At 33.1% G+C, this 68,333-nt stretch overlaps 9 protein-coding genes, 2 long non-coding RNA genes and 3 other non-coding genes across 22 annotated transcripts; 7 read left to right on the forward strand and 7 right to left on the reverse strand.

Annotated features, from left to right (window-relative positions):
- Positions 1 to 1,583: 1,583 nt before the first annotated feature.
- LOC7459127 (persulfide dioxygenase ETHE1 homolog, mitochondrial) lies at positions 1,584 to 5,629 on the forward strand. The gene is made up of 9 exons (XM_002298886.4): positions 1,584 to 1,971; positions 2,426 to 2,554; positions 2,654 to 2,761; positions 3,768 to 3,902; positions 4,240 to 4,281; positions 4,356 to 4,415; positions 4,511 to 4,564; positions 5,300 to 5,324; positions 5,408 to 5,629. The coding sequence occupies exons 1-9, from the start codon at positions 1,756 to 1,758 to the stop codon at positions 5,488 to 5,490; spliced, it is 852 nt and encodes a 283-aa protein (XP_002298922.2). The 5' UTR covers positions 1,584 to 1,755; the 3' UTR covers positions 5,491 to 5,629.
- Positions 5,630 to 7,437: 1,808 nt separating this feature from the next.
- On the forward strand, positions 7,438 to 10,471 carry LOC7491359 (60S ribosomal protein L18a-like protein). Its single transcript, XM_002298887.4, has 4 exons — positions 7,438 to 7,888; positions 8,257 to 8,332; positions 9,145 to 9,259; positions 10,209 to 10,471. Exons 1-4 carry the CDS (start codon positions 7,669 to 7,671, stop codon positions 10,266 to 10,268), a joined length of 471 nt encoding a protein of 156 aa, XP_002298923.1. The 5' UTR covers positions 7,438 to 7,668; the 3' UTR covers positions 10,269 to 10,471.
- A 7,150-nt stretch (positions 10,472 to 17,621) lies between these two features.
- Positions 17,622 to 18,242, reverse strand: LOC112326599 (uncharacterized). Its single transcript, XR_002980346.2, has 2 exons — positions 17,987 to 18,242; positions 17,622 to 17,889 (listed from the first exon to the last, which is right to left on the reverse strand). It is a non-coding gene; the product is annotated as an uncharacterized LOC112326599 (long non-coding RNA).
- A 739-nt stretch (positions 18,243 to 18,981) lies between these two features.
- LOC7459129 (uncharacterized) lies at positions 18,982 to 22,942 on the reverse strand. Of its 7 annotated transcripts, none has more exons than XM_024603465.2 (5): positions 22,563 to 22,942; positions 21,573 to 21,656; positions 21,201 to 21,311; positions 20,188 to 20,251; positions 18,982 to 19,302 (listed from the first exon to the last, which is right to left on the reverse strand). In XM_024603465.2, the coding sequence occupies exons 1-4, from the start codon at positions 22,626 to 22,628 to the stop codon at positions 20,213 to 20,215; spliced, it is 300 nt and encodes a 99-aa protein (XP_024459233.1). In that variant the 5' UTR covers positions 22,629 to 22,942; the 3' UTR covers positions 18,982 to 19,302; positions 20,188 to 20,212. The 7 variants fall into 7 exon arrangements, with proteins under 7 accessions (XP_024459233.1, XP_024459219.2, XP_024459216.2 ...); XM_024603451.2 differs by having other exon boundaries at positions 21,432 to 21,656; positions 22,563 to 22,928; XM_024603448.2 differs by lacking the exon at positions 22,563 to 22,942 and adding an exon at positions 21,999 to 22,046 and having other exon boundaries at positions 21,432 to 21,656.
- A 398-nt stretch (positions 22,943 to 23,340) lies between these two features.
- Positions 23,341 to 28,048, reverse strand: LOC7459128 (solanesyl diphosphate synthase 1, chloroplastic). The gene is made up of 6 exons (XM_002300406.4): positions 27,411 to 28,048; positions 26,782 to 26,906; positions 25,912 to 26,039; positions 25,728 to 25,831; positions 24,378 to 24,505; positions 23,341 to 24,184 (listed from the first exon to the last, which is right to left on the reverse strand). The coding sequence occupies exons 1-6, from the start codon at positions 27,640 to 27,642 to the stop codon at positions 23,636 to 23,638; spliced, it is 1,266 nt and encodes a 421-aa protein (XP_002300442.2). The 5' UTR covers positions 27,643 to 28,048; the 3' UTR covers positions 23,341 to 23,635.
- A 9,533-nt stretch (positions 28,049 to 37,581) lies between these two features.
- Positions 37,582 to 40,025, forward strand: LOC112328952 (uncharacterized). Its single transcript, XR_008059233.1, has 2 exons — positions 37,582 to 37,717; positions 38,445 to 40,025. It is a non-coding gene; the product is annotated as an uncharacterized LOC112328952 (long non-coding RNA).
- LOC112326348 (small nucleolar RNA R21) lies at positions 37,723 to 37,807 on the forward strand. The gene has a single exon (XR_002979984.1). It is a non-coding gene; the product is annotated as a small nucleolar RNA R21 (small nucleolar RNA).
- LOC112326351 (small nucleolar RNA R21) lies at positions 38,183 to 38,258 on the forward strand. Its single transcript, XR_002979987.1, has one exon. It is a non-coding gene; the product is annotated as a small nucleolar RNA R21 (small nucleolar RNA).
- Positions 39,315 to 39,412, forward strand: LOC112326345 (small nucleolar RNA Z161/Z228). Its single transcript, XR_002979981.1, has one exon. It is a non-coding gene; the product is annotated as a small nucleolar RNA Z161/Z228 (small nucleolar RNA).
- A 1,843-nt stretch (positions 40,026 to 41,868) lies between the features above and the next one.
- LOC7459130 (glucan endo-1,3-beta-glucosidase) lies at positions 41,869 to 43,021 on the reverse strand. Its single transcript, XM_002300408.4, has 4 exons — positions 42,735 to 43,021; positions 42,483 to 42,511; positions 42,140 to 42,374; positions 41,869 to 42,053 (listed from the first exon to the last, which is right to left on the reverse strand). Exons 1-4 carry the CDS (start codon positions 42,790 to 42,792, stop codon positions 42,028 to 42,030), a joined length of 348 nt encoding a protein of 115 aa, XP_002300444.1. The 5' UTR covers positions 42,793 to 43,021; the 3' UTR covers positions 41,869 to 42,027.
- A 1,574-nt stretch (positions 43,022 to 44,595) lies between these two features.
- Positions 44,596 to 46,847, forward strand: LOC18095403 (fatty-acid-binding protein 3, chloroplastic). Its single transcript, XM_024589292.2, has 4 exons — positions 44,596 to 44,608; positions 44,723 to 44,836; positions 45,792 to 45,947; positions 46,036 to 46,847. The coding sequence occupies exons 1-4, from the start codon at positions 44,596 to 44,598 to the stop codon at positions 46,263 to 46,265; spliced, it is 513 nt and encodes a 170-aa protein (XP_024445060.2). The 3' UTR covers positions 46,266 to 46,847.
- Positions 46,848 to 46,977: 130 nt separating this feature from the next.
- Positions 46,978 to 49,549, reverse strand: LOC7491362 (receptor-like serine/threonine-protein kinase At1g78530). Of its 3 annotated transcripts, none has more exons than XM_002300409.4 (6): positions 49,347 to 49,549; positions 48,777 to 48,921; positions 48,355 to 48,693; positions 47,898 to 48,152; positions 47,676 to 47,809; positions 46,978 to 47,260 (listed from the first exon to the last, which is right to left on the reverse strand). In XM_002300409.4, the coding sequence occupies exons 1-6, from the start codon at positions 49,374 to 49,376 to the stop codon at positions 47,060 to 47,062; spliced, it is 1,104 nt and encodes a 367-aa protein (XP_002300445.3). In that variant the 5' UTR covers positions 49,377 to 49,549; the 3' UTR covers positions 46,978 to 47,059. The 3 variants fall into 3 exon arrangements, with proteins under 3 accessions (XP_002300445.3, XP_024464788.2, XP_024464796.2); XM_024609020.2 differs by having other exon boundaries at positions 48,777 to 48,969; XM_024609028.2 differs by having other exon boundaries at positions 48,777 to 49,019.
- A 1,419-nt stretch (positions 49,550 to 50,968) lies between these two features.
- LOC7459132 (SH2 domain-containing protein A) lies at positions 50,969 to 60,117 on the reverse strand. The gene is made up of 12 exons (XM_024599563.2): positions 59,728 to 60,117; positions 58,642 to 58,809; positions 58,225 to 58,431; positions 58,040 to 58,129; positions 56,260 to 56,337; positions 55,994 to 56,158; positions 54,660 to 55,004; positions 53,590 to 53,873; positions 52,564 to 52,726; positions 51,737 to 52,086; positions 51,415 to 51,492; positions 50,969 to 51,283 (listed from the first exon to the last, which is right to left on the reverse strand). The coding sequence occupies exons 1-12, from the start codon at positions 59,890 to 59,892 to the stop codon at positions 51,256 to 51,258; spliced, it is 2,121 nt and encodes a 706-aa protein (XP_024455331.1). The 5' UTR covers positions 59,893 to 60,117; the 3' UTR covers positions 50,969 to 51,255.
- A 1,828-nt stretch (positions 60,118 to 61,945) lies between these two features.
- LOC7459133 (probable protein phosphatase 2C 80) lies at positions 61,946 to 62,821 on the reverse strand. Its single transcript, XM_024589350.1, has one exon. The coding sequence runs from the start codon at positions 62,819 to 62,821 to the stop codon at positions 61,946 to 61,948; it is 876 nt and encodes a 291-aa protein (XP_024445118.1).
- Positions 62,822 to 68,333: the final 5,512 nt, after the last annotated feature.

Consider the following 68,333-nt stretch of genomic DNA (forward strand, 5'->3'; position numbering starts at 1 on the left):
TTGATGGTGGATATAAGATAATAAAATACAAAAAAAAAATTATTATTCTACTTTTGATTTGCATTACCATAAAACTTGACATGTTTGAAACAATAATTAAAAACTATTTTTTTAACTGTAGTTTACATTTGAACATTGAAATTTTGTTTTAACTAATTTAAAATATTAACTTTTCAACCTATAAAAAGAAATTAAAAAATAATTTATCAACAAATAACTCACTACCTTTGAGTTAGGATTGATGAAAATAAACTCAAATACGAGCTTGTCATCAACGAAATCTATTTATTTTTAATTTTCAAAGATTCTAAAATATAGAAATTTCTTCTAACCATGTGATTGAAGTTACAAGTAATGTTATGCTCTCAATACGTAATTGCATCCATACTATTTAACATGGAAATTTAGATTTTAAAAGATAATGTAATGTTAGGATACCATGGGGAAATGCACATTTTAAGAATAATTGTATTTGAGATTTGTACCTCAAGCCCATTCCAACCACGACTTCTTGGGTGGGGGTGTCGGCACAATTTTTATTTTTGTTTTTAGATGATTTTTAAAAGTATTTTTAATTTTAAATAATATTAAATTAATATTTTTTTAGTAGTTTTTAATAGTTTTGATGTGCTGATATCAAAAATTAAAAAAAAAATTATTTTAATGTATTTTCAAACGAAAAATTATTTTAAAAGGCATCCTCCATTATAATTCCAAAAACCTCCGAGTAGCTGAATGAAGGTCATGATGGTTTAAGACGCGTTTGGAAACGTGGTTGAAATTGTGTTTTTTTTAAATTCAATTTTTTATTATTTTGTTTTGTTAAAAATTATTTTTTTAATGTTTTCATATCGTTTTAATGTGCTAATATCAAAAATAATTTTTAAAAAATAAAAAAATATTATTTTTTAACAAAAAAATATTTTTAATCGTAACCACTACCACAATTTCAAAGAATAGCCAGTAATAGGCTCGACCATACAGAAGATGTGCAAGAGCTAAGCAATTCCTACAAGTTGAGTCCTTTTTATCACAAAAGGGAGTTATTCTTTTGAAAAGCAGGTTATTACCACGCAAAAGTCTGGTATCATTCTTGCTTATTATGCTTTCCATTAGACCTCCCATAATAAATAAATAAATATGTCAATAATTTTTTTTTAAAAAAATACTAAATTAATGTATGTTTTTATGGTGTAAAAGTGTTTTTTTTTTAATAAATTATTTTTATTTCAAATTAATTTTTTTAATTGTTGTGATTTACTTATATAAAAAATAAATTTAAAAAATTAATAAAGTTATTTTAATATATTTTCAAACAAAAAATACTTTAAAATATAATAAATTTTATAATGATATATGTCATTTGAAATTACATTTCAAATAACATTTAAAATTTAAAATTATTTTTGCTTAAAAATAATTTTAAAAAAATAAAAAAATATATTATTTTAATATATTTATAAAATAAAAACTTAAAAAAAACAAAAAAGCTAGAATCAACGAACCAATCCATTAGAATAATAAATAAATATTCGTTGCAAACAGACTTGAAAGGTGATCCTCACTTTCAAATCATATTTCTTGCGTCACAAAAAAACAAGAACAATGTACAGGAAACCATAATCACCCGCCAATGACGTTATCTTCAACCCTTATATTTAAGGAAGAAAAAACCAAATGACAACTAACTATGAAACCACTCATCTTTTCTTATTGCTTGTTGGATAGTAATCTATAAAACAATAAAAAACTGTAATGCCAATTCAATTCATAAGATCCTCTTTGTTTGCATCACCAAAAAATCTTCTACGAACTCTTTTTCGGGTTACGAAGCTCAGATCGCTAGCAATGGGGTCTTACACGGCTTCTTCTCAGTCATCGAAGCTTTTTTTTCGCCAGCTCTTTGAAAAGGAATCTTCCACCTACACTTACCTTCTGGCTGATGTTTCTCATCCTGACAAACCCGCTCTTGTGAGTTCTCTAACTTTGGCTGCCTTTCTTTTTGTTTTGTAGTGTGTGAATAACTCTTATGGTCATGATTTCTTGAATGGAATTGATTCGTTTTTGTTAGAAGCTTCAAACGTTAATGGGGTTTTAAAGAAAGTCAGTTTATTTTTTTTTGAATTGGTAGATCCGTTTCCTTGACTGCTTCAATTAGCGGAACTCATGTCAGGCCTATGTAGGTTTCGTGTTTGATCAGTGAGTATAAGATCATGTCATATGCAAATTCTTATTTCAAAAGAAAAATGAAGTCGTGACTTTCTTTTCTGTTGATGTACATGGTCAAATCTCAAATTTGAATGGTAGTATTGCATTCAGAAGGGAACATATCATTGAAAAAATTAAGGGTAGGTCCTAGTTTTGATTCAAATTTACTGGGTGGACTTTTAGATATGATGTGGAATTGTATTGGTTTATCTTGCAGTTGATTGACCCTGTAGACAAGACTGTTGATAGAGACCTGTCTCTTGTTAAAGAACTGGGATTGAAGCTAATCTATGCCCTGAACACCCATGTTCATGCTGATCATATCACTGGAACAGGCCTCATTAAGGTTTGCCACAGATCAATTTTGTCATCAATTGTTTACTATATCTTTGCTATTGCCTTGTAATAGTAGTATTTCTCTTTGTAATGCTACTCTTTCTTGCAGACTAAATCTCCAGGTGTGAAATCTATTATTTCAAAAGCAAGTGGTTCCAAAGCTGATATTCTGGTGGAACCTGGTGATAAAGTATCTTTTGGGGATCTTTTCCTTGAGGTAGGCATGATGATGCTTGTCTCATTGAATTTGCTTTTTGTTAGGATCTATGAGTGTGCTGTGCTGATGGTGAGCTATTCCTATAACAAAGCAATGATATATATGGTTGATTATAGACTAGGATATCTAAGGTTTCACAAGGAAATCTATGATTTCGTTTTTATCAATAACAATTTCTAAATTTCTAACTTCACTGATTACCAGAGTCTCTGTGCCTAAAAATAAGTTGAGGCAAAAAGTTGTATTACGTGATGAAAGTGATTAAATCAAGGGTACTAAGTAAAGATTGGACTTCTGTGTGAGGAATAGAATTACTTTAGTCCCTGCAAATGGTTAGGGTTTCATATCAGAAAATTTTAAACTAATTGAATATAGAAATAACAACTTCATGATGGATTTCATAACTGTGCATTGATCCAATTTTTAAAGAAAACTTCAAAAGATTTGGCTTATGTAACTTACCATTCCATGTTTAGATTGAAATTAAGTTTCAAACAAAACTGTAAATTAACGTTCTAAATACGCCTATAGCTTCGATATACTTTTGAAGTGTGTCTTTGTTTTTAAGGATGCTTAACAAGCTTATATGGCATGTTCTTATGTACCACAAGCAAGCATGGAATGTGTATCGTGGTATCAAAACATTGTCACAGCTGGTCTTTGTTGCAAGTTCTTTGATGTTTTAAGCTTCTATAATAGAAACTGAATTTTTAGGCTGAAGGGCACAGTAATGTTTTACACCCACCCTCGATGTTTCTTTCTTTTTCCAATGCTCAACTGGGTTGGGGATGTTTTTCATTATAATTTTGAAGCCTATATTCCTGACATTTTCTTATGCATAATGTGTTGATTTTTTTTCAGGACCAGTACTAATGCAGTAAATATGATTTTGTTTAGACTTTGTTATGGTTGACACTTGACTGCATAGTAAACCTATTCTGTATGACAATATTATAAGGATACAACATATTTAGCATTCTGAATTATGATCTATCTATAATTTCAGGTTCGTGCCACACCTGGCCATACATCGGGTTGTGTTACCTATGTCACAGGAGATGGACCTGATCAGCCTCAACCTAGGATGGCATTCACTGGTGATGCTCTATTGATACGTGGATGTGGGAGAACAGATTTTCAGGTATTGTGTCTTGAAAACTGATCTGCAGAGTGGAAAGAAGTAATCAGTTCCTTTTGTAATGTTAAATTATCAAGACAATGAAAAATGTATAAAATAAGGATTTCATTCACCTTTTATTTCTCTTTTTGAGTTTGACTAAACTGTTCTCAAAATGCAAATTCTGATTTCACATTTGGACAGTTTATGGAAACTGAAATTCTGTAGTGATAGGAATGACCATACTGAATTTCGTTTTCCTCTTACAGTGTCAAATTTGCATGTAGTAATGCTATGGCATTTATATGTTTGAGGAAGAATATTTATGCATCAAGGTTTAATACCGGAAATTCTGTCACAGGGTGGTAGTTCACTGCAGCTTTACAAGTCAGTGCATTCGCAGGCAAGTCTGAGATTTATTATTCTTATCTAGAGGAAAAGAAATAGATGGAATTATGTTTTTTATTTTGTGAGCAGATTTTTACATTGCCCAAGGACACATTGATCTATCCAGCTCATGACTACAAAGGGTTTTCGGTAATGATACATTTAATACCTGATCTTCTACTAGGAAAGCAAATATTTAGCACCTCAATGTTAGGTGGTTGCTTCAGCAAGTCTATTGGTTGCAGGTAAGCACAGTTGAAGAAGAAATGCTCTATAATCCTCGCCTAACAAAGAATCAGGTAATTCTGTGGTGTTATATCTATGCAGAAACATGTTCACTGTATAAATGGCTGAAAGTGGAGTGAAATCATAATTATAGAAATGAATTTAGGGATTTCACAGTAGCATTTATGCTTGCAGCAGAATTGAATGGACAATAATTTGTTCAGTAAAAGCTATATGTTGTTCTTAAAATTAACAAGGATAAACAAGGTCTTTCTTTAAGGAACAGGGAAAAGGAAAGATTGGGTTACCCCACCACTTTTCTGAAATATGCTCTTCATCCTATTGGCGACACCAATTGCTTAGTAACCCCGGATCATAATGGTGCCTAGTTTCTAGAGAGACACATGGTTATGCTCTCTTACTTGCTAAAGAAGGTCAGGTATGAATGGATCATCCTTGATAGACCCTGTTGTGAACCCTCCATGCCAAATCTCTCTAATCATCCCAATGACCCGAAGCTTGGTCATGGATTGGATCCTACCACCAACCATGACTCGCCTGGTTTTCCTTTTACTTGTTACATGAGCCCAGACCTCTCATGTCGATGCTCCATACAGGTAGAGGTCCATTTTCATGCAAAAAAGACAGATGAGAATAAATGTGTTGATAGATATTCTAAAATTGACTTGGAACATAATGTCCCAAACTAGGCATCTACGAAGACCATTCCGGTTCCTTCTCTCTTAGAATTCCAGTATTCACTCCATTGCAATAGTAATTAATGTGCTCCATTCCATTTTCTTTTGCAGGAAGCATTCAAAGGCATCATGGAAAGTAAGTGGTGGAGTTCTTTACAGTAGGCTCAAATCATAACTCGACTTTTTAGAACACTAACTTCTATAATAATGAAACTGCAGATCTGAACCTGGCATATCCGAAGATGATGGGCATTGCAGTCCCTGCAAACATGGTTTGTGGCTTGCAAGATACGACTTCTTAAGCCTGATGGACTTTCCTTAACCTGTGACATGATGATGATAAAATGGCCCTTGATGTAAGAAGAAATGTAATAAATGACTGAACAATTGAATAAACGAAGAACAAAAGGTGAATGATGAACAGAAAATGTTTCTTGAGCATTTCAAGTTGTGATCATGTATTCCTAAGAAATTTAATAATTCTATGACGTGTTGGCTTTTTAGATATAATAAGTTGAGGAAGCAAACCTCCTTAAACTAAGAAGAATTTACTCCTTTTTATTTTTTGATGCAGAAAGTTTTTTTTTTTTTAACTTTACTTTATGAACCGTGTCGGTGATTTCTTAAATACAATCATTTTAAAAAATATTTAATATTATATATAAGTATGTTAAACAAAATAGTGAGTTAAATTTCATGAAATTGTTAGTGAGTTCACTTATAATAATTATTTTATTTCTGTGTTCATGTTCGTGTCGGTGAATTCATAGAATGAAAAGGGAACATAATTTAGATATATTGTATATTATATAGGTTTGTGAAAAAGTTATAAAAGATTATATTTAATGAATAGAGATTAGTGGTACTTGAAAGATTTGCTGTTGATTTTGCACCACAACAAAGCCTTTTTTTATTAGTATAGTTGGGTTGGGTTTAAATTTATAATTTTATCTAATTTAATTTTTAATATTTTATAAATTATAAATTTAATTCTAATTTATTTTATAATTGAGTATATTTTATAAATTATAAATTTAACACTTATTTATTTAATTTAATTTAATTTATTTTTAGAAATGAGTGAGTTATATATATTGGGTTAAATTAAATTTTTTGTTGATATTATAAACATTCAGAGGGAGAATATATATTGTTAATTTTCATGGATCTGTATTTAGAGATAGATTTACAGTATGAATTATAAGTGTCATGACACCTTAACAGTAGGTCTAATTTTCATATCTTACATCATCATTAAATTCTAGTAATCTTCTTTTTGTAAGCTCAGAGATAAATTCTTTTTGTTATGTTAAAGAAATCTAATAAAAAGTTCACTAACAAGAAAATTTAAAATCAAGGTATTTCTAAATAAAATAAAAATAAATGCTTAATGCACAAACTATCAATATATATAGATAAAAGGAGTATAAAATATACAAATTGGGTCAGGTTTATCGAGTTTTAAAAATCCTAACCCATCATCTAATTTATAATATTAAGTTTTTAGATTTTTTGAGTCATTATCATCTCTAATATCTATATTATTTAATTTTAATAAATTAATTTGGATCAAATAATATAAATATTATTTTGGCCTTGGCTAAATGAAGACACTGTTGAGGTGTGTTATTATAAGAGAATGGTGTTGCAAAATTAGTTTTTGTGCTCGTTTAGTTTTTCTATCAAAGCATCAAGATTTTATCATAGTTATTTTCATTTCTTTCTTTTTATAAATATGTAATTTATAACTGAGTTAATACTAAAATTATCTTTTAAAACAAAATTAAGTTTTTTTTAATTCATGTGGAGGTATACGTACTAGTTGCAGTTGCGTATACCTCAACTAATCCTCATAAATTTTAAAATTAACAATCAAATAAATTTTTAGAAAACATTAATATTAATAACCATAGAACTTAAACCTTAAATCATAAAAAAAACAAACATTTTGATCTTAAACTCTGACATGACCATCTTATTTTTTTTTTATAACTTGAAATATTCAACTAGCTTACAAGTATTACAATTAATTTTCAGATTTACTGAATACCTTAAAAACCTAATAAATAAATAAAACACCATGAGAATAAAGACACGTATATAAAAGTTCAAACCTAAAGTATAAATAAGAAAATTTCCTGCCAGGACTGGTAGCCACGGACCACTGACCACCTTTATTTTGATTACGTGGATGGAAGCATTTACGGATAGAAAATTGTAATTATCATCACTAATGAATGAATGGATTAAAGAGGTGACATGGTCTTATCATTAAAAAAAAAAAAAAAAAGCTTAGGGTTTAAGTAAATGAGAGGTAACAAAGAAAATGCAGGGAGTAATTTGTTCACCCAGCGGAAATTAAGTCAACGCCAATTATAGTATTTTTCTTCTTCTAATTATTCATCAACAAACGAACCTTTCCACAATCATTGATTTCGATTCTGATTCACTCCTCTTTCTAAAATCCAAATTGAATAACAATGAGCGACCAAGAGAAAAACAGGGGAGTTGTAGTAGATCACCGCCACCATGAAGACCAGCCACCGCCACCGCCACCACCCCAGCCCCAATATGGTACCTTTCAAGGAGTTGCCAATTATCCACCGCCTTCTCAAAGCCACGTCATCGGCTTTCCTCAGCCTGTCCCTCCTCCTGGTATCACCGCCGAACCTTATGCTCAGGGCTACCAAACCGTCCCAGGTACAACAACAATCAATGTTTGATATATATATTGTACGTTAATTGACCATCAAGTGTTATGTTCAATTTATGCCGTTTCTTGGCTAATTTACCAGAAGTCACTATGAAGGCCTGTTCCTTTTGGAAAGAGGATTTATTGATCTATGTGGTAACCATAAAGATTTAGGCATTTAGAGCTTATTTTATATCCATCAAAGAATCCTTGTGAAATGGGTTTACAAGGATTGACTTAGTTATGCGCTTAGATTTTAGTAAAAGCAAGACCAGGACCTTATTTGATTCTAAAGTAAGATATTCATGTTTATTTAATTTTCTCTATTCTTAGATTAAAGTTTGTTGCTTTATGGTTGTTTGTGATGCTTGTTCAGGTTATGCTGTTGCTGAAGGAAGACCTGTGAGACAACGTCGCCTACCTTGTTGCGGTTGTGGTGTTGGCTGGTTCTTGTAAGTTTGCTATCAATATGACATTTGCTCCTTTCTATTTTCTTGGTTTTTAAATGAGTTTGTTTGCTTCGGCTTTTGGAATTATTCATATTTATCTTCCCACATTGGCTTTACATTTTTAGATTTCCAATGTGCAAACTCGGTTTGACATAGCTGCCACAGAAAGTATAGGTTTGACTGTGATGCAACTGGAATTGGAATAAAATAACTGTTTCACTGAAGATTTGATTGGTTAATGAATTAAAATTGGGTTAGCTTGCCGAACCCAAAGTCGAGTGCCCAGTTTCGTAATCACGTCATGTTTACATGCTACTGCTCTATCTCAGTTCATTTTTTGTGTCTGAATAATTTTGCAATTAATGCTGTTAGATTCTTAAATTAGAGATTTGAAGTTTTATTTATGCCTTAGCACCACATTTTATGCTACCACAGTTTAAATTGATAAGTCAATCCATTTGAACATATTCCAATTTGTTTGTTTCTTTTAACTTCTGATGTTATTATTACTTTTTTTTTTTTTTAAGTATTTCTTATAAGCTTGTATCGTGATTGTGGATTATAGAAGATGGTTACAAGGTTAAATATTCATCCCAGAACGTGAATGACCTTTAGAAGACTTTAAATTTCAAATAAAAGCAATTGACTCTGATTTTCTACTTGAAATGGCTGGACTTACAAGTTAGGCTTTTCATGTTGATTATCAAATGGTGTCATTTATCATTTTGTGGTTCAGACTTCCACTTGTAAATTATAATTCTGATAGTTTTTTTATTTATATACTGATTGTGAGGAGCTGTATGCTTTTTCTGAAGGTTTATCATCGGTTTCTTTCTGGGTGCCATCCCCTGGTATATTGGGTTATTTATCATAGCTTGTATGAGGATAGATCCCCGAGAGAAACCTGGATATGTTGCTTGCACCATTGCTGTAAGTAACTTTTTCTATCATTTATTTTTATTTTTATTTTGTGGACTATTATGCTGTGCTGTTTCTGTAGAAAACTTTTGAATTAGCTAAGGAAACATCTTGTCGAGCATGAGTGCCACATTGAAATAAGGTGTCTATTGCACAATCTCTGTGTAAAGGTAAACAAACATGGGACACCCTTTAGGGGAATCCCGATTGATGCTTGTTTTTACCCTTTGAAACCACTAACGCAAGAAAAAACCATCCACCCTTCATTTTTTAGTAAGATTGCCTTTACACCATTATTTTACTGAATAAAGTATTCCATCTACATTATTTTAACGTATTAAAATTTTATTATGCATGTTATCAGTCATTTGTCCGGCACTTTCTCTTAACAGTAGCTTTTTTGACAATGAAAGAGCCAGGAGTGATTTTAAACGGACCTTATTCTTTGCAAGGACCTGTATATCAAGCCAGCATTTGTTAGGGGAAGCTCTAATTCATGGTGCATAATGTTTTTTATTTAAAATGTTATTACTCAGAATCGATGCTAGCATGTTTTCTCATGGGAATGCCAACAGTTCAATAAACCTCCATCAGATCCCTCTTGGCTTGGCTAGTCATTAAATACTTTTGTCCTGAATGATATTTTATCTACTTTGGAACTTAGAATCATTTTCCTTCTATATGAATGATGGAGGATGAGGTCCCCTGTTTGTTTCTGTATATATAGCCATGACTTCTCTTACTCTTGATAAAATTCTGGCCATCAAACTGTTATATTATTTTGTTCATCTGGATACTTCATGCGTAGTTGCAACTACTATATCTCTCTGTGGATAAGATTGTCTTGTTCTCATGTAATTTCCCACTGTTGGTGTGCGTTGTTAATTGTTTCCTGGGCAACAATCAAATATGAAGTCTTTTTGCCTGTTCTCGGCTAAAACTATAAGAATTCTATGTGCAGGCTATTCTTGCAACAATTGCAATTATTCTTGGTGCAACAAAGGGAGCTGATGAGTGGTAATCTACTGGACAAGAGTTTTATAGGTTGCAAACTGGATGTATAAACATGTTTCTATTCCTGAAGATTATATTTTAAAGGTGAAAGACTGAAACTGCGAACAGAATCATGGTTGCTTGTGAAATATGTTGTTATTTATTATGAGTGCCGTAAACTTTGGAAACTGCCAGTTATTTACAAGAAGATTTCCGTAATTGTTTGATGCAGTTTTTGTTATAGAAATGAATCCTTGCATTATAAAAGAATGAGGAGTCACTGGATTATGGTAGAGTCGCAGTTAGTTCATCTGTTCAGGTCTTTGGTATAGAAATGCAGCTAGAGCATGAAGAAATTTCTTGTTATTATGCTAGGTATTTAGATGAATAACTGACGAAGATAATGCCTCGAGTGCCTCTTCCTTCCCTTGCGAATCCTGGGACAGTATCTTTGCGTCTGGTTTTTTCCTGTGCCAGTAAAGATTACAAAATAGATTTCTCTGTTGCAGAGCTCGCTAATGTATATTACATTGCTGGAAATTTACGTTATGATGATTTTCTTGAATGTCTTGATATAACTCACTGGAATAGACCCCTCCCTCGTATGCTCAGCTTAACTTCATTTTTAATTTAAAAGCTTTCAGATCTCGAAAGATAAGTGGGTGTTTAAAAATGATGGAAATGAAGCGGAACCTGAACTATTAGTCATCAAAGTCGAGGGAAATGAAGGGTGATTCTTGTACTTACACGAAGAGAGTTTGCCTCAATTAGTATAAATATAGTTTGTGGTAAAAAACTATTAAAATCCAAGATTATGATTTGGGATCTTGACCGGCAATAAAATTCAATTCCCACTTGTGTTGAATTCAAGAGTTTGGTGAATTTTAAATTGGGTTTTGACTTCTTTTATTTGGATTATGTTTAAAATGGACTCACCACTCACATTCAATGAGTCTTTGTCGAGTTACGTCGATCCATTCTAAGTTTATTTACAATGACAAGGAGGGATGTATACTGAGTCATGAAAATTCCTAAATAAACATTATCTTTTTTGTTTTACTGTGTGATGGAAAGGCATGTTTATTGATATGTGAAGATGGTCTGTTACAAGCTAGGGTTTTCTTTTCTTTTTTTATAGAGAAACCTGAGGCCTGAGCTTTGACCAAGTATAACAAAATCCTAATTAAGCAAGAACAGTATTTTCCTTGACTAATAGTCTTGATTAATTAACTAGATAGAATATCAAGATAGAAGGTTGTAACCATTTAGGTGGTGGCCCAGTGGTAAGAGCTTGGGACCAAGAGGTTTGTTCTCTTTGTGGTCTCAGGTTCGAGCCCTGTGGTTGCTCATATGATGGCCACTGGAGGCTTATATGATCGTTAACTTCAGGGCCCGTGGGATTAGTCGAGGTGCGTGTAAGCTGGCCTGGATACTCATATTAAACTAAAAAAAAAAAAAAGATAGAAGGTTGTAAACCCGCATGCTCCTAGCCTTTGATAGAGTGGCATACTTCCAGCCAGTAGCACAATTTTTCTAAGTATATTTTTGGAATTGGTGTAATGATTGTTTTAAAAAAATTATTTTTATATTAATATATTAAAAAATTACGCAAGAGCTTGCAATGTAATAAAGAAAAAGTCTTCTAATTTATGCCAACGACATAGTGGTTTATTTCAAGTGTAAAAAAGTCTTGGTCTGTGCAATTTGGTCCCTTCAATCTTTGAGGTCATACAAATTGATCCTCGACATATATAGTGGTTTATTTTAAGTGTAATAATTACCATGCCAACGTATATAACCACAATAAAATTACTGCTGTAAATTAAATCAATGTCAATCCACATGGTAATTAGTCATGGTATAGTCGAGGACTTATAAAAGGCTTTGTGTTAAGAAATGGTCAGAAGAAAGCTTTGCAGCAAAGATGTTTAACAAATAGCCAAGCTCTTGGTTATATCTTTCAAAACATAGAATTATTGACTCTTGAAAATACCATTCAATATATAAGATTGCGTTTTAGACGGAAATAAAATTATATTTGGTAGATAATCACGAGATAAAATAATTGTTTATATCTTTCAAAACATAAAATTATATTTTGTTTGATTATGATGAATAAGATAAAATAAAATATATAAAAAATTATTTTATTTTTAATATGTATTATTGTCAAACTTACATGTTTTAAAAAATAATTAGATTACATTAGTTTAGATTGAGTGTTAAAATTAATAATATTATAATAATTTATTATAAAACTAGGACTGACTTAACGGGTTAACCTGAGACCTGGACTAGTCCAAGTTTAAGAAAAAATAAAGAAAGGATTCACTCGACATAACCCGGTCAAAAACTCAAGTCAACCCGGGATAAAACATGGGTAAAAAACCCATTGACTTTTTTTTAAAAAAAAAGGTTTCTCGCCGAAACAAGGTTACTTTGATTATTTAAGAAAAAATCAGGTCAGTCAGGCTGACCCTACGGACCCGTGACCTAAACATTACCTCAGATCCACTCCCGAGTAGGTTTTCAAACTATGAAAATAATCATTTTTATCCATATATTGACTTTGGTTAACCCGTGTTGACTCTCCCGACCTGCGATCTAGGCCTTGCCTCGATAGACCTCCAACTTGGGTTTTAAAACTATAATAATGATAATTTTTATCCTTACATTGACCCGGGTTGACCTTCCTATCTATGATCTAGGACTTGCCCCATATTGACCCTCGAATCAAGTTTTATAATTATAACAATAGCCACTTTTATTTTATGTTGGCATGTGACCCGGGGCTTACCTCAAGTCAACCTTCATGTCGGGTCTTAGAACTATGATAATAATAATTTTTATCTTTATATTGACTTGGATCAACAATCAACCCCACTCGTGACTCGAGTCTTGCCCGGGTTAACTCCTAAATTGGGTTTTAAAACTATAATAATAACCAAATTTATTCTTACGCTGACTCGAGTTTACCCGACCTGTGACCCACACCTCAACCTGTAACCTGAGCTTTGCCCTGGATCAACCCTCGAGTTGGGTTTTAAAACTATAATAATAACTATTTTTATCTTTATATGTTTTAATTTGACAATTTTAGAATTGAGAGTTTTTTACAATGATATTTTAGGAATAAAAAATAATATATATTACCTCTAGAGACATGTTCTTTTTGTACCTCATGTTTAGAAAGTATAAAAATTTACTCTAAAATTATCTAAAAAACATATTTATTTTTATATCTTTTTTTTTTCAACCAAATATATTTTTGTCTTCATTGTTTTCATCCCTTTTATCTCAAGACACTGATAAAACGCTATGTAATAATATTATACCCTAAAATTAACCAAAAAGTTACGGAGTTTGGATCATGAAGGACGGCTCAAACTTAATTACATATCAGACTTGTTAAAGTCCAAACTTACATAAACAAGAAGTCACTTCAAACATGTAATAACATAATAAAAAAGTGGATTCGAGTAGTTTTAGACAAATGAATTAACGTAAGTGATGAAAACAAGGTACAAAGAGTCTACATGGTACAATATCCTTAGAACAAGGAATGAAATATAATAAGTAGGTAGTTACTAAGGATTATCTTGAATGAAATAGAGTCAGTGAGTAATCACTTTACATTTAACTTCTAATAAAAAAAAACAACAATAAATGAACAAATCAACAACAATTATTGCTCTGCAATTGATTCAAGTGTGCAAAATCTTCAAAATCTATTTGTCAGTATGCTTATAATCTTGTAGGCTTGTAATCTCATAAGCTGATAATTTGTAAGCAAATAGCTTGTAAGTTGTATCTAGTATGTAATAATCAGTAGGCTTGTAACCGTAAACTTGTAATCCAATAAGTTTACAGTTTTGATTATCAAAAAAAACCTAGAAAATACAAAAATGTGTTATCATATCAAGGATGTCCAGTTTGCATTTGTAATTAGATTGGGGATAACTCCATGTATACAAGTTCTTTGAGTGAGTTAGTAATTATTGTCTGCATATAAAAAGATTGCAAAGCTTTAAACTTACATTTAAGCTGGAGTGGTGCTTCTCTGCTTTGCAAATGGTGGGGAGGACGCTTACCCTATGGACGAAACTTAAAGATATGTTACAGGTGCGTTAAACCTACTGAAACGATACATATAGCACAATTCCTCATCTTGAAGGCTCCAAGATTGAACAATGTGACATTGTAGCATGCCATACAGGAAATATCTTTGATTTTGAAATTGTATTTATGATGAGATTCCAGTACTGGATTCTTCCAAGATTTTCCTTCTTTTCATTCGCCTAACTTTGATATGTTCAACCATGTTTGCAGGAGGAAAAGGATAAGAAGATCCAGGATATATATGATGAGCTTCAGCGCGAAAGAGAACGATCTGCAGCATTCCAACAACAGCTATGCATGATTCTCAAAGATATCAGGGAACATGAAGAATCCATGTCTTTAAGAGTTGAAGATATAATCAAGAAACTGAACTTGGTGGTTTATAGTTTTGAACGCGGATAAACTGCAGTCTTTCAACGGATGCCAAACTAGAACATCGAGCTCACTTCTCTGGATTTCCACTCAAGGCTGAATACCAGTACCATACTACCTACCATTGACATGAAACTTTTCTGGAGAGCACTGAACAGAATGTATACAAGCATTGATTTCTTTGGTGACTGTAGTTCATGTTCCAAGTGGAGGATGATGTCTTATCTTCTTCATTTTGGAGATGATGACATTCTGAGCTTTCCTCTGATCTGACATGCAACAGATACTGGACTTGCAAGGGAACCAAATGCTTCATCTTTCCTTACTCAGATTTGAGATTTTCCTGGCAAGTCCAGTTAACTGGTCTTGGATTTTGTTTCAACTTTCAACCATGAAACATGCTTTTCTGTACATTTGCCAATGGTAGCCTTTTGGGCACAAAGTGTAATTCCATTGTAAGCCAACAATGTCCAAAGAGACATTACAATCATTTTAGTAGTTGTTGAACTGTTTCTTGGAATTCTTGTTTTAATTCCACAGTGAATTAAAACTTTTGATAGAATAATACAATTTAAAAAAAAAGGGTGAAATAGTATATTTTTACCTTATACTATGCAACGAACGTTGATCTTTCAGTTCGGTCACCTTTAGATCCTACAAAACTTTTCCCATGTTAAGCTATGCAACGAACGTTGATCAATTCTACCACAAGTTTCAACCTTCAAACCCATGGCTCGGTCAAACTCAGAAACATTAGAAAGCTCAAAGGGGCATCGGTCAAAACAATATTAAAGCAAGGGAAAAAAGAATGCTGGGACGTCTCCGTCGATCTATATATGAGTTCATATCCTCATTGTTGCACCACATCAAAAGCTCAATATCTCCCTCCATCTCAGAAAAATTAGTTGTAAGCAAATTTCCCTCTGAACGGTCTTCTGCTTGAATAGCATTAGGTGATCAATCGAGGGGGAAAAAAAAAACTCAGAACAACATTCTGTTCCTTTTCAAAGAGATGGGTTTATGTCACAGGAAAAATGCGTTCGCCACCTTATTCATGCTGTCGATTCTTTCAGCTTCTCTGCAGCTCGGTGCAATGAGGCCATTAGGAATCCAATGGCTAAAGCAAGAGGGGCTATTGTTTCATTTCCTCCCAAAAGGGCCAGTGACTCCGTCCAGTCCCAATCCATGCACTTATATACCGAAAGGAGGCTCCGGGACTTGCAAATTGAATGGGATGAACATTGCTGGGAGTGTTGTTGCACGTTCACCTCCTGCATTTTCCAAACATACAGCACTGGATGTTCCCGTGGCTTCTTCTTCCATTGCTGAAAACACTCGTGATCAGGATCGAAGTTCTTGATATTGCTTCTTTCGATCTGGCGTTCTAATTATTGGTTCATTAACAAGTTTAATCCCAAAAATGGAGATGATGAGGCATGTACAATCCTTGCAGCTTTACTAATTCCCTTCTTTCTAAATTATATTTCAAGTTTGGTTGTGATGTAAAATAAGGAAAAACTGATGTTACACCAGAAAAATAATGGATTTATTGACTCGTTTTTAAACTTCAAATTAAAATATAACTGATGTTACACCAGAAAAATAATGGATTTATTGACTCGTTTTTAAACTTCAAATTAAGATATTTTAATTTTCGTCCAATATTAATTAGTGCCTTTTGTTTTTATAATTTGCCTCCTGAAATGATCATTTCGCCACCAAAAATATTTCATGAACTATTATTTATTTGTTGATTATACGACTAAATGTGGATTAAATTAAACGGTTGGAGACGGTTGTATAACTCGTATTTTTTCACATAAAAATCATAAGTTTTTAATTTTTTTTTCTTTTTCAAGTATGTTTTATAAGTAAAAATATACATTTTCATCTAACTTGTGACTCAAAAACAGACTTGAATTAAAATCTTAAAAAATTATTGTTCAAACAGTAGTTTTTATTCAAAACAATCAGATATGGATCACTACCATAACTAAATGAAAATCTGTCCTAGACAAATTACATGAATGATCTATCATATATATTTATAGACCAATGAAACAATTCTAAAACCTGAAGAAGATCTAATCACGCCAAATAAGAATGATAACTCAAAAAAACCATAATTTTTTTATCTAATTGTTAGATCGTGGATAAATTTTTATATAAATTTCTAATTGTTATTTTTTAAAAACTATAGAACCACTAGAGGTTATATTTTTTAAATAACTATAGAATTACTGCTCTAAACATTAAATCTTTAAATTATTTTTTTTAAAGTAACTACTCCAACAGTTAAATTTTAAAATTTTAAAAATCTTGTTCTGGAACTCTGGTTTTAGCAATTTTAGAAATTTTGTCTAGTTTTGAGCCTGGTTTTAGCATTTTTGAAAGTTGTAAACGAACCCATCCATTGATATAATTAAAATTTTATCATAATTTCTTTAAAAATAAAAATTAAAAAGTTTTTATTTCATCGAAAAAGTAAACTTTTTTTATTTAAAGCCATTTCATCATTTATTTGCCCAATTTATCCATGTTTATTTTGGTTTTATATTGCTTTTTCACCTGATTTTAGGGAAGTCGATGTTTAGCTGGCTTCTTCAACTGCAGTGGAAAACTTAGCTCTCGTCATTTTTGGGGTTTTGCCATTGATGATCTTTGACTCTGACATCTAATTTTCAGCACATCAAAACAATATTTTGTGGATGGATTTGAATAAACAATTTAATCAAATCCATCTTCAATTTATGGATGAGCATGGGTGAACCACACAAATTATACTGTCAGTGGAGACGAAATAACACCACAATTATTTTCCAAAGGAAGCCGTATATCGAGTTAACGAAAGTGAGAAATTAACTGGTTATTCACAGTATGAGAGGTAAGATAAAAAGATCCCACCATGATTATACGAGGGGGAGAATCCATTAATATGCTGAAGAGCTGAACAAAACCAGAAAATACAAATAGGGGGGGTCAGATCTATAAGAGTAGCCATGGTCAATAAATGTTTGGATTTGAAAAAAGAGGAAATAATGAAAGAAATATTTAGGGCAATTTCCTGAATTAAAACACGAGTGAGAAAACATGTAAAAACCTTGAGGCTGCCCCATTATTCAACTCTAGGCCGGGTGAAATTGAGCTCTCACGCATTTCTGCAATTTTTAAAGCGAGAGCCCATTGGATCGGCCATATTTTGAAAAGCAAAAGTTTCTAAAACAAGAAGAAAATAATGATGGAGATGTATAACACCTTTCATGCAACTGCAAGAGAGAGAATCAATCTGCTTGCAAAGATCAATGGAAGGAATCATGGGAATTGCTGTATGCCCGCAACGGAACAAGAGCGGCATGAAGGATATTCACGCTCTGTTCTCTCAAAGGCAGTGAGATCTAAAACCCTACTGCTTCTCCTTTTATAGCGAGTTCGGCTCGGGACGAATTGTCCATCTTGCCATTAGTCCCTTAAAACATTCATTAATTTAATCATTTAATATCCTGCCTCAGTGACCTCCTAGATTTTATTTTAATTTGTTGGTTAGGTAGTTCAATTTATTTTTAAAAAAAGAAATTAAAAATCATTTATAAATAATTTTTATGTTTTTGAGTCGATTTAAAATGTTAATATTAAATAAAAAAAAAATTTAAAAAATAATTATTATTACTTTTAAACACCAATATATCTAGATTTTTTACACCTTTAACCCTAAGTTCAAGAGTCCAGAGCCTGCAGACCTTAGTTGATAAAGATAAATTGAATTTTTAATTTTAAAAAAATTAAAATAATATTATTTTTATATTTTGCATGGGAGAAGCTACCTGTTTAAACTATTTTTTTTTATAAAAATATAAAATAAAGTAAGTCTTACAAAATTTATGTGGAAAATTAGAAATTTTATTTGAGTTTTTTAAGAGTGTAGTTATGGTTCCTTTTTAAATAACTTTTCATGTCAAAATACATGTTAATAGTATTTTTTTTATTTTAAAAAAATTATATTTAACATCAACACATTAAAATGATTTAAAATCACTAAAAACATATTAATTATTTTAAGTTAATAAAAAAATTAAAAAAATTTAAATTTTTTTAAAAATATTTTTAAAAAACATAAACAAACAGAATTCTTTATTTTAAGCTATTGTAAAGCTAGCTTCTTTGAGCAAGGCAGGTACACAATCTCATCCCAGTTCTTTAAGCTTATTTCGTTCATTGTAAGGAGAGTGGCTTCGTGAATAAAGAAATAGTGCTTCCAAAGACTTGTACCCAAGTTTTTTTCTAAATAAATATAAATTCACAGGCAGGTCAACTGTATGTTGCAGTTTTAAATTGAAAAACAGTGTATGGGCGATAATTAATCAACTACTAACTGTAACAATCCACAAGCAGGTCAACTTCGTCTCTCACAAAAAAATGTACATAAGAGGATGCCTGGAGTTTGATCCATTTGTTGCTTCTGGCCACTGTATCCCCGGCGAAATGACAGTTGGAAAACTGTCATGATGTTTAACAGCAAAAGATTTGTCATGTACAAGTTATGCAAAATTGGGATCCTCTGCTTCACGGAATTCCTGAAAATCAAAACATCAAGAGCATTGGTGTTTTATATACACATGCGTTTCATCAACTCAACAAAAGAGAGGGTAACCATCAGAAAAATATGGCTGCTGAATGATAATTTATAAAGCAATGCTACTTCAAGAAAACAGACAGTGGATATCAAGATGAAGTAACTCGGTGCTTGGTCCCTTTAAGAATTCGTAGTTTTGAGTACAAAATGGCATTGAAGCCATTTAAACCTGCAACCATGAGATTCTTTTTCTGAAAGAATAGCACAAACTCTGGGATCACTACCAACACCCCTCCTGAACCTCAGAACCATGTTTGCCAAGGAAAATGCATTCCAACATATTGCATGATTCGTGGGGTTGCTAGCAATGAATACTCACTGCAATGCCGCCACATGGACATAATCATTAACTATGGTTTCCAGTCTTCTATATTCCAGGTAGTCCACATTCCATTCGTGACATGTAAATTAGCATCTCACAAACTTGGTGACATGATTGAAGATGATCAAGAGGACATATGTTATTTAAATGTCATTACAAGAGCACAGAATGCTCCAGATTGAGATGACATGGCAAAAAAAGAGAGATACTGATGACTTCACTAGTCATGATTGATGTTCTTTAGAAATTCAGAGCACGACCTTGTTGTGCAGAACCAGCTATAAACCATCACCAATCAAAAAAAAAACAGTGGAAATAACTTAAGATCTGAAGACAATGAAATATCATAAGATAAATTGGAAATAATCACATTCACTGCTCCCAAGGCTATGATGATTCTTATGAGAGCATATTAACAAGTTTTCCCTTGATTTATCAGCATAACAAATGGATATTAAGCACAGAATTTAAATATAGTTCAGTGGACTGTGGAAATAAACATACCTCCAACTTATATTCTTCATTTTGGTCACTGACCGAAAGATCCAAAGCTAGAAGGTGGCCATACCTAATGACAAACGAAGATTTTACAAAATGATTCACTAACACTACCAATATTCAACTAGCCAAAAAAAATTCACAAAGAAAAAGAAAGAAACTGTGTATTAACTATCACTCAAACCATTAATGATCACTTGAAACCTAACTTGAAAAAAATCTTTTGTCATCAAATGATCAGGACCCACATTATGCGGACACACCTGATATTGCAAGGAAATCATTTCATTCAAGATTTGAATCCAAGAGCTACAACCATGCAACTACACTATTTGCAACTTCAAGTGACGCTCAGGGAACAGAGTTGTAACTCTTACTTAAGAATATAGAACTTTACAAGGTTTGGTAACATACACTCGGAAACGGCTCTTGAATGCAAATTCATTTTTTTCAAGAACCCTTGAGAGAACAAGAAAGAGATTCTCATTGTGAAGCCCTCATGCCTATGGGATCTCAGGTTAGAAAAGAAGGTTTATAACTCGCAATAGTAAATAACCAGTATCTCCGTCACGTAGTGTTGAAGAAAGCTTAAAAAGAAAGAAAGTTAATATCAGAAATAGTACTAAGTCAGATAGCCATTGGAGTATCCTCCTAGACCCCTGAAAGACTCATATCCCATTCTTTAAAATTGAAATCCACATCTACAAGACAGATGTCTTAATTTAAGTCTGATTATGGTCCGGTCCCAACAAGTAGGATCCTGAGAAGGAAGTCTGAAGCAGTTAGACCAAGCAATCGATAAACCTAGAAATAAAGCCTAAAAATACTGAATCATACGCATGCAATGCATGTAAACCGAGAAATGAAACCTAAACTTTAACCCTATAAAAGTAAAACCTCAAGCAAGAAATATCATTTCATATGCTGATGGTTGTTTCAAGAATCAACTCTCGTCTGATATGAATCATACATACACAATAAAAAAAAACGAACAAAGGAGTAAAGGAACAAACAGTTACCCTGAAAAAGAGCTTGCCTTGAACAAGACCATATGGAACAGGCCCATAATGCCGTGAATCACAGGAAGCATACATGTTATCGCCCTGAATCCAAATGTGCCCCTTCGGTACCTACCAATTCCAATTATCCCAAATACCAAACAACTCATTAACCAGATTCACGCACGCTTCAACCACAACAATGAGATGAGATTAAGAAGAAAAAACAAATTAATGTTATCATATCCAAACCATGATGGTGCGACAGATGTCAGTTATGGAGGGATCGGGCAAGAAATTGATTTGATCACCCTCCATACCAACAATGCGTTTAGTGACCATCTTTGTAGGATCTAAAGGTGACCGAACCAGTACCACATCTCCTGGACCCACCTTCTGGAAGCGGTGAGACACGTGCTCCACTAATAAGACGTCGCCCGTTAGATTTAGCGTTGGGAGCATGCTAGGGCCGTAAACCTGAAAGCAGAGGACGATGATGAGTCAGATGAAGAATCCCAGAAGTGAGTTTACAAGCAAGAAGAAGTAACGGTACGGACGAGAGTGGGAGAGATGAGGTAGTTGTTGGTGAGGTGAAGGAAGCCAAGGAACTTGGCGACAAGACAAGTTTGGGAGAATGCTTCTTTGGCTATGCTTTTCCATGCATTCATGGATTTCAATTATTAATTAGTTTCTTTGGGGAGACTGAGTGAGTGACCTATTTTATCGCGTCTTCTTTTTCTTTATATGTATATGGGTGCTGTGCGGTGCTGGTGTTAATTGGGGAGAAAGAAAAGGTGAACCGCCGGCGGCGGAGTGGACCTGTAGAGAGGAGGAAAGTGTCTGGCATGAAATAGGTGAAATGACTGTATTACCCATAGTAAAAAGCATTATTCCTTTTTTTAATATACTTTAATTCCACTTTACAACTTGATCCAAATTATTTTCGGTGTCGTTTAGTTTCGTTGTGGTTTTTTATTTCTTATAAAACAAACAAAGAAGAAGAAAAAAGTAAATATAAAAAAATATTTTAAAATATAATATTTATTATTCTCTCAAATACATCACGACAATCATAACAATTTTTTTTATTTATCTATATTAAAAAATAGAAATTATTAAAAAAAAAAACTTAAAATAGTTTTTCTCTAAAGTAGCGAACCAGCCCCTCCACTACCGTTGCAACAGCTCCTCTCCTTCAACCACAACAGCAGCCACCACCCATACTGTCTGCCCGATCAACCCCGACAATTTGTCGATTATAATATTGTTTTCATTGCAAATTGTGAGAATCAATTGAGTTGCTTGTGGATTTCTAAACAAAGAACATGATATTACGAAATATCCACAGGTGACTTGTATATTCTCACATGGTATAAAAATTACCTTGGATCTGCAAAACTGAATCTTTGCATCCAAGAACATATATAGACTATTTTGCATCACAGTCATCAATTACTGAATTCTTTCTTCCGATTTGATTTTCATCAAGCCACCTTCAAGAAGATGCAGCCAAAGAAACAATATTTGAATCGCATCCCTTGTCAACTCGATGGTTAGATTTATAATCAAAACCATTTGAAGCTACATTTTTTGAGACCCTGCCTTGGAGAGAGAAGATGCGCTAGTACGGCTTTCCTCCCATCTCACTCTATCGTGAGGGTAAAATGAAGAGGAGAGAGTTGAAGCTATTTATGAGCTGAACCATGAGAACCAGATTTCTGAGGTTGCATCACTTGCTTACTCACAAAATGATCAAAAACAGAGGGTGAGTGAGAAATAGACTTAATTGTTTTTTTCAGCATAAACCCCCGTCTTTAAAAAATTAGATTTTTTTATTTAAAATTAAATCTTTTAGTATTTATGGATGGTTTTAATATTCTAGTATTAAAAAAATTAAAAATATATATTTTAATATATTAAAAAAACAATTTAAAAACAATATTTGAATATTAGTTTATAAGATTTGGATTATTAAGATTTGAGCGTTAAAAAATGAGATTTTTACTCGAGAGAGACCGCGTAATATTATATAGAAGGATGGATTTGTTTTTTTTATTTAAATTTATGAATTGGATTGCCTAAAGTGTAATTTAAAAAAAAAAAGTAAAAAAAAAAATACTAAACAAAGAAACAAAAAAGATTATGATACAGTTGAGCAAGATGGCCTAAAAATTCCTTTATTCTACCACAGTAGTAGAAAGTGATTTTTCTGGGGACAACTGGTATCAACCTGTAGCTGAATACGCAGTATTATTAGCTGAAATCTTAGCCCAGTAGCTTAAAGAATATAGAATGATGAGTCTTCAGGGACTTCTCTTCTGCGAGACTTGTATGAATTCCGGCACCCGTACAGGCTTGTTTCATAGTATTTTTTCGCTACAGGGCCCCGCTGTTGTTGTACATTATTTATTGTTTCCGATGACCAACGAATAGCTTGTACAACAAGAAGTATCATACTAATGAATCCGTTCGAGATTGTACAGCACCATCTCCTCGAGAGCTGATTGATAGGAGCCCTGAGGAAGGCATCTGAGATTCTGAATTGCAAGATCAGCTTTCTCTTTCGCCAATTCCTGCGCCCTTTCAATGCCCCCAGAGCTCTTAACCAGCTCGATAGCTTCATCAATGGAACCACTCTCACAGAATTCAGACTCGATTATTTCTCTTAGTTTTGGTGATTGCTCTAGAGCAAATATTACTGGAGCAGTCAGGTTCCCCTTAGCCAGGTCACTCCCAGCTGGCTTCCCCAGCTGCTCTGCTGACTGTGTAAAATCTAGTATGTCATCCACAACTTGGAAGGAGAGACCAAGATTCTTTCCATAGTCATACATCTGCATGGAAACACTACTGTCCACCCCGCTAAAAATAGCAGCTCCTTTGGTGCTAGCAGCAATCAAGGAGGCTGTCTTGTAATAGCTCTTGATCAAATACTCTTCAAGTTCAACATCACAATCAAATAGGCTAGATGCCTGCTTTATTTCACCACTAGCAAAATCCTTAATAACCTGCCATCAAGCAAGTATAATTGTAAATCAACTTCAATTCACCAGAATAACACCATCTTTACCCCATTCCTGTTTCTCAGATTTCAATTTGTAAAACTAAAAATATATAGAGAGGTGCAAAAACTCCATATTATATATCAAACACTGGACCGGACTATTACTACTCGTGTATAGAATATAATTGCAGACCTACCTGGCTGATAAGCTTAATGACTTCAATATTTTCAAGATTTGCTAGGTACCATGACGACTGAGCAAACATGAAGTCCCCAGCCAGTACCGCTACCCTTGTACCATAGAGTTGATGAACAGTTTCCTTCCCTGCAAATTAGCAGCAGTGAACAGAAAGTCAGAGAAGGTCTTACTGTAGGCCCATAATGGAAATTATGAAACGAGAAAACAAAAGGAAATTGCAAAATGCAACAAACTGTTTAATAAATATTTCAGTTTCGCGACCCAACTTGATGTGATAAATAAGAGCTTCAATAATACCAGCCACTACTTATAGTATATTTACTTCAGTCTATAATCTCTGTTTAGGTAGCAATTCATTCAAAAGTGGAAGCAGTGTATTGCACGTCATTGGAAGTGCACATTCAAGCTCATGTCATGTCAATAGGCTCTAGCATAGTGATATACAGTGAAAGAAAGCTTAAGCTCTCATTCATCTATGACATACTCTCTGATACAGTGATGTATCACTTCACAGTCCCACAAGTTTATAGGCATTTAAAAAAGAAGGGAAACATAGCACATTAGATCTTCATACAAAAACAATCAAAGGTTGCTTTACAATCCTTAATTGGGAGAATAATAGATAGTTTCAGTTTCCTTTCTAAAGGAGGATAGGATTCCAGGTCGATGCACAAGTCCAAACAATAGAAGGTTGGCTGCACAGAATCATATTTTCCATCTCACAGCTAAAGTAGGTCTAACTATATGTGACCTGTTGGTCATCCATCTACAAGAACCCTTCTCTTTTCAGCCTTGGACTGGTTCCGTAAAACTCTAAACAGGGCAAATGAAATTAAAACTTATAATCCATAGATACATTTCAGAGAGCCTTCATATTCAACTCTTGTACATGTCCAACGTACTCATTTAGAAATCCTTCAAATGTAGCTAATGTAAGGAGCAGAATAATAATATGTGTTCAATAGACTAAATTGATCCTCTAGTTGTTGTAAAACACAAGACCTAATCCAATAGAGATTATAATGCTGATGACCTGATCGAGAACTCTTCTAATCAAGCATTTTATACGAGTATATGTAAGCATATTACAATAACCAAATAGAGGTTGATAATCTGTTACCATTTCACAGCAAGGAAGACTTGCATATATGAAGTCTAGGGCATGCAAACTGTAAGTGGGTTTGCTGGTGCTTGGGGCAACATTAGATCCTCATATACTTTGGAAGTTTTAAAATAGCTTGGGTTTCTTTAATAAGCATGTGTTGGTGAATGATAAAGTGACATTAATGAGATTTTTCAAGTTGCTTTGATACATCATCATGATTATACTATCAATTTGAAATCCTACCTCTTCGCATGTCACTTTCATCCAGTACATCATCATGTATTAAACTTGCAGTGTGGATCATCTCGATAATCTCTGCTAAACGTCGATGTTCAGTTGTAAGTTCCCTGCAAAGCATCAATGCAATATAATTTTTTCTACTCCACTCAGCACCATCTAATGCCCTTAAATACTGGGTAAAACTTACTTCATCCCTACTACTTCAGCCGTGGCTCTTGAAACTAGAAAGACCAGAGCTGGTCGCATTCTCTTCCCACCAGCACCAAATATCTGCTCAGCTGCAGACATCAAAACTGGATTTTCTGCACCAACAATCTACGAGAGAATCTTCATCAGAAATACAGGAACTGGATATAAGGAACGAAAGAAACTATTCTGATTTGGTGCAAAATGGTACACAATTCAGCTATATAAAGGGCAACAGATAATAGAAAACAGACAATAGCAGAATACGGAAGCAGGTAAAAATCCTTATGTAGTGACCCTTTTTTGTTAGCTCATCTTGTGCCAAAATAACCATGTTTACTTGTACCACAGTGTGGACATGGTGCCGACTTTAAATTCTTACCGACTACCTGCTATGCCAACTTATATCAACTCAGACCATTTGTAGTGGTCAATCAGCTGAACAATGGTTAATATATTTGTAAGAGTTTATTCTGCATAGATCTACTATGGTGTAAGTGCCCTGACAACTATTTTCTAAAATACAAAAAATATCTAGTGGCACCTTATCCTACTACAAGCAAATATTAACTATTCAGAGATTAAGCATTGTCCTAACATTCAAATAAATCATATTGCGATTCCCAGTGAAATAAGTTACATACAAAGACAACTACCACAGCCACAGACAAACACAGCAATGCTAGATAGCATTTTCAAGCAAAACCACATTTGTGTTCCCAGAGTCAACAAACCATAAAACACCATCAACTGATTTAAAGCTCGATATGAAAATTCAGCAGGTATCACATCTGGCATGGATGACTCAAAAGTGTGCAATAATCATGTCCTAACATATGTCAACACCAAAAAATCTATAATGGTTACTCACCGACTGAAGATTTTGATTAAGAGTCTGGAGATCATCTGCAACCACTTCAAACAAATTTGTTATTGAAATTGATTCTCTCGAATCTTTCTTCAATTTCAGAAGTCCTGCAGGACCTTCAGCAACTCCTGTATTCAGCCAAAAAAATGAACAAAAATACCAGCATTTCAAGCATTACAACATATCATTACAACAATGGCAGGTGCTTCATTAATGGAGACCAAGCTCTTAAATGTAAGTACACCACAATCATCACGAATTAGATAAGCACTAAACTGTGACCAGCCAAGAAATAGTTAATCAAAGGCACCAAATTGTGCTACACTAAAGCAAATCCAATCAGTATCAGTAAGACAACTTACTGATTGTTAGTTCTGCTGGGTACAGACACTAAACTATAATCCAACAAATTCAGATTGTTTCCTCGTATACAAATACGTTAAAGTATCAATAAGACACGAAATCAATACTGCAAGATGTCCCAATGAGCAATTGTCAACCAAACCATGAAAAGCAAATACAGCTACTATCGATACAGGTAAAACCCATGAATATCAAAAAGACCTAGCAAAACAAAAAATCCAAATTACAGAGAGAGAAAGAGAGAGGTGCTTTGGCCATAAGAAAAGTACCCGCAGGTAAAGTCTCAGGGGTCTTTGTTGGGGAAACTCGACACCTAGCAATATCTCGCCTGCTACAAACCAGTCTCCTGGAACCATAATCTCTGTTACAGCTCTTAGAAACAGACTTGGCATAATTCCTCACTGAATACCTATCTATTGAAGCATTGGAGGAGCAGCCACAAGCCACCAAATCAAGTTTAGCCCTTCCAAAATCAAGATTATGGCATGTCATTGACATCATTCTCAATAGCAACACCCCAAAAAAGCAAGAAAGAGACAAAATTTTGCTCTCAAATTGGAGAATCCAGGTAGCAAGTATTGCTCAATTTGCCATATAACAACCAGCAGCCACCGAGAAATAAAGCGAGAAAAAAAACAAGAGGGGTCTTGTTCAAAGCTCAAGAGAAAGAAAGAAATGGTGTTAAATGGATGCTCAGTTTTTTAGAAGTTCCTCATTTCATTGAGAGCACAAGTTGGAGTACGCATTTGAGTGGATCCAATAAGCCCACATAGGACACTGTTTTGTCTTTGATTTCTTTATCAGTTCTGAGGTCAGTGTTGTCAGGACATCAAGAGAGTTGTGTCTCGTTTGTGTTCATGAGCAGAAAGATTTATGAAAGGAGGCAACGGAAGGGCTTATCTGTGGGCGTTCAAAAAAATGGGAGCCACAGATCCAACCTTATATTAATCACCATCTTTTTTTCATTTTCTTTTCTTTTAGATTCTTTTTTTGCCACTTGAATGATTTCTACTGTCCTTGGGATACTCTTTACTTATAAAATACATTATTCTTTATTACTTTTTATTTTTAATAACCAAAGTTAAATTAAATTTATAAATTCTTATATCCCTGATATTTTTCAATTTATTAAAAATAATAATTTTTATTTTTTAAATTTAATTTTTAACATTAATATATTAAAACAATTTAAAAACATATAAAAATTAATTTTAAAAAAAAAACACCGCACTTTGCCACCTATGCAGCTCTACATATGCAGTCAAGATTGGCGTCACATGTTTCATCGTGGATTAGGTTGAATTTTTTTAACTTAAAAAAATACTATATTATAAACTATATTAGATTCAATAAAATAATTTTATTTAATTATATGATTTAAAAAATAATGATTGTAAATAGATTAAATTTAAAAAGAAAAAGAAAATAACAATGACCTGTAAAAAATAGCATTTATTACAAAAATAAATTAAAAAGCTTAATTTATACTAGTATTTTTATATTTTATATGTGATTGAAAGCTAAAAAAATCATAAATATAATACAATCATGTTAAAATTAGGTTTTAAAATTTATAATAATATTTAAAAATTATATTTAAATTGAAGAGTAAGTGAATTTGGTAAAAAACTTTTTTGAGTGACAAAAAAATAAAAACAGAATAAAAATTTATAATAAAATTTAATAATTTATTTTAATAATCATAAAATGTTTTCTTAACAAAAACAATAATTTATGTTAAAATTATTATATTCTAAGATGAATATTTAATGTTTAATAACAATATAAAAAAATTTAAAACCTAATTTTTTTCTTACTTTAAAAAACCGATCTCAACGGTATAACAGAGACCTACAAACTAAACTAGTATGCATTTGCTAAGTGATTTTATATATATATATATATATATAAACTTCAATAACTAGTTGCGCAAGTCACTACCGTCTATTATGGAGATACTGATCGACAACACGTGGAGTACTATTTAATTTTCTGCACCTTTTGCCAGGTTGGATGGGCTTGTTTTAATATGAAATAAATGTATTTTTGGTGTTTAATTTTTTATTATTTTTATATTTGAGTATCTCATTTATAATTTTGTGTATTTGAGTTATTGTTAATGTTTGTTGTTAATTTAGTTTATTATAAATAATTTTGATGTCAATAATTTTGATAAGAGAGAAACAAAAATGGATCCACGAGTATTATTATTCTTATTAGCATCTCTTACTTTAACATAATTTTTTTAATTTTTAAAATAAAATATTTCGAGAAGGTTCAATTCTTTGAAATAGATTTTTTTATCAACATCAATTTTTTAAAATGTTTTCAAAGAATTGTTGGAGATTTTCTATGATAACAAAATCATGAAAAGACTTTTATTTTGTTTTTTTCTTATACCAGATTAGAAGAATTACTACAACCATATTTCTATATTTAGTATGTATATCTTGTGACATGTAATAAAAAAGTAAGCTCCAATAAGAAACCTGTGTTTTTTTTATTTTATTGTCTTATTTTTTATTTTTTTATTTGAGTTATTGTTTTTTTTCCCTAGATGGGTGATTGTTATTAACTTAATCTTGATATGTTTGTATCAATGAAGTGTTGGTCTAGTGGTTAAGGTACTGTTATATCCTTGTAAGGATGAGAACACAAATTCGATTTTCAAGAAGCGTATTTATTGGAAAAGGCAGCCACGAACCCCGAACAAGACTAGTTTCACCTTTTAAAAGGGTGTGAAGATACCCGGCTAAGAACGAAATTTTTTTTTTTAATATGTTTGTTATCTTATATCACGTGGTAAAAACTAAACTCTAATTAAAAAAATTGAGGAAAAAACATTAAGAAAAATAAAGCTGAATTTCAATGTTTAGTCCCTAAAAGTTTTTTTTTAAAAAGGATTTTGTTGCTTTTTAGATATAGTGTCACGGGTCACAAGATAGCGAATAAATCAGATGAATTAATGATAGATGCCAAAATTAAAAAGGAATAAAAAGATAATTTAACTTAAATAAGTAAAATAAAAGGTGAGAAACTCAAATAAAAATAATAATAAAAAGTTAGATATCAAATTAAGATTTTTCTCTTTTAATACTGTAATTCTTGTGTGGGTGATTTCACGAGGATAAACAAAGATAAAGAATTTGTGACGGGTGTTTGTTTCCTTATTAATTTATTTTCTTGGATGAATTTTTTTTATTAATAGTATATTTCTTACAAAAAAATAATTATCATAACAAGCAAGTTTTAAATAAAAATTAAAAAACAAAGAATGTCTTCATAAAATTTGTATGTGGTTGTATGAAAAAAAATCAAAGAATAGTTAGTTCATAAAAACCATATAAGATTAACAATAAAAATATATTTAATTCTCATTGAATATTCATTTTTATACAATTTATTAAATGTTAGGATCATATATAATTAATAAAAAAAGTTGTTGCAAATATAACTATAAAAGTATTAATCTCATTTAAAAAGTATAATTGGATTTTTTAAATAACATTGTAATTGTTAATAATAATATAGATAAATATTTATTTTAAAATATATATAAATTTATTTTTAGGCTTAGGAGACTAGGCTTACATATTTTCCTTTTTTTTATATCAAGTTGATAATAGGTCATCTGCTAAATATAGAAAATTATTGCAGACGATGCATCATTGACTGCAATATTTTTTCGAGCATCTCCTATGGTAGGAAAATGGGAGTGAGTTTTTGGACCCTCTGTGCTGCCAAAGGATAAGGGGTAGAACATATTTGAAAATGCGGTGCAAACCACGTTTTTAAAAAAAATTTAAAATTTTTTTTTGTTAAAATTTAATATGATTTGTATGTTTTGGATCGTTTTGATGTGCTGATATTAAAAATGATTTTTAAAAAATAAAAAAAATTATTGACATACATTCAGCACAAAAAATTATTTGAAAAGCAACCACTACCACACTGACAAGCACCCTCTAAGATAATTCCAGCACTCTTAAGGATGACAACATTTGACTGTCAAGAGACACCTTACACATAGCTCTAAGAGAGTAAGTGTCGTTTAATTGTTGGTGTGTGTACTGCACATGCCAACTAATTTTGTTTTAAAATTTTATTTTATATTTATTAAAATATCAAATTTTTTTATAGTTAAATTGATTATAATTAAAAACTAAATTGAAGATATGAAAAGGCCCCTAGACACCGGTTAAAGATTTGTTTTTCAAGTGGTAATTTAGTTATATTAATGTTTTTTAAAAAATAAAAATACAAAAAAAACCTCTTAATTCCAATTAAATAATTTTTTATTTTAAAAGTAATTTAATTTAATTATTTAATTTTTAAAATATAAAAGGATCAAACTGGACTGATTAATCTGATAATAATTAATAAAGTATTATATTAATCGTAATAGTCAGTTCAATAATTTTCTGTTGAGTTTATGTGTGCATTTAAATATCCCGAGTTCTCCATGGAACATGACGCCCCATCCTTATTTATTTATTAGAGAAAAATTCCATCATATCATCGCTCAATGGATTCCCAAATAAATATAAAAGATATGGTAAAACCTAAGCCATCGGCAATTTTTTATTTTGAACAATTAAAATTAAATTAAAAAAAATTATAAGCTAATAATATAATAGACGGTAGATGATGCCTGCATGGTGGAGCCCCCAAGGCAGGATCTCTGCTGACCTGTACTGTGATACTCTATAAGATTTGCAGAGCTGAAAAACATGTGCAGCAGTAACATAAAAAAAAAGGGGGAATTGATTAGACTTGTCATTTTATATTCCACATGCACAATTTTGATATTTTAAAATTGAGTCGGGGTAATATGGATAATTTGCTTTTTTATCCATTTAAATTACAACACTAACCTTTTAAATTTTTTTTTCTTATTATTAAGGTTAGTTTTATATTTTTACATTCTTGGTTCACCGTAAAAATACCTACTTGTTCTTGTTCTTATAAGCTAAATAAACAAACAAATAGAGGGAGGGCCATTCCATAATATCCAACCATGTTGCACAGTCAAATCACCTTGCACCTTTGATGTCAAATGATTTCACTCTTATATTAAAAGGGTGTTTTTGTCATTCCATTCATGATTTTTTTTTTAATTAACAAGTAGGGGTAAAGTTATTTAAGTGCTTTTCAAAATAAAAAACAAAAAAAAGAAGAAAAAAGTTGGCGCGTGCTAGGAAAGCGTCGGCGTGTCAACCGCATCATCGTTTTAGAACTATGTGTGTGGCTTATTAGAGCGACAAGAAAGGCTATTTCAAAGCTTCATGAGCTTCGTTTCATTGTTGCCTCTCAGAAAATGTGATGTGTGCACTGATATGATTTTTTGTTTATCACCAATGATCGGTTCTTTTTTTTTTTTTTTCCCTCTTTCTTCTTATGTTTATGCGCCCTCCCACCCAATTTTTCAAATCAGCCCCTAAATTTCTACTTCCTTTTTATTTAGTCCCTCTGTTTTTTTCTCTATTTTTTTAAATAATTCATTTAATTAGTTTTTTGTTTTAATTTCATCCTTATTGAATGTTTTGTTTTGTCAAATTTGATCCTTAATCTTTTAATTTTTATTTTTTTCTAGGCTGAGATAATTTTTAGAATTGTATTTTCTTTTAGATTCCACCCTCCTTAATTTTTTTCTAATAGATTTAATCTTCTTTTTATTGTTGTTTTTGTTTTTGGTTTGCAAAATTTTTAAAATTAGGATTTCTTACCTAATTTAATTCCTCAACATTTAATTGGTTTGGATATGACCTTTGTTAAGCTCGTGACTAAGATTTCACGAGTTATGGAATTTGAAAATTAACCTGATTTCATGAGGTTTTTTAGGAGTGCTTTAAGTTTTTTTAAAACATTTTCAAAAGTTAATGTTTTTTTTTATTTCATCCTTCAATATTTATTTAATTGTAGATTGAGCTTTTTTTTTCCATGCTTTTTATGACCTCGGTTTTACCTTCTTCTTTTTTTTATTTAATGAGGTTACCTAAAGTCTTTTTATTTGTTATTCTTTGTTATGTTTTTTTAAAAATAAATTTTAATATTTAATTAATTGGAATTGATTTATTTAATATAGATAGATGCTGACTTCAATTTTTTTTTTTGTGGTGAGTGATGTCCATGATAGAGTGATAATGGGTTTCCAATGTTTTTTTATCTTTTGTTCCTGACTGTAATATCGAGTTTAAATCAGATTATTAGATTACTCGATCTTATTAGATTCAGTTAAGTTAATGACTTCAATACAAGTTTTTTTTTTACTTGTTTATAATTTTTTTTGTTAGAAAATATATTAACAACACTTGAATATCTTATTGTACAATTAATAAAAATTTGATTCAATTCATAACATAACACACGAGCATCTAGTGAGTTTCTAATTGAAATGTGACTAGAATCAATCATCGTTGGTTTATGGTTGATGTTTTCAGGGCTTCAATGCGGTGGACGTCGAGGCTTCAATTTAGTTGATTATTGTGTAAAAAAGAAAAGGGAATTCCTGATTGAAATTTAATGTTTTTAAGCTGAGTTTTTCCAAGGACGTACAATAAGTCACTTGTTCATTACCACAGACAAAGTAAAACAAAGCATATATTTACCGATTCATTCACTTTCATTTCATTATTTACTAGCCATTTTGGTTTTTATTTTATTTTAAATATAGATATGTAAGCTGTTTTTAAAGTATTTTTTATATAATTTTTTAAATATAAATTAAAAAGCTTATATAAGTATCTAATTATAAAAATTGATAACTATCTATATAAGTAAATAAATAAAAAATATCAATAGCAATAACTAAAATCAGAATTTGAAAAATCAAGAGCTTGAAGTAGATCAAGATATTTGATCGGGCAACATGAGACATTTACTTGATTATATTTAATAAATTTATTTACTAAAATAATCTTTTTATTCAATGAAACGATAATAGAAATAAACATACCCATGAAATTGATTGAATAAAATAAAAAAAAATCATTATACAAGGTTGCACATATTAAAAATATTATCAAAAAAATAAATATTTTTTTTATTTTAAAAATAAATTTCATCTATATAAAAAAATATAGATGAATCAAAATAATATTTCAAAAATTAAACACACAAAACATTAAAAAAAAAAAACTCTATAAAAAATAGGGACAAAAATTATATGCCAAATGCTAGAAAATAATCCCAACTTTAAATGAAATATCGATTTTACAAATTAGAATTTTAAGTTATTATTAAAAAGTTGAAGAACATGGACAAAAATTAACATAAACAATTTTTTTTTTAATATGCATGGTTCAAAAAATAGTTGTAAACTTTAATTTGGTCACTTAATTTTTTTATTTTTTTTTATATTTGATCCCTGTATGTTTTAGAATTTTATATTTTAGTTCTAAACTTCATTTTTCACGTTTTAGTCCTAGAATGTTGAGATATGAGAGAGGCACCAGAAAAAAATAAAGAAAAAAGAGAGAAAAAGAGTTTGATTGATCACATTCCAGCAAAAAAAAAAAACCGAATTTGATTTCAACAAGTTCGTCTTAAAGATAATAATTGAATAAAAGTGATTTTTTCTTTAAATATATCAGAAAAAGTAGACTGAGACTAGTTAATTTTTGGATTTAGATTGATTTTTTTACGCCAATCATGCTTGAATTGACTTTGTGACTGCTGTTTCCATGTTCGAAAACATCCAGTGTATGAATATTTTTACAAGTAACTAGGAGCTAGGATTTGATGAGCTATAGCTTTCCTTGCATTAAGGCACCAAGTAATGCATGCAACACACGTAGAAAGTTGCATATGAAAACTGTCAAACTTGTCTGCAGTGCACCAATGTATCATGAACAATATGAAGTTATAACAAACAAGAAGGTGAGAACAATAACATGTCCAGATCACAAATTATTACCTTGACATCTTCAGTTCTTCTGCCTGCACTATATCCCGGAGCGTAAACAAAGCTTAGGTTGTCTGCAATCACATTTCCCTGACATATTCCCGTGTCCTGAAAAATTTGCTGCACTGCTACTTTCTGGGTTTGGTGCTCTATTTCTTTCAGGATCCCTCTGGAGACTGCTTTCCTATGCTTTCTCATTGATCGAAGAGGGATGGAGAAATGGAGTGAGTGAGGTGGTCTGGCAAGAAGAGTAGATTAAATTATAAATGCATGGGGTCCTCGCTTCTGTGTGCTGGTTTACCTCGCATTTTGTGATCTACTGTTTGGGGATTGATCCAATGATTATATGTAAGTTCTCCCTCTTTTGTCAACAGGTGCAATCCATGCTAATTCCTGCTTTATTTCATTTGATTGCTTTGGATTTTGCATACAACTGCTTTAGGAAATAGGGTCACCTCACCCAATTTACTATTTCAACTTTTTATTAAGTTTTTGTTTGGTTATTTAAAATTTATGAATCTGATAAATATGTCAGATCTAAGACATCTGAACTTGTAAGGCAACCAAGTATAAAGTGATGTGAGTCTGATATATTTACCAGACCCAAGACGCTTAGATTTTGACAGTCAGTCAGCCCAAAATGACATGGATCTGACACACTTTCCAGACCCAAGACACTTGGACTTGCTAGTTAGCCAAGTCCAAGAAACGTGGGTTTGGCACACCTGCTAGATCCAAGGTGCTTGGACTTGACAATCATCCAAGTCCAAGGAAAGTGGGTCTGACACGCGCGCTTGGACTTGGTAGTCAGCCACGTCCAAGACACTTGGACTTTACAGTCAGCCACGTTCAAGGTAATGTGAGTTTAGCACACATGCCAGACCCAAGACGCTTGGACTTGGTAGTCAGCCAAGTCCAAAGTAATGTGAGTCTGACACATATACTGGGCCCAAGGCGCTTGGACTTGACAGGTAGCCAAGTTTAAGATTACATGGGTCTGGAAAACATACAAGACCCAAGACACTTGGACTTGGAAATCCGCCAAGTCCAAGGTGACGACCATCCCTTGGCATGTTCAGGGGAATGACCGATCTCTCTTGGGTCTAAACCTCAAGGAAAAACTCAGTCTCTATAGACTTAACTACATTTGACGTCTTAAACTCTAAATCTCTCTATATCTTTTTAGTTGTATAAAAGTCATTCAAGAACCCACCATATTTCCATTAAACATTAATATAGATATAAGAGATATTTATCTCCTTGATTGGACTTGTTTTATTACAGGTATTCCAAACCTTCTTAGTAAATTTAAAGTTCTTTAGATTAAGAAGAAATCCAAATACTTTAACGTATCAATCAACCACTATCCCTAACACCAAATAACATTTTATTTTATATTCTTGAATTTTTGAACATCATCAACTAATAATTAAACAAGCTTTTAGTCATCTTTCCCACTTTTTTTTTTTTAAAATATGTTTTAAATGATATATTTTGATAAAAATAGTTTTATTTTTTTAACAAATCTTTGGCCAAACTCAAGCTATGCGGTGGAACACGTTTGATTTACAATCTGTTTGTTTTTTTGTTTTAAAAATATTTTTAAAAAAATTATTTTTTTTTCCTTTACTTCAAACATTCATTAACAAACATCTGCTAAACCATAACCGCAAAGAAACAAAACAACAAAATATTTCCACCATAAAAATAAAAAGAAAGCGCAATTTCATCATTCCCCAGCAACAATCTGAATTAACTTTATCCAAATACACTCACAAACAGAAACAATTTCATCCAATCAAACTAATAAACAAGCTATTTGGACCTGAAACAAAAAAGAAAGAACAAAAAGGATCCATCAAACATCACCACCATCCCCAATAACTTTGAAATTGAGATTTAATTAGCTGGTGCGAGTACACTCACAAACATATCAGTAACCATCCAGTGATAAAAAAAGGAACAATTTTTAACACAGAGCATCACTATAATCACCAACCCATCAAGTAATCACTAAAACCCTACAAAATCCATGAAATAATTAAACTTTTACATTTCAGGAAACAAAACACAAAATCCCATTTCAAAAATTGAACTAAAGAACACATTAGTCTAAGATACAAAACCAAATAAGAGAGTGGAAAGGAGAGATGAGGGAGAGACCTTCTAAAACTTGATCTGAGGTCCAACAGAAGAATCACCACAAACATCACAAACAACTCTTCCATGGATTTCACCTGTCCACGCTTTGACACTAGAAACCAAGACTGCTGACAATAAAAAGAGAGAGACCAAATACTAGATTTCTAAGTTGTGACTCCATGGCCTGTTTTCTGAGGTTCCCAAATGTCCAAAAACTAGGAGATTTTTACAAAAAATAATGAGTTTTTTTTTATATAAAAAAACAGATTTTTAAATTCTATTTATATATAATGATTAAAAAAGGTTTCTTACAAGTGTTCTAAGTTAAAATGTAACTTTCTCATACTTTAGGGACTAAAATGAAAGTTATCCTCTTATTTCACTCCCTGTATATAGTGCCTCTAAAGTCTAAAACCTAAAACCTAGTTCAGCTTCTCTTCACCAGCGCTGCCATTTGTGTACTTCTATCTTCAAATACAAAAGCTAATCAATCTTCTTCGCTAACACTCTACTAGTGAGATTTTCCATTTGGTTTGTATCCCTATGAAGAATGAACTGATATTTCAATTAAAAGTAGTGGGCTGATCTCCATTGATGATCACTAACCAATTCTGAGGGATGTGCCACTTTTTCTGTTTGGTTTATGTCATTTCTTTGTTCAATATGTTTGCAAAGTAGCTTTCTTGTTAAACAAAGTCTTGGGTTTTGCTTTAAGTCGGATTTTCTTCACTGGGTTCATTCAAAATGGCATAAAAAGTTCATGATTTGGACCCATTGGAAACGTCCGTTTTTTACTTTTAGATTCTTTCGTTTGCTTTGATGGATTTTACAATGTGAATTGGATTGGTGAATCATTTTATTGTTTCCCAATACGGAGAAGTTAAGGAATATTTGCTTGTCCAAGATAAACTGTGGAAAACGTGTGGTTTTCTTGAATGAAATTGTGTATGTGCATATACCTCCATTTGCTATTGGTTTTCTGGTGATATTGCTTTGTGTCCCTATGAAGAATAGAACTAAAAGTAAAAGTAGTGGGCTGATTCTGCTTGATGAATAATGCATCTGAGGGATACATTTGATCTTTCTTGTTTATTTGTACAGGTTATATATAAGATCTTAAGTTTGTAGAAGATCCACACACTCTTGCTTGTTTGCTATAACATACTGGCTTGCAATTTCCTGTTTCGTATCCATATTCCATGTGAAATTATAAATAAAACTAAAACTCATCAATGTTTTACTGCTGTGTATTGTGCAGTGTGGTCGTTGGTAGCCTTTAACGGCAATGTCCAAAGCATCACGTCATTCTCTATACGGTGGAGAGGTGTGTGATGGCCTCTATGACACGGAGAATCTTCGATGAATTTTGTTTTGTTTTGTTTTTTTTTTAATTTTTTAATAATTAAAAATTTTATTCAAGATTTAATCAAATTAACCCAAATTCATTTAGGTTATTATTATTTAAATATTTTTTTTTATATTTGAAAAAAATGAATCGCCTTGCAACGCAGCGGGCAAAAAACTCTAGTATTATACTATTATATGATATTCATTGCTGAATCATGCCCTGTTAAATGAGTTTGTTGAATGGAAAAGGTTAGGTTGGGACAGAGGACTTTGTTTGCCGACAGATTCTGAAATGCCTTTGTGGAATTATGCTATTATGACCAAAGGAAAGTTTAGCGGATATGTTCTCGTATCAAAAAGTTTCAGGAAAAAAATTTCAGAAAGTTGAGATATGTTTTCCATGCTAGATTCAAACGGTTGCTTACGCGTGCTTTCATTTTCTTGGGTCGAGCCCATCAGAATTTTATTGTTCAATGCTAGATTGAACATTGCATGATGAACGATTTGAAATTTAAAAGTAGTGTTTCAAATTTCAAGCAATAAGAAAATAGGCCTTTGCCGCTTCGGACTGATATCTGTCAATGAAGAAAATAATTCTGAGAGATGTGCATTTCTTCTAAAATAACCTGATCAAATTATATAGCGGTATTGTAATTTAGTGTAAAAAAAACTCAAGCTTTGTTCTTACGCATTGCTACTAGTAAATTGGTCTGATCCCTCACACACTCCACTTCCTCTGTTGTGATTGTTTATGTATGTTTGGAGATTCCTTGATGTGTTGAAACCAAATGATGATTTTGGATTCAAATTTCTCACGATGGACATCTGAGACTCTTCAAGCTTCAGTGTTGATTGAATTACCCAATACTCGTGATGGTTTCATCTCCCTTGTATTACAACTTATTCTAGGAAGAAATGACACTGATAATGATAGCAAGTAAAATAACTGCATCCTGCTCGTGTTGATTCAATTGTTCTTATGGACATCTCCAGTTCTCCTTTACAGTTATGCACTGCCCAGTTTTATGGATGAACATTTCTGCATTTGCTGAACAAGTTTGAAGCAGGCCATTATCTTAAAGTCGTGTTCAACTTCATATTTTAATTTCTTATCCAGAATATCGCTCATGCAATGAATTATTACTTATTCAAAATGCTGCCATGCTTCCTCTCCTTTATCAGGTTCCTAAGCACTCCTGCTGCAGTGCTTCATGGTTAAGAAGCCGGTCTGGGATTTCTAGGTGGAACCCGTCACCTCAATCAAGTGTGATGGCGCCTGTGAGAATTTACCGGGGACTTCCTTGCTGCTGATATGCTATAGGGGCGGGTGTTCCAGATTTTCATTTGACATAGCTACAGGAAAAAATAAGAATGGTTAAAATTCACTCCAAATAAATTTGCAATTGTTCACCAATTCCGCTGTGGTACACTTTCACAATGCATGGTGATAACATGAATATGACTTCACAATCCGAAAATATTGGAATTTCAAGAGTTCCAGCTTCTGAGTTAGAGAGGTCTGAAAAGAGGAGAAGTGAATTACAAACATGGTGGTATTTGTTACATCACTGGGCAAAACACTGTAGCAGTGCTTTTTCCAGTTTTGTTTTTAAACTTTTTATTTTTTTTTTAATTGTAGTTTTATAGGCTTAATTTGATGATAAATTTGTTGAGGATAGACAAAATTCAAACAAAAAGGATCTAGGAATAAAACAAGGAGAACAACATGGTTAATTTAAAATTCAAAGGAAAAAGATTTTTTTTTTTTATTATTCTTGCACTCTCCTGTCTATTTCTCTACAATCCTTATATTTTTAAAATTTTCAATTTTGATTCAAAGATTCATTTTCTTTGCATCTTAGTACTTAAGTTAGAGAGAAGAGAGACAAAATTTCTTGCAAATGGTGAGGAGAGAGAAAGCTATCGGTTTAATTATTTTTTGACAATGATAATTGTTGTTTTTAATGTCAATCGTTGTTCTTAATGTCGATGGGTTCTACTTAATGAGACGAGTTTAATGATAATGATTTTTGTTTCTGAGCATTCATGAAAAAGAAAATTGGGTTTGGTTTGGATTTTTTTTATTGATTTTGTTTTTTTTAGTATTTTTAGGGTTATTAAGTTATTTAGAAATGATTTTATGATGTTTTTAGATCCAAAAAAATCTCCTTTGAGTTTTTGGCCACTTATATGGTGGTTGGATTTTAAATAACAAATAATTTATTGTTTATATTTTTATTTCTTTTTAAAACTCAAAAAACAAAGCCAGGTATGCTGAGCCACCTAGTTCAATCCCATAAACCTAGATTTGTTTTATTTTTTTTCTTTGTTGTTTTTATTCGTTGATATTTTTTTTTGCTATTTTATAGGATTTTCAAGTTTTTTAATTTTATGTTTTATTTTTTAAAAAATTAATTTTTTTTTGGTTATTTGAGGGATATTTTTATATAAAAAACAACATATAAGAGAAAATATAAATATATTTCTAATCAAGATTTATTTTTGTTTTTTTTATATAAAAAAACAGCTATACAAAATACACAACCTAATATATATTTGCAATCAAATTAATAATTAAAGATATATTTAAGTTGCTAAAACATAATTTTTTTTAAATAAAATTAAAATATAGTAATCAATATATTCACCACTTCAAATGCATGGGCAAAAAAGGATGAATAAGGCATCATTTAATTGATTTAATTATCATTATTTAATAGTTTCAAGTAATTATAAAAATTAAATTATAAATAACTTCTTACATACACTATTTCAACATTATAATATATTATAATATTTAATTTCATTTTGTTTCCATGGGAGACCCAACATGTTTTTTTTTTTAGTTTCAGCTTTTAATATATATATTTTTTAATTTTATCCTTCAATATTTATTTGATTTTGAATTAGTCTTTATATATTATTTTTATTTGACCCATATAAATTTATAATACAAATTAACCTTAATTAATTTAAATTAATTTAATATATCACTATCTCAATATTTTAAAATAATATTCATTTAGAATTTATACATTAAAAAAAACTTAGTACAACCTTCAACGTAGGCTTAAGTTAGTTTTAGGCTAAAACATCTAGAAATATCACTTAGGCAACATAGCAAATTAGAAATAATTGCTAATTAATTGTATCCCACACCCTTGCACGCTTCTATCATAGTTTATGTTCAGGCAAAGCACTTGTGAATTTGTGATTTTTTTTCTCATTTCACTCACGTATTTACATCCTTGATGAGCTTGTGATTCAAGCTTGGATTCCTTATCAGGTTCATGCACTCTTAAAGATGATTAGCAACTAAATGAGGCTTGACAACATTGGGAAAAAAAGTATATCAGATTTAATTCTGTTGCTTCTTTGCAGCAATACATATATTGCCAGTAGCAGCAAATGAGAATTACAAGTTCAAACAAGAAGAGAAAAGGCACCACTATTGTAACTTCTAATGGGCTTAATGCTACTTCCTGGACCAAGGATTAGGCATAGATGCAGTTACTATAACCTGCAAGTTGACACAAGAAACTGTCGTAAGCATGACATGATTATTGCCAGCAGGTTAACATATTGCATCATTCATGTAGTTCTTACTTGGATCAGTCACGACAATGAGGCCAGAGTTCCTGAAATCGCAATTCCAGTGGTTCCTTCCCTTACATTGGTAATACAGATTCATAGCTATGGATGCATGGTTTATGAGACTATCTGGAGAGAAGCAAGGGCAACCCTTTTGTAGAATCTGGCAATCCACGTGAGCGCATGCGTAATTGATATTCGCTAGTAAAGTTGCTTGGTCTGACGATGGCTTGGCCACACACCAAGTTTTCTGTAATATTATTTATGGTCAATGAGAATCTCTGAATAAAGACAACGCAGTTGGATACGATACTTTGTATTGTGTTGTGTGAAGAAAGAAGTTGATAGTACTAACTACCTGTTCATTAGCCATGACCGAACCCCCCCCTGCAAAAATATGAACAGAGAAGAAATCCCAGAATCAGGCCATTTGCCAAGTAACTGATCAGTTTATTGATGTAATCATTATATATAGACCCACCTCAGATCTAAAGACACAAGAAATCCCACCACATTGTGCTTTCAAAAAAGGAAGTAGGCATAAAAGTGAAAGAGAAGCAATGACTACAGCATCAGCCCTTTAAAGTACCTATGAGACAAGACATTATACCTGAACTGAGGTAAAGTAGTAGGAGCAAAAGAGAGAGAGCTGCCATTGCTTTAGCCATTGATTTGTTTCTGCTGTACCTCGCAACTGACTTTTGTAATGAGAGTAACAATGATTTTGATTTTTTGAGGTTTGTACAAAGGAATGAAAGGCAGTTAGGTTTAAATAAAAATGAAGGTATAACGGCTATATTGATTGCATAGCCGTTATGAAAATCGGAAAGGTGGGGAATTTCTTGGGATGAAGAGAAGTCCGACAGGCGTCATGTGACGTTATCACTAACTCCACCTTTCCAACCCCACTTTAACCCTATCTTGCTGTTGATGATTGGATAACCTGAGAAAGCGATCATTAGAAAAAAAGTAAAATAAAATTGAAAGATATAAAGTTTATTTTATTTTATTTTATATATTATCTTTGTTATTTTCATCTTAAACATTCTCTTATTATATTCTTGTTCTTCAATCCAAACACACATTTTTTTTTAAAAGTTATTTTATTTCAATGGGTGAAGTCTTTTTTTATTTAACAAAACGTTGATTTCTTCCATTCGATTGAAATGGAATGATCCGAACCCACCGGCAAAAAATATTCACAGGGTTTTTTTTTGCTGTCTTAATTTGGAGTAGAGTGAAAAATGATAATGGTGAGTGCTGCACAGCTATACGAGTACACATCAAGGGATTGAATTGGGAGAAGAAAAGTTGAAAAATCTAATTAATTGAGTGAGGGAAACATGTAACAGTAATTTATGAGGAACATCAACTGTTTGAGAATTAAGAAACCCCCCAGCCCCTTCCTAACTAATCTCTTTGAACACTTTGTTACCTTTTTCTTCTTTCTGCATGGCATCCTGTAATGCAGCAGAACTGAGACATGGTCGGGGCAATGGCAATGCGGTCAACTCCCATAACCCATCATTTTCCCTTCAAATCTCCAGTTTCGTTACCATTCTATAAAACCACTCTAAGTTCTCATTCCCTCAATGCCATTCTATAGTTGTTGCTTTAATGGCAAAGAGGCCAAACTTGAGGAACTTGTTCCTGCTCAAAGGCTGAAACAGTAGCTTTTTGTGAATCGAATTGGCGAATGTAGTTACGTGAGCCCCAATCTAACTCGTGAATCTATGTTTGCTCTATTCATGTATCAATAGTATGCTGATGAAAATGTCGCCTAGCTTTAAGGACATCGAGGATAGGGTTTCCAAATTGATAATAAAATCTGAAGAAAAGGTTTGACAATGAAGATCTTTAAAACCGTGGGAAAAATGGAACTGGAGAGAGGAAATATATGGTTGCCAGTTTTCTTTTTATGGAAAATGATAATAAAAAAACATCAAAGTACTGAGCTTATGAAGATTTACTTCTTTAAAAAGGAGAGCATATGGGGCTGAGCGAGTTAATAATTGTAGAGATCAAGGTTCAAGAGCTCTAGAGTAGGATTTATGAAGTTCTCTTGCTGTAAGTTGATGACAGATAGTGCCTGTTCAAACCTTAAATTAAATAGTTAAGACCTCGGAAAACATCATCTTCCTTTTTAAAGTGAAAGCCATCGGCAGCATATCAAAATTTCGAAAGCAAAAAACGAAGGGAGAACTGAGCAGAAATGAGAATTGATGTTGCTTGTCAAAAAGAAAAAAAAAAAGCGTGAGCTTTTCTTTTTTGCAAGTGTCTGTGGGTCGGGGGCACTGTACCTACACTATTTAACACTAGACATGTATCACTTTGACACCTTCTATGTGGTTTCATCTAATGCTGTAATGAAATAGAGAGAATAATAGTAAGAGATAAGGAAATGGAATCAGACTGAAATCAGTGAAGGTTATTCAGATTCCATATTTTTTCAGTGCTAAAGCAACACATAAATGCAGGTTGAAAGTATGGGAAAAAAACACAAGTTTATACAAACATGCCGGTTGTTTTTCCTTTTAGTGTCTTTTTTCTTTACATTTGCAATCATCACAAAATCCTGACACCTTTTGGTCTCTTAAGCCGTTGCTGCAGTTGGAAGTGCAGAATACACAGAGGAACCAGCAACCAAAGCAAGATTTCAGACATCCTTGAGCTTACCCGGCTGCTCTACCTCGCTATCATTGCTTGGAACTGGTCAGTTACTTTAGTAAGAATTTATTTCCAGCAGAGAGACTATGTAGAACTTATCTAAAAATCATTTGGTGTTAGCGTCTATCTAACTGTCAGAGCTGATCTGATTATCACTTAATGTAGTGTAGTATCGTTTTATGATTTGTGGGAAAGTGGATCTAGGAAAGTAGAAAGAAGTGATCTTAACTGATGTATCATCCTCAAACAGCCTTTTCTTTTTCTTTTTCTTTTCCTTTTGTTTCACACTTATTGTAAGGAAATTATTTCAACAATTCCCGGATCTCATAATGGGTGGAGGAACTTTAAGAGCTTATTCATAGTACCTTCATCTCTATCCGAAAGCTTTGGTGTCGGATAAACAAGTGCCGGGAGTAATTTTATTCAAATTTTGCTGTTTGTATTATCTTTCATGATACATTGTGCATTAATCGATTGCCAATGCATATCAATAAACTTCATCCTAGCACAACCATTAGTATCTATGATGGTGATTACATAGAGGTGCTTTGTAAAATTACCTCGAATTTGTAATCATTTAGGAGAGCTCAGTGGAAAGGCCTCCCTTTAGAGGTGGAGGATTGTCTGTGTTCCAATGGCAATGGGAGAACTCTTAGGTGGAAAAAGCCAGCTTCAAGATTGAATTAGTTGATGAATTTATTTGAGGAGGTGCTTCAAATATAACTGGAAAACTAATGGTTTTAGTGACTGGAGCTCCCGCTGCTGATACTGTCTGAACCTTGGAAGTTTTTAGTATGGTTTTCTACAATAAAAATTCCAATTAGAGAAATTATGTTAGAAAATAATGTAAACCTTACCCTGGGACCTCACCCAAAAACTTAAATGGGTCTATTATAGTTTGGAGGTGATATTTAAGCCAAAGTCTATTGAAGACTAATCGTGGCTTTTGTTGCTTAAGATGTCTTCCTGTTGTTGTAACTATGATCTTCACTGAATTCAGGATACACGGAGAAGGTTTTTGCAGTAATTGGTGTTAAGGTCTATGCTGCAGGGATATATGTAAATCCGTCCATCCTAAGTACGGTGAGCACTTGGAAAGGACAATCAGCTAGTGAGATTCAAGAGAACTCAGCTTTGTTTAGTTCGATTTTCCAGGGTAACTGATCTCATCAGATACGTACTACTCTGAAGAGGAAGAGCATATGAATTTCGCTAATATAACTGACCTTATTCCTTGATTGCAGCTCCTTTGGAAAAATCATTACAGATTGTTGATGGTAAAACTTTCTGGGATGCCTTGGATGAAGCCATATCCCCAAGAATCAAAGAAGCCACTTCAGGTGACAAGTCTGTTCTGTCCACATTTCGAAGCATCTTCCAAGGTCGACCTCATAAAAAAGGAACTTCAATATTTTTGACTTGGCTGGACCCCTCCAAAATGCTAGTAAGTGTGAATTTGTACATGCATACATGAGCACTTTTGTAATTCTTCTTTGTTTCTCGGTGACAGGATTTTACTTTCATTTTTCTTCTGTTTCAGTTTTTTCATCTCTCCGTATGAATTCAGACTGTATTGTGATTGGCAGGTTTGCGTCTCATCTGATGGAACTCCATCTAGTCTAGATGCTACAATTGCGTCGGAAAATGTTTCTTCTGCACTTTTTGACGTATTTTCTTGGAGATGCTCCAGTTTCTCCTTCCTTGAAAACCTCAGTAGCTAATGGCCTAGAAACAATCCTCAAGTGAATAAGGTGACTTGATTTCCTGAAGTTTATGTCACTTCAATTTTTTGCATTTTAGTTTCTTCAATTTTGTATTTTCTCATTGTTGTATGTTAACTTCTTGATTACTCGAGGCTTTGGTAAATCCTGCTAATCTCTTTTGTAATTGTAACTTAAGACTGTTGGGAACCTGATGTCTCTGCATTGTTTGTAACATCAAAGACTCCGAAAGAAAAAAAGCTTAGCAGATTTGAATTATCTATATAGGGCCTCCTTCCTTGTAGTTCTTACTTGAACCATAGTAAAATGTAGTCCTACGAATCCAATGCAGGGGTTGGTATTTTTCTAACAAACATTATTATCCTTTTAGCATCTAATTATTCCCATGGAGATTTTCTTCTAGGTTTTTGGCTCATATTAGGCTGGGTACTCGTAATGCCCGGAAACAACTTAAAGCAAGTCAAGTTGTCTGTTAATGAACATCTATTAATTGGCCATAAAGTACACATCAAATTTGCCAGATAAAGGATTAGTCAATGAATAAATATTAATACTCTTCCACAACCCTCTCTGATTTAGCTTGCTCAAGCATCTTGACAACATCAGCCATGGTAGGTCTCTTGGAGGGCTCTGGTTCAAGGCACCTGAATGCAATTCTGAATACTTTGTTAATCTCATCAGCAGGACTGCACTTTAAGCTACTGTCAAGGACATACTCTTCTCTTTTATGTTCGACAACTGCCTTCACCTGTTCCAAGTTTCAACATACACAACCAGGTAGTATATCAATATATGTAATATCAGGTATTTTCAGACCAAGACAAGAGGAAACCAGTAGTCGAGGCACCCTTTTCCCAGTTAAATAGCCTGTTCTAAATGTACATAAAACTTGACAGGCATGTCTGGTTGTACCATGAAACTTGATTTATTTTACAGTACAGGATTTGATGCAGTTGAGATGAGTTTTCTGTATTCAATATGGCTTCCATGGACCATTCTCTTGCACGTGTTAGTTAATATTTAAATTTGTTTGAGATGGCAATTTTTGAATGATTAATTATCATGGAAACCAAAAGGGCATTCCCTGCAGAAGCACTTTGGGAATTCATATAATCTCCTCTCCTCACCCACAAGAGAGTCTAGATTAAATTCATTAGACTCACCCATGTTACAAGCTTGGTTCCTTCCTTGAAAAACTCTTCATCTGTTGGTTTCCTTCCAGTTAGAAGTTCGAGCAGGACAACTCCGAAGCTGTATACATCCCCTTTCACGGTCGCCTTCCCTGTATCAAAGTACTCTGCAGAAGCACATATTTGAATATGTTAATTGTTAAATCAAAATAAGGGAAGAGACTGAATTTACAGTTATCTGGTGCTTTGGTATACCAGGAGCTAGGTATCCAAAAGTTCCTGCTACTAACGTGGAAACATGAGTCTTGTCAGGTTCCATCAATGTGGCCAATCCGAAATCAGAAACTTGAGCTTCCATGTTTTGATCCAGCAATATATTACTTGACTTGATATCTCGGTGAATTATGTGGGGGATGCAATCATGATGCAGGTATGATATTCCTCTTGCTGCACCCAGTGCTATCTTATATCTGGAAGGCCAATCCAAAAGCTTAGTCTCTACTGATCTTCCTGCATCATCATCCACTTCAATATTGAATACCTTTGAAATCGAGCATACTTCAGATAAAACTCTAGCCTATAAGGAAATTACAGAACTGGCTATGAACATTGAACAAGGCATTCAATTAGAGAATATCATATTTTCAGTGCTGACAAACATTTAGGAAGAAAATGATTAGCGGTGTTACTTGAAGCTATATTATGTGCATACCATGCAGGAACGTGTCCAAACTTCCATTAGGCATTAGCTCATATATGAGAAGATTATATTGAGGGGTAGTGCAATATCCATGAAGAGCGAGAATATTCCTATGCTTTATATCTCCCATGGCCTCCAGCTCTCTCTCGAATCCTCGATCTCTTTCCGCAGTACCCCTGTTTAGTCTTTTCACAGCCAATGCAGTAGACTCGTTTAGCATCAACTTGTACACCGTCCCATACCCTCCGGATCCAATTATGTCCTTGTAGCTCAATTTCAGTGTCTTCTTGAAGAGCTCATCGGATTTTAGAGATTGCATCATTGCAGACTTGAACATCACCATCTTCCCACCTGGAATTGTCATCATAACATTTTAATCTTTGTTTAATTGTCTTAATTTCCAAGCAATTAAATTTATGTAGTGGTCAGTGCACCTGAAAAGCCATCTTCTTCACAAATCAAGTGCTTTCTTTTCCATCGCTTGTAGAGAAGGACTGAAATAACTATCTTTGATACTATAAAAGCAATGCAGCATACTGTGATGTAGAACGCGATATACTGAGCCTTGGCCATTTGAGCCTGCCAAGGCAGCTAGGATAAATGTCAACCGAGCTTTGAGATGTAAATCTTCCACCATAAATGAGAAACCAGAATCAGTTCACTCAAAAGGCAGCCAGCTAACAGGTATAACAGTAAGAGATTCATCATCAGTGGAGTAACTACAACAAGAATCCATATCTAGAGAATGAAAGTAAGTAAACTATATAGGAAGCAAGAACAAGCTCTGGACGCTGTTATTTAAGCTCAACGCAAATCTTTATTACAGAACTCTCTTTTGCTTCACAAATAGCTTCAACCCACCAAAAACTACAAAACCACTTACAATCTAAACAAAGAAAGTCTAAAGAGCAAACAAAACAAAGTAAAATGAAGAATCAGATATAAACACCAACAGTAACTTGGGAGTAAAGAGAAGGTAAGGTAGGGGCTATGCACTAACTGACCTTAGAAGCAGAGATGATTCTGTTCGTCATGGGATTTCCATTAGGATTCTGAAGGAAGATAAGAAAGAAACGATGGTGAAAGGGACAGGGAGGGAGGGAATGAAGATTGTAGTGTGATTGGGATTGTTGAAACACATGAGAAGCATTATTACAAGGCTCTAACTTTGCCTTGACAGCTTCTTCTTAATTTCTTTCTATTTTTCGTGTATACTTTTATTGACATTTTGTCATTTCCATTCACTCACAACTCATTCTTTGACTCGTGACTCTACTTTGTGGCTTGCCACATCATCCGTATCTATGTAATTTATGACACGTGCTTAACTTTGATCCTGTTCGTGTAGAGAGAGAAAGATGTGATGTCGGTAAAGGCTGAAGAAGTTAGTTCCCCGTCTTGTTAGTGTTGTTTCACATGCGGAGGAAAGCTCAAGGGGGAGATCGCCGAAATATTAGCCAAAACCCTATTTTATGCTTTTTAATTGTCTTGTCTGAATAAAAAATTAATTCATTAAAAAAACCTCTTAATAAAACAACAATGATGATTACACCCTTAAAACTCACTTAAATACTTGAAAAATTATAGTTTATTCCTTGTATATTTTTCTTATAATTTTACAAGTTAATCTTTTTTTAGTTTTGAAAATTATAAGTTAGTTCTTTTACTAAATCTTACTTTCAATTTAGGTTATCACTTTTAAATGTTTTTTTTTTCTATAATTGATGAGGTTGAAAAATTAAATTAGAAATGAAGGATGTTTTGTGAAAAAAAATCAATTAAATTACCGGAAGAAAACAAAATAAGAATCAAGTTGTAAATAGATAAATTATTTAATAGGTAATTCAGTAGTAAGAATTTGAAATTAAAAAGTTTATTTTTTTTATAGTTTTAAATTCAAACCCTATAATTACTACTAAAAATTCACATGATAATAACTTCTTCGTATGTAGAAGAAAATCTTGAACCAGAGGAGCTATCACTTCTCATAAATCACAATCCCTCGACATTAACGTGTAAATAGTTCTAATAAAAACTAAATGCGTTTTTGTTTTTTTCCCGTAGAAACAGTGTTTTTAAATTTTTTTAATATTTTTAAATCGTTTCAAAAATAAATTGAAGAAATCGTGAAGGCAATATTAAGGTCATTGATTGCGGATGTTTTGGCAACCAGAAAGCTGACAAAAAAATGTGAACAAAAGGGAAGAATGACTCAGTACTTGCTTTTCTCACCATGTAATCTTTCCCACCTGTCTTGAAGCCTTTACCATTCAAGGTGGGAGAGAGGGAGGGAGTTGGGAATTTTCAAAGTCAGCATTGGCAATCTTGTTGTGGATCAGTTCGAAAGCTGTGCGTTGAGCTGAGTTTATCATCGAAGCAATTATTGAGCTTTGAAGTGGTTGAGTTGCTCTGCTCTTCTCCACTTCCAGTTTCTTCTTTTACTTTTTGTTTAATGAATTCATTCTTCGTCTTTTTTTTTTTTTTTTTTTTTGGTTAGATGAGAAGTTATAAATGGATCCAAAATCCTTTCTCATCTTGATTTCTTACCGTATTTTTTTAAAATGAAATTAAAGGATTAATCATTCTAATGTCTTCTTAAGAACTAGACAAGTTTCGTGTTGGTTCATACTTGAAATGGAACGAATTGAATTGACAAGGCCTCGTTTGACAAAAACCAAAAGTTGACTGGAGAATATCTTGTTAAAACGCCTAGGGCTGACATTACAGCATTTCCCCCTCTGCTTCATGCACATCAGACATGCATCTAAGAATCTAAGAGAGGAGCAGAAATATTAAATAAGAGGAAAAAGATGCAGCAGCAGCAGCAGCCCGGAAGAGGATTAAGAATATACAGAGATGATGATTCCATATCACCAAAAAGCAAAATCGGAAGGATATTCCTCTAAGCCTCAATCAAGTTAATTGACGTTGTCTTACTATCCTGCATTTTCAATTAATGAATTATTAATCCATGAGAGGCAATATGATGCCCCCTCCACCGAGAGAACAAGCATTACTTGGTATCTCCATCATAAAACAAATAAAAAATAAATCAAGAACAAAATATCTTGCCTTCCTAATCGAGAGAGCTCAGGCTCGGCGAACAGCATGTCTTCTAGTGATTTCCCATTCATCTCGCTTTCCTCACAACTGCAAGGACACAACAAAGGCAACCGCATTCTCAAGTCAATAACAAACAGGGCTTCTTTCTCTTCTTCTATCCTCTCTCCCCCATCAAAAAAAAAAAACAAAAACACAAAAGCTAGACATATAGATGCAATGCACACATAAATATCTGGATAATTTAATAACCAAAGGGATGAATATATTCAATAATTTATCGCCTAAGATAGGGGGGATAAAGGAAGAAAGACGTAAGAATGGAAGAACACACCTGTAGATATAATCAAGGGAAAGAAGCCTGTGGTGAACAGTGTAATCACTGCCAACGTAGGTCACAATTAAGCAACCTGCATCAGGATGGGGCCAGCTCCTTGAAGTAGGAAAGCGCAGTACAAATGTTCCAGGCTCTTGAAGACCCCGAGGACCCTGAAGTGACAGTTCTGCTTCTTCCTTTGTAATAAATCCTTCTATCCACTTTGGTGATGTAGAATTCCATATTGTGTTTATTGAATCGCTCGTTAATGTAAAAGCAACAGGGTACAACCAACGCCATATCTTCTCAAAATTTTCTTGAGCCATATATTCCCCACATCCAGAAATTCTCCTCAGGAGCTCAAAATCCTGAAACAATTATTAACTCCGAATAGTTACTATGTCTCCAAGTTGTGCACAAGTCACGCTTGAGCACCATTATAGCATGTTCAGCATAAAAAAAGCTTCTTCTGGAGTTCATTGATTCAACAATTAGTGAATCAACAGTAAGATAAATGCTCCCATTATTCTCCCCAAGTACTGTAGGGCAGGAGCTTGCCTGAATACCCTTAACTACACCTTGACTACAAGTTCGTATGAAAAGGGGCTCATTAAGTTTAAGAGTGCATGTTAGAGTAAATCTTTCAAATTGGATGTCTTAGATTCAAATTATAATGAGCCAGAAAATACACATGCCTCATGCATGAGGCCATATCATTGCACCCCTAACAATGATCCAAAACTAGTAATATTATTTCCAAGCCACCAGTATATGAACCTCAATTCGTAAGCAGAGCATTGTGTGTTCTCATAATGAGGACATGAAGAAGGAAAAGAAAAGGCAACCTGTTCGGTAAGTGATCTGGTATTGGAGCAAGTAATCCTCATAAATCGCTCTTCAATCTCAAAAATCACATTCTCCCATTGAATATGGCGGTTGTTTTGTGAGATTGAATTCCAAAATTTGGTTCCTTCCTCTATCAACCTCTTTGATATCACTATCTGTCGCCTGAACAAGAAAGATGGTATTGTGAGTATTAAAACTAGACAATAGGCATCTCAAATGATTGAGAAATTCTACTTGTGTGGAGCGGCAACAGTTAGCAATGACCACTAGGTTAGTCAAATTATGAGCCATAGAGCTTTCAAAATGTCTATCTCCTATTCTAACTTTTATAAAAGTTAATGAAGAAGAGGACATGAAACTGGATCACTTCCTCAAGTTAATTTCACACAGGTAAGATCGGTCAACTTCATAGAGTTGTAGGCAACAATGCAATGCTCAGCCTTACTTCAATCCAGTGCAAAGGGCTACCATGGTTTTTTGTTGTAACTTGCAAATGATAGAAGAAGAGAAAAAAAACTTGGCCCACACATGAGCAGGCAAAAGAAATCCAGTGAGTTTGACATGAAAATGTGAAGTGAATTGTTTGTAACTAAAATCAACCACGCTGTCATAAAAAAACATTAGCAAAGGATCATCATGCTAGACACGTTTCAACAAACCTATTAAGAGATAATCACAAAATCAGTTCCTGTACTTTGTCAGATATCCATTCCTAGACCGCAGCTTTTTCAATTTGAGTTCCTATAAATTTAAACATTGATTAATTAGGACATTTATTTTGAAAATACCCTTGATATGGCAATGGTTTAAATACTCATGAGCAAAGTAATTTTTTGAAAATGTACTTGATTGATCATTTTTCAAGAGTACAAGAACTCAACTTATAAAAAATATAGCATAGAACTCATAGAGATTTTGATATAGTACAGGCACCAAGATTATGATTACTTTAACCTACTAATAACTAATCAGGCATAGAATACTCAAACAAAACTGCGTCCAGAATGAACCAAACCCTTACATACCTGTGGTGTGAACATCCTGAGTACAATGAAACCTCATTTGCAAGTCTAAAAAGCTCTTCTTCAGAGGCAGAGGTTGCAACCTCCTTCAGCAGAAGAGCCCTGTCAGTCAAGCCTCCCAGGCAGTATTTAAAAATGATCACATCAGAAATTGAATAGCCGCCACTTGACATAATATTGAAATCCGATAACCTTTCTTCAATACTGTCTGATACAGATGGTGAATTGTCTGCTTCTTCAATATTCTCTGCTCCCCTGGCTAATTGTGTCCCTACTGCATTTGCAACCTAGATTAAAAAATGGTGATGCAGTTAGAATCATGCCAACATAATACAATAATGAAATTAGGGAGAATAAACTTCAACCTCCAACCAAACATTTCTTAATAAATGAGTCTCTCCAACATCACAGTTAAAAAAAAAAATTGATAAACTATACAATATCTCAAGGAAAGGGCCTGCAAGGAAAATGTTTTCCAAGTAGAAAAAATATCATCCACCACCCATGCTGCACATTTGGTATGGGATTTCTGTATCCAGAACAACATACAGCAAACAAAGTACCCAACTTCATGGTATTGAGTTGAGAGTTGGAGAATAAAAGTAAATATCATAGATTATATGCTTATTTCATCCACAGTTATTACATGTTTTCTGAAAATCACTTGTCCTTCTCTTACCTAAAGACATAATTTCAAGCACCAACTTTGGTCATGTCAACAGTGGGCCCCAAGAATATAAAACAGGCACCAAACAATCTTCGGTAAATCATGTGGAACAAAAAAAAAAAAAAAGATAGAAAAAACAAGAGTAAAAAGCGAAAGATACCTTAAGCAAAAAACATAGTAGAAAAGTTTTAATGATATGGGAGCCAGATATTTGAACAATCAAATAAATGATACAGGGTGATCTCCACAAATATCCTATGGATGGATAGTTATGCTTACAGTAGTCATTCAACTATTCATACTAATACTACTACAATCACAAGGAAGGTGAGAATGATGATTGCAATGAGAAATACAAGAAAGAATGATGATTGTAATGAAAATTAAAAGAAAACTCATTTTATACCTGATTAGTTGTCCAAGTATCAGAGTAGCATGCCACATCTGGCTGCCCCGTTGCAGATGTCCTTTCTTGCCCCAGTTTGATCCGTTTTGATGATGGACTAGGTTTTATTTTGTGGATAGAGTTTTGCTGCAATTCCAAGGATCCATTACATAGTCCAAATGATTGATGTTTATTTAAAGGGTCAGCAGCAGAAGTTGGCCTTTTCCATGTCAGAGATGTCCGAGGATTACGACTTCGAGAGATGCAACGGATTGGATGGGAAAATGCCTCTAGGAAATGATACCCACTGAATTTTGGAATTTCTAATTTAATGCGGAAAAGCCTATTATCACACTTGGATGAAAGCTGAAATGGGAATGAAAGCAGAATCACTAGCAAATTCCATAAATATTGATAGCAAGAAGCCAAATTGCAAAGTAAACAAATATAATCTCCTGTGAATTAGCGAATCCAGAATCCCATTCCAGAACAATTTCCTTGCACCATAAGCAGAATACTGCTTTGTGGCACATGGGCAGGTACCAAACCAAAAGGCATACCGCTTTGGTGTTAAGACTTTTAATAGTCTTGCCTACCAGAGCAGGGGCATGAACCACAAGGAGACCCAAGACCAGCATTGTATGCATTTAAAATATACTTGTAACAATGGAAAAAAAGAACAAGATGTGCCAAGAAGGTAAGATCAGCCTAAATAAGATATATTTTTGCTTTTTAATAAAAAAAAAAATAGGTAACTCACAGACTCATTCAAGTTGAGTACACCCAACATGGGAAACATCTACGTTATTATTCAGGAACAATAATGATGATTATCTCAGCTACATGTAAACGACTCTACTTTAATACAGTGTTCATCAAATTGTGAATATGCAACACAAACTTTTTGCAAATATGCAGCAGCATTTGAATTATCTACAGATTGATGTCTAGGATATAACATGACCAGATGGAAAATCATAATAATTGTATGCTTATTTATAATGCAAATTCACGGAATGATCAAGGTCAAGAAACAGCTGCCAACTGCATCAGACTGCAAGCTGCAAGTTAGCTGCAGATAAGGTTGGTCCCATTGCTGCAATCTCCATTAGAGGTATATATGGTAAGCAGAGTTATTTCAGATAACCACAGCAGTATGATAGTGTTCTTTAAACTTTCAGTCTTGTAGGAAAATAATGCGTATAGAATGCTAAAGACATTTTCTAGGAAAACTGAGAGGAAGAAAATAATAGTGGAAATGAACATAAGAATGTTCATCTTGTCCATGCATAGAAGAAGAGCACTTGTACACTGGATAAGTGACCAGAAACATTTTTCAAGTCTGACATTACTACCTGGGATATTTTGAGCTTCAAGGATGCATGCCCATGCAATAGTTTGCCTGGTCTATCATAAGAAGCAAATTCTATCCCATCACAGCTTGCCAAAAGGGGATCTTCATCATCAGATGTTTTCTCCACGGGAAGCCCACTGTCCGCATAAACCAGTGAAGCAACAATCTATTAAAGCAAGTAATGTGCAAATGTTAGTACAAGAAGAAAGGCCAAAAATACAAGTAAAATATGGTAAAATGCACTACTGGAAACCTAGAGATACAGACCTCCAATTCCTTGTTTACAGCCTGGCATATTGCATTTAATAAAACCACATCCAAGGAAAAAATCCTTCGACATGAAGCCTGCAAACAGAAATATGAGAAGAAAATCTTAGAATGCTGCTATTTGATTCATAACTTCCACAATGTTAACATAACCTGTAGGAAAATTAATTGTCTGTTTGTCCACACTCCACAACCTCTAGAGGATTTCATTCGACCCAATTTATGAGTTTGAGAGAGATAGAGATAGGAAGATTCTTGGTGTTGTGTGGTGCTTTCAATTATTTGGTAAACTATGTTTGGAGAGAAAATTTCGAGATAAATAGAAATCAATTCTTATCTAATCAGTTAATTTGGTATAGAGTGGCTTTCTTGGCTTCCTCTGGTGCTCTACAACTGAAGCTTTCTGAGCGCTTTCTAACCTGATATATTGTGAGACTGGAAGTGTTTCTACTTGCAATAAAAGGCTAACATTAGTAGAACGCCTCACAGCAAAACAAAAGCAATAGAAATGAGAAATGAGAAGCAGAAAATGCCCACAAAATTTACATGGTTCACCACAGAGCATTGATTCAACCATAAAATTAGGAGGGGAATGGAAAATACAATGGAGGTTCTAAATTAACCACAATACGACCTGAAACACATTTGTATACAACCAAAAGTAATAAATCCTAATTTGAAGGTTTTCACCTAATTTGTTGGGCCAGATCACAAGTTGTATGACCAAACAAATTTCAAGACAAACCTCCTAGTATTAGCAGCTAGTTTTAAATTTGTGGATACTTTTTCCTCCTTTCTTCCATTTCCTTAATATGATTTCGTTTTTCAATTACAATAGAACATGATATGATAAGATTCATATGTAATAAATGATGAACATTAGTATAACCTAAATTATTTCCCACAAAACTACTTTTAATCTCCAGGTGTTTACCATCTAGGAATATATGTAAGTTGGACAAAAAAAATCACAATTTCTTGCTTTACAGTCCTAATCTCAGCAATTTTTCCCCAATCGTACACATGGGCAATTTCACTAACCAGTCTTTGGAATTTTACACCATCCTTTTCTTCCTCTAACAGGCGAAAATCATCACACGCACTGACCTTAAATTAAAACCAAGCATATGTAAGTAGGATGAGAGGCAAGGGAAGGAAAGTTTTACAAATTCATTGTTTATAGATGTACTCTGTTTTAAAACATTTTCCCTTCAAAGTTTCACCTATCTAGGTTGGAAATCTTGCTACGCTGCATGAGATAAAATCTTACTGTAAATAATCCCAACTATTTCTCATTGTTTTCTTTTCTTTAAGACCAAACAAGAGAACAAAATTAATTTTAAAAATCTTCACTTGTTCACTCCCCTTCCAACTTAGCAAACAAAGGGCAAAGAGATGTCCTCTTCGCCTATGAAAGATTGAATTGCAAATACATGCATCGAAACCTAGCCTTTATGCATAAGCTGCCTATGAATCATTTTCTCACACAAAAGGAATGTTGATATGTGCAGCATCTTACTAACTCAAGATGACAACTATTATTCTTCAATTTGCGAATAGAGTGAAAATGGTTAGATGAATTACTTGCCTAGCTCTCGCATACAGCTATTAGAAACTGCTTGCAGAAATAAAAGAAAAGAAAAGAAACAGCAACCTTAAAATAAGGCCTACAAAGAGTGACAATCAAGTCGCCCATGCCCCAGTGGCTTGCCAGCTGGTTTCAAGATGTAACATGACTCCTTAGGAAAACATAATATCAAAATTCCCTATACTTACTAACCTTGCCTCCAACAATATTCCAAATTCTATCACTGTCTTCATCAATTTCAGAGGTTGAAGAGAGATCAATCGATAATCGTACAGGTGGGTCCTATCATAGCATAAGCATATTTGTCAAGTATTCAGTTAATTTATAGGCAGATATAAAAAAGAATAACAGAATTCAAAAAAATATCTTTTATGAACCTTAACATAGTGTTCCTTAATGGACATGCTTAAAGGCAAGACTTCTACATGGTGAACATAACCCTGCAAGGCATCATCTCCACCAGCACCAGCTAATGTTATCTTCCTCAGTCCATTGGAGTTCGAGCTTTTGTCAAGGGAGAATGACTGAGGCTGCTCTCTTACAATCTTCCCATTAATGTGAAACCGCAACATATCGGTAACAACCTATAATAAGCAAGATAACATTTAGCATTTCTTGACTTTAGAGAGAGCTGGTGAGAGAAAGTGAGAGAAGGAGGAAGGGAGAGAACAAAAATATTATACAAATAAAGGCAAATTACAAGTAATAAAATGAAAACTCAATGATGGAAAAGTAACCCCCATACTATAAATTTCATAAATGACTAATTGTGTGACTTGACTTCTAAAACATACCTCACATCCAACATGAATCCAATTTTCCAGAGGAAACTCAATCTCCATAGATGTAGAATTACTGAAATTTGTAGTTTCTTTGTGAGCATGGAGGAATGGAAAAAGTGTAATTATCTTCTTCTCATTTAGAACAAGAAAAGGAGCATCGCTGCTAATATCCGAGTAAACCTGCAAACAGAATTATTTAGTTCAGCATTTCATTTTAGAAGGAAGAAAAAAATTGTCAAACAAGCAAAACACACTTGTACACCACATTTTAAAACATAAATCACTGATTAACAAATATTTATGGATTATGCAGATTTGCCACCCTTATGCTATAGCATTAAAGATGATTGTCAATATCCGAAAAATCAAAAACATTATTCAGCTCCTTGGTTTTGCTGACTGACTCTACTAGAGCTGATAAAGCTCGCTTACTCATTAATATCTACTAATTAGACTTCCTTGACAGAGGACTACAGGGCTATAAGAAAGAGGTGGAATGAGCTGGTGAATTTGGAAAAAGTTCACTATACGTAGATGAGAGCTGAACCTAGAAAAATCTTCAAACAAAAAGGATATCAGCCGTGGCAATGCCAAAAAAAATTCCCTTCATCTTAGTGATTAGCTATATGCCTGATTTCTGGAAATCATAAAATCTCTCAAGCAGATAATTTGTCAAATTTAACGAGGAATGACACTACTCCGGCTCATGACCATAAAGAAAAAACTAAGCTTTCCTACATTTAAACCATACAAAATAACGAGCCAGCAAAAACCTTGTAATGTACTTGACCAATACCAACATCACAAGTCCATCAAAAAGACACAAAATTCAGGATTTAGATGCCACTCCAATTGACAACATACCGAATATGTACACAGATTTTGCCTATGATTACATCCAAACATTGAAAAAGATACAAGCTTTGCCCCACCACTAAAATACACTAAACCCATCAAAAGAACAAAAATTTAAACCTGGGTTACACTTAAAAGTGATAGGAATAGATGCTAGAAGTTGCAATAAACTTGAAGATTCAGTTGAATACCTAAATGCAGGAACAAACAATGTTGCGAGAAAAAAGGCAGTGTTTTCCAAACCTGTTTGATGATTGTAGCAGGAAATGCTGCGGTGGAGGAGTTGATAAGATAAACCCAAAAAGAAATAGAAAAATCCTTTTCATTTTCAACTTCAATTTCCTTTCTGAAATCTTTCAGTAACATGTAATCTTTTCTGTTTATCACATTATTATTATCACTACCCATTATTATTGTTTCTTGATCAGAAGAAACCTCAAAAAACCCAAACCCCACCGTCTCTCTGTCTGTCTCTCTCTCTAAAAACTGACAAAGAAACTGAAATTTTTTGCACTCTCTCTTAATTCACACTTAATTACTTTGTTTCTCTTACTAAAAAAAGCAGGGAGGCAGACACGGCTGTTCTGTTTAATTAACGGTTGGTTCGGTGGTGGGTTCCGTTTTTTCTTTGTTTTTTGTTTTAATGAAAAGGAAAGTAGGTGGGTAATAATCTGGTACTTTGCGTTAATCCCAACACAACCACTTGAGGGTTATCCTAGGAAATGTAGAAGTTAAATGTTGAGTTTCTATGACTTGGCAGAAATGATTGGAAAATAATTTTTATTTTTTTTAAAGTGATTTTCAAGGAAAATAGTTTTTATAAAAAATAAATTTATACATAGCAAATTACTTTTGTCTCATATAAAAAGAGTTGAAAGATAATTTTTTATGTTTCACTATGTCATATAAAATAAATTAAAAAATAATTTATTAATCTTTTTTTAATTTTATTAAAATAATAAGAATCAAATCTAACAAATAAAAAAATAAATAATAATAAAATTAAAAAAATTAATTTATAAATTAGTTCAAATAAAATAAATAACAATTGAAAGAATGAGTATCTTATTTAATAAATAAATAAAATTGAAGGGGGATGAAATTAAAAAACAAAATTAATTTTATAATTAATTTTAAATAAAACAAATAACAATTAAATAATAAAAAAATATTTAACCATTTCACCTTGGATTTCTTTTGATTTTTGTTTTTTGAAAGTTCTGAAAAGAGTTTTTTTTTTTTTTGAGAAAATTAAAATAAAAACACTTTCTTTTCTTTAAAGCTATTTTTTTTTTACTGGAAAATATCTTTCCTTGATCAACTTTCGTTTAAAGTTATCAAAGAAATAAAAAGTGAAGAAAATGATTCAGTTTTCCTCAAAATAAATGGGAAAATCCCACTTATTTGACCAAAAGTATAGTCCTCAATTCTTTGGATTACATCTTTTTTTCCTTCTTCTTTTTCTTTTCTTCTTGACATTGATACTAGTAAAGTGAAGGCTCGTTGATTTGAAATTGAAAGTTTAATGATTTGGTTTTTCTTAGAAAAAATTGATTGCCCATTACTTGGCTTCTCAATGATATTTTTTATTTGACAGCGTGTCTCTTAAAGATCACAGCACAAAAATATATATATATATATATATATAACCCCTGTTTTTCTCTCTAGTTTCTAAACTAGCAGAATCGTGGGACATCAAAAGTGGGAAGTTGATTGTAGGTTTTTATAGGTGAACTTGGTTCGTTCAATTCTTAGGGAAAAGGAAGGATCCACTGTGAAACAATGGGAAGACTGGAGCAGTATCTTCATTAGCAGGAAGGACTCCACTAGCTCGAAGAACGAACAAGAAAAGGCTTGTATATATATATGGGTAGCACAGATTGAAGAAAGAATGATCGAGTCTAAGAAAGTAGTAGTGAAAAATAAGAACCAAATACTCCTAGTCCAATTCTGGAATATGCTCTGGTTAGCAGAAATATAATTAAACAATCAATTTGTCCAAGAGGGAGAAAGGTGAACCTGCGTTCGTAATGGTGCTTCAAGAACAAGCATGTGTGTGTGTTATCTAGGTGCACAGAATTCTATTATGACACAAAGCATTTCAAACTAGAAAGTTTTTCCACTCTCTCAGGTTTTAACTGTGTATATTCATTCTCAATTGGCAAATTAAAATGGAAAGAATTTGATCATGCCCTTCAAAGAATTGATCAGTTAGACCACATAGATGATTTCTCAAAGAGCCTTTAAAGGAGGGTAAATACATTAAACAATGGTGATGATCCTGTACCTGACTGCATCACTGATTGATGTTTACTTAAAATCTTTTGATGTAGCAAAGAATCAGTGAATTTAGTCAAGTCTAAAGAAGAAAAGGAAAAAACAAAGATACTAGCTTTAATTTTTACAGTTGCAGATCAGGGACTACAAAACTAATTTGTCTCGTGTCATGAATGAATGCGTGTTACTCCTCCTCCTCCTCCTGGCTAACCCTAGGCTGTTCCAACTCAATCATAGCAACAATGACAGTAATGTCATCAATTTTGCCTCCAACGTGCTCGATTCCTTCAGACTCAGCAGCAATTGCAAAGGGAGAGTCATATTCTTCGCTGGTTGAATTCATGGATGCAACAGTTGCGATGGTCCATGCAAGGTCCTGAGGCCAAGGTCTTCCTTCAGATTCTTGAAGAATTTCCTCAATCTCAGAGCCAAAAAGATTATCAAACACTCCATCAGAACCAGCAACCACAATGTCCCCCTGCTCTACATCAAATTCACCAAGGAAAACCGAAACCGGGCGCTTACCCTCCCCAACCCAATTCCCCAAGGAAAAAGGACAGTTGAAATAATTCTGCTGTGTTGGTGACCTGTAAACAAGCCTTTTCCCTCTAAAAACCATGAAACCGCTGTCACCCACATTGGCATAACACAAATGGTCTCCTTTAAGGCTAACAACACAGGCAGTGGATGATCCTATAGCAGCGGTCTTGGAATGCGCTTTTAACAATATCTTCTTTAGATTAACAGCCCGACCAGGCTCTAAGGATCGAAGAGAAGTAAGATAATTGGACATGAGTTCTCTGGCAAAAATCCCAGAATCAATACCTTTTTTAGCCCAACCACCAACACCATCAGCCACTCCAAAGGTTTGTCTTTCTTGGCAAATAAAATGGGCGTCTTGGCCTAGACTTTCTGGGTTCGACTCGATATCTTTAGGGAAGTAACAGGTTCCCATATTCATCCTCAACTTCTCACCGCTTTCATCATCATCAGAAACCGAAACCGTGGCTTGAAAATTTGACTGGCTTCGCACAGCTATTCTTCTCTTTTTGATAATCATGTCGTTTGTTGCCTAAAGAAATATAACTTTGATGGAGTTCGATCTCAGGGTGTATCAATTTATAAAAAGAAAGTTACTAATTCCTTACTGAATTCGGAAGCAATAAACAGAGGGATCTGAGAGGAAAACAATCAAGCAGCAGCGTTAGGGTTTGTTTGGAAAGAAAAATTGATTACGCGTTATTTCAGTCAGGAGTAGCAATACATATATATATATAGTGTAAAGTGGCTAGGCGAGGAGGATCGGAACTTTCCTTTCCTTGCCGAGCTCGGAGAAATCGACGCCATCCTTCAAATTTTCCTTGGTCTTAAGAGGACCAGGGAACTTTCCAAGAAGCCCAGTTTCTGTATTCAAGCGAAGTCCAAACTGGTCGCACGAGTGTGATACACGTGCTCTATTAACTATATATAAACAGTTAGACACTAATATTTCATATGAAATTTTCATATTTTTCTCACAATGACTATCATTATTATTACAATATTTTTAAATTCTTTTATCAACAAAGTCATCACTTTAAATCCAAATAAAATCTATTTATATTATATAAATTGATAAGATGCATGATATGAACACAAACTTTATGCAAGAACCTATTAACTAAATATACTAAATATAGAGGGCGTCAATCGTAGCTTTGGTTATTGCAAAGCATTCTTTTAATTATATATGATGTTAACAAAAATCAATAATAGGAATAAAAAACATGTTATTAATCATTTTATGTTAAATATTCTTTTTGAATGTTGGCAAATTTTGTCAAACTAAATAATATAAAATTTATGAATCTTTTTGTCTAAAAAAATCAAATAATGTAAGATTAGCGACAAAAAATTTCTTATACAAAAATCTAGGATCCCACGTATTAAAATGTCATTACATTACTTTTGTATTTTAGTTTTATTCATTTGACATATTTTTAAGTATTTTATTTCCTCTCTAATTTGGGGTAGAAAAAAAAGTTATTATATCTTGATATTTACGAGTTTCATTTTATGATAAAAGTTTCAATGAGATGTTCTTTCATCTTTAAATTACATGGAAAAAAAATAGATTTAACCTCGGGAAGCTTTTTTTGATTCAGGTTAATTTTTCTTAATTTATGGACTATTTTTGTGTTTTTAAAGTCATAAACAGGTTTATTTAGATCTTTAAAGTGTTTTTAGGTGTTTTTTAATCTAAAAAAAAAACTTTAAATAGATTTTTCGAGTGTTGAATACCCCAAGTCTGACTTTTCGACGACCATTGATCAAGGGAAACTAAGCAAAGCACGCAACACATCAATTGCTATATTTTTTTTCAAAACAATCAGGGTGAACAATAAGTTATTTGCCCTATAAAAAAAGAGAATTTTAGCAAGCCCGGACACATGGGTTGTCCCAGACTTGCGCACACGGGCTTTATTTTGGAGGCCATGCATGTTGGCCAACTAACCCCGTATGCTTGGGCCTAGTTTCCTTCTTTTTATTTTTATATATTTTTGTTTTTTTTTCTCTAATTTGATCCTACATAATTGATTTTTTATTGATTTTTCTTATTTAATTTTTTTCAATTTCATTCTTTAATATTTTGTTGATTTTTTATCGGGCAATGTAATTTTTTTAGTTTGATATTTTTAGATTTATCGTGATCTCAAATAAATGCTCCAATATTTAGTTGGTTCCTGATTTTGTGAGCGTTTATTTTTCTTATTGTATAATTAAATAAAAAATTATAAAAAAATTATTGAACCTGGTTGAGTTCATAAGTCGGGTTATAAATTTGGCTGGTACTTTGGTTGGTTAGGAATCAGGTTTTATAATTTGGTTCAATTGCACAAATAATTATTGGTTTATTTAATTAAATGCATGTATAAAATTTTTAATTTACAATTGAGATTTTTTTATGTTAAAAAATATGAAGGAAATGTCAACATATTCATTTTTGTGTGTGTTAAAAAGATAATTTATATGACTCGTGCTTCGTTGTGGATCAGATAGCTAGTGAGAGCATACCCAGATAGTAGTATAGCCCAATTGAGGTTTGGCTACATCGTTGAACTTAACCAATACTCATTTCCCCCTCTATTTCTTCACATGAGAGACCTTGCCTTGGAAAGTATCCTTCATATGCCTATTTGGCCTAATGAAAAAGGTAAAGAATAAGGGGATGGAATCAACATCGTTTATTGGCATGTAGTAGTGTCTGAATATAAAAATCGTTGGCTCTTTAAGGATTCTCAATAACTTCTCAAAAACAAACAAGGGAGTCCACTCACTAGGGTGGAGCTGAGATGGACTTAGATTGTAATAACAAAATACACCCCTTATAAACCATTGCAAAGAAAATGATTACCCAAACTTGTACATATATATAGGGGCAGTAATGATAAAGTTTTCCCTAATATATTTGCTGGTAACCTGAGTGACCCAATCATCCAGCTCAAACATCAATACCATGATGTCTTCTTGTTGCTTAGAGTTGACAAAGGAAATGAAAACAACTTATCTAAGATTGATACTATTTATTAGCACAAATACAACTTGTAAAAAGAGCATTTGATTCATGAGAAGTGTGGGCCGTGTGGCTAGAAAAGGAGCATTTGATCCATTCAAGTAAATTTAGATCGGTATCCATCGAGTTCAGGTGAAATTGTCATCCCTGCTTAGGTAGCTTTATTTGTCCCCTAAGGTATGCAACCTCTCCAAGAATAATCTTGTCTACTCATCTAGTAGAAAAGGGTAGAGCCAAATCACGCTCTGATCTAGGGCCTATTCTAATGACAGTTGACCCCTAGAGCGATTTCAGTTTGAAGTTTGAAATTGAAATCCCCCTCAAATGATATAATCTTCCTACCTTTTTTAAAACTCATTTTTTAATAAGATAGAGTACAACAAAGAAAGAACAAAATAAAGTGTTTATGCTTTTACCTAGAAGAAAACTCTTCTTAAAATGACTGAGAGACTTGATCTTCTCGTTTAGGTCTCCTGTTGCAGAAATCTTAGAGAGATTTTGGCAAAAGTGAAAAATAGGATTGAAAGAGAAGAGATAGGCCATTGTTTCTCACTTCCACTAATAAATGAAGGACATATAGCTCTACCCTAGAACCTCAGGTAGGCTAAGTGCCTTCTACTTTGATTGCAACTGCTACCGGGAGGAAGTTATAAATCTCTTTGAAAAGACCATTCGACAGTATGTAATCAATATGACAAGGCGTCATATTTATAGGGAAGACAAGACAAATCTAACCAATTGATTCTCATAAGGTTTTTTAAGTCTTTTCGCATGGAACACATAAAGACTTAGGAGACAACCGATGAACTAAGAGGATAATAAAATGATATGTGAGTGGAACTTGCATCCATACCCAATATCCCTAGGCTTAGTAGAGTTTTAGATCGAGATGATTTGGGTCTAGCTCGCTTCGAAGCCCAATGCCTTTAGGCCCAGCCGTGGGCTGAGCCTAATGGGTGAGGGTCTAATGAACTGTCAGACCCAACGTCCTTAAGGTCAGCTACATACTGAGTCCAAACGAACATGGGTCTAAAGAGCTTCCAAGCCCAACATCATTAGGTTTAACTACATGCTGAGCTCAAGCAAACATGGATCTAACGAGCTATCAGACCCAATATTATTGGGGTCAGCTACGTGCTGAGCCCAATCGGACATGGGTATGACAAGCTACCAGACACAACACCCTTCTTTTAGTCTAATTTAAATGTCTTTTGATGCATTTGAGTATATAGTGTTCACTAGCCACTTGACTCGTGCTTCGTTACATGCCCAATATTTGTTTTTCTACAAAAAAGAATGAATATGCAAGCTCTTTGAACATGTTTTATAGTATATGCGAAAAAAAAAGTTGAAGAATGAAGTTAATAATAAAAACACTCAATTTAAAAAAATGACAAAAAAAAAGCTAACTGGGATTAATCTGCTAAACTCTTGATTTGGATCATGCATCTCATTTAATTATACACTAACCAGGTGCATAAGATTTTTTTATATCAAACAATAATTGTTTTCAAAAAATAAACATAGGGGTTGCACATGAAACTAAAATAAAAAAATAGCCTTAATTTTTTTAAAGATCGATAACAAAATGAGGTTTTTTTTTCAAGTCAAATAAAACAATCTTTAAAAACCAAACAAATGATGAAACAATGTATTTAAAAAAAAAATTTCAAGGGGTTAAAAACATATAAAATAAAATAAAATAAAAACAAATAGGCCAAGTAAATGGGCCTACCTATGTGCCTAGCCCATAAAAGCATGGCTCGTGCACAAGACCCATGAAAGAGGTCTGGCTTGCCCTTTACTTTTGTCAGCAGCGCGTCATCCACCCCTCTTTTTATAGGCAGACGACATGGCTTTTACCTCTTTTTTAAAAGTAGACAACACGTCTTCTGGCTTTTTATATATATATATATATATATATATAAAAAAAGCAACAAATAATGTGTCATCTATTGGCCTAGTTTACAATGACTAAGGGTCACTAGAAAATCCGGCTCTAGGTATTGTTTTCATAAATTTTAATTTTTAATCTATTTTTAACCTAAAATACTTAGAAAACACTCTAAAAACCTTGATAAACCCTTTAATGACTTTAACAAAATCATACAAAAACCCAAAACAAAAAATATACTCGAGCTTAGATCTATTTTTTAGGCATTTTAAGATGAAAAAACACCTAAGTGGAACTCCCCTCATCGAATGAAACTATTTGACACCAAGATCAATCATTTTGGTGGCTAGGATCGATGTCAATGCCGATATTCTCTTTCTATCGCTGAAATCTAGTGACTTTCTCATTTCTCTCTCAAACCATGAATTTTAAAATAAAAAAATTAAAATTTTGAATTAAAATTGATTTTTTTAAAATCTTGAAAATTGAAGGGACCCGGTATTTATAATTTGAAAAGTATGAGGTATACAATGAATATTTTGCCTAAAGTTAAAAATATCATTCATTTTCTCTATTTTTTTCACGTTAATCCCCTATCTTTTAATCTTACCATTTTCTAATAAATTAAGTTAAATTTGCCTATAACATGGTTATATAAAGGGCAAAAAAAAAATATTAACCGTGAATAGGATCCATAATACCATTTTGAATAGTAAATCCTCCTTGTATTTTAGTGTTTGTTGTAATATAATTATAATAATATAACTATCTACGGTCCTCCTCCTTCCGATAACATATTCCGGCCACCCTTTGTTTGTTTCCAAAAAGGAATATTTCCTAGCCATTAGCCCACATATGTTGGTTTGAAGTGACGAGTGCATATATATATGTTGGTCCTCGGCAGTCCTTTGATTTCCTTTACTTGGCCATGGGTACGGAGTAGAACTGTGCTAACAAGAAAGCATCTCTTAATTACTTGACTGGATCCATCATCTTAATCTTCTTTCATCAAGGAGCCAATCCTTTTTATCTAAGCTGTGTTTTCAAAGCTTATCTGTCTCGCTTAGACTCGCTCTCCATTAAAGAGTTGGTCTCTCGTTTAGAATTTAACCTATATCCCTTATA

The sequence above is a fragment of the Populus trichocarpa genome, chromosome 1, assembly GCF_000002775.5.
Source record: "Populus trichocarpa isolate Nisqually-1 chromosome 1, P.trichocarpa_v4.1, whole genome shotgun sequence".
In the NCBI taxonomy this organism is placed as follows: domain Eukaryota; kingdom Viridiplantae; phylum Streptophyta; class Magnoliopsida; order Malpighiales; family Salicaceae; genus Populus; species Populus trichocarpa.

What these genes read in the sequence shown, in the direction of transcription:
- LOC7459127 (XM_002298886.4), top strand. Translation starts at nt 1,756, where the DNA reads ATGCCAATTCAATTCATAAGATCCTCTTTGTTTGCATCACCAAAAAAT. An exon ending in ACAAGTCAGTGCATTCGCAG is followed by an intron (nt 4,282 to 4,355) that starts GCAAGTCTGAGA and finishes TTTTGTGAGCAG; the next exon opens with ATTTTTACATTGCCCAAGGA. An exon ending in ATGACTACAAAGGGTTTTCG is followed by an intron (nt 4,416 to 4,510) that starts GTAATGATACAT and finishes TATTGGTTGCAG; the next exon opens with GTAAGCACAGTTGAAGAAGA.
- LOC7491359 (XM_002298887.4), top strand. Translation starts at nt 7,669, where the DNA reads ATGAGCGACCAAGAGAAAAACAGGGGAGTTGTAGTAGATCACCGCCAC. An exon ending in GGGCTACCAAACCGTCCCAG is followed by an intron (nt 7,889 to 8,256) that starts GTACAACAACAA and finishes ATGCTTGTTCAG; the next exon opens with GTTATGCTGTTGCTGAAGGA. An exon ending in TGTGGTGTTGGCTGGTTCTT is followed by an intron (nt 8,333 to 9,144) that starts GTAAGTTTGCTA and finishes CTTTTTCTGAAG; the next exon opens with GTTTATCATCGGTTTCTTTC.
- LOC7459129 (XM_002300407.4), bottom strand. Translation starts at nt 21,847, where the DNA reads ATGAATGCATGGAAAAGCATAGCCAAAGAAGCATTCTCCCAAACTTGT. An exon ending in ACCTCATCTCTCCCACTCTC is followed by an intron (nt 21,657 to 21,736) that starts GTCCGTACCGTT and finishes CTCTGCTTTCAG; the next exon opens with GTTTACGGCCCTAGCATGCT. An exon ending in AAGGCAAGCTCTTTTTCAGG is followed by an intron (nt 20,252 to 21,200) that starts GTAACTGTTTGT and finishes GTTTGTCATTAG; the next exon opens with GTATGGCCACCTTCTAGCTT.
- LOC7459128 (XM_002300406.4), bottom strand. Translation starts at nt 27,642, where the DNA reads ATGATGTCAATGACATGCCATAATCTTGATTTTGGAAGGGCTAAACTT. An exon ending in CCCTGAGACTTTACCTGCGG is followed by an intron (nt 26,907 to 27,410) that starts GTACTTTTCTTA and finishes GGCTGAATACAG; the next exon opens with GAGTTGCTGAAGGTCCTGCA. An exon ending in TGAAAGTGACATGCGAAGAG is followed by an intron (nt 24,506 to 25,727) that starts GTAGGATTTCAA and finishes GCTAATTTGCAG; the next exon opens with GGAAGGAAACTGTTCATCAA.
- LOC7459130 (XM_002300408.4), bottom strand. Translation starts at nt 42,792, where the DNA reads ATGGCTAAAGCAATGGCAGCTCTCTCTCTTTTGCTCCTACTACTTTAC. An exon ending in CGGTCATGGCTAATGAACAG is followed by an intron (nt 42,375 to 42,482) that starts GTAGTTAGTACT and finishes ATAATATTACAG; the next exon opens with AAAACTTGGTGTGTGGCCAA. An exon ending in CATTGTCGTGACTGATCCAA is followed by an intron (nt 42,054 to 42,139) that starts GTAAGAACTACA and finishes GTCAACTTGCAG; the next exon opens with GTTATAGTAACTGCATCTAT.
- LOC18095403 (XM_024589292.2), top strand. An exon ending in GCTATCATTGCTTGGAACTG is followed by an intron (nt 44,837 to 45,791) that starts GTCAGTTACTTT and finishes CACTGAATTCAG; the next exon opens with GATACACGGAGAAGGTTTTT. An exon ending in GTTTAGTTCGATTTTCCAGG is followed by an intron (nt 45,948 to 46,035) that starts GTAACTGATCTC and finishes CCTTGATTGCAG; the next exon opens with CTCCTTTGGAAAAATCATTA.
- LOC7491362 (XM_002300409.4), bottom strand. Translation starts at nt 49,376, where the DNA reads ATGACGAACAGAATCATCTCTGCTTCTAAG. An exon ending in GAATCATCTCTGCTTCTAAG is followed by an intron (nt 48,922 to 49,346) that starts GTCAGTTAGTGC and finishes CTGCCTTGGCAG; the next exon opens with GCTCAAATGGCCAAGGCTCA. An exon ending in TGAAGAAGATGGCTTTTCAG is followed by an intron (nt 48,694 to 48,776) that starts GTGCACTGACCA and finishes TGACAATTCCAG; the next exon opens with GTGGGAAGATGGTGATGTTC.
- LOC7459132 (XM_024599563.2), bottom strand. Translation starts at nt 59,892, where the DNA reads ATGGGTAGTGATAATAATAATGTGATAAACAGAAAAGATTACATGTTA. An exon ending in GGATTCATGTTGGATGTGAG is followed by an intron (nt 58,432 to 58,641) that starts GTATGTTTTAGA and finishes TGCTTATTATAG; the next exon opens with GTTGTTACCGATATGTTGCG. An exon ending in TCAGGATGTTCACACCACAG is followed by an intron (nt 52,727 to 53,589) that starts GTATGTAAGGGT and finishes TTTCTTGTTCAG; the next exon opens with GCGACAGATAGTGATATCAA.
- LOC7459133 (XM_024589350.1), bottom strand. Translation starts at nt 62,821, where the DNA reads ATGATTATCAAAAAGAGAAGAATAGCTGTGCGAAGCCAGTCAAATTTT.